We start from the raw sequence: 72,089 nt of genomic DNA on the forward strand, positions 1-72,089 counted from the left end.
ATTTAACTTATGACAAGGCTTTAAAGGTAAGCTGATTGTTATACTGTCTTTGAATGGATTTCAACATAAAAGTCCCAAAGTGGTCGTATTACATGATGTGTTTCATTCATGAAACATGAGCAGAAGGAATTTGTGTGTAAACTGTTCGCAGATGGAAATTTACGTGCATGTCCGCAGTCATCAATATTTTAGTAGCTCCGATCTTTTCGTAGCTACTAACAAAATCTACTCCTGCTCCTGACCACTCGTAGTGCTTGTGTAAATTTAGTAAAGCACATAAATATTGCTTATCACTATTGGAAATTACAGTTTTAATTCGTATTGCACTCTGTTATGCACACAATACACAGATGCCTTTGTAACACATAATCTAAACATGACAAAATATTAAAAATATAACACATTTAGTTAAATTAGTTGGCAATTAGCAGGTTTAAGATCCAGATTAGGTTCATAATTGTGAATTATCTATGTAAATTGACTCAATAGATTACACGTTCTTTCTACATGTTGAATGATGATAATAAAAATATCCGTAAGGACAGCCGGATCACAGCCTCTTCGGCCTCGGTGCCTGGGTTCAGCAGGAGCAGCAGGTGGTGGAGCCACGAAGGAGCACACGCCAATTATTTGAGACAACACATTTTTTTTTTTTTTGTTTTTGTGGCTTTTTGATCATTTGAATTAATAAATCTGATTTGAAAAATGTTTAATTTATGTTGTATTAAACAGAGCTTTAGGCTATTAAGATTCAAATAATTTGAAGACGATGTATACAAAACTGCTGTAGGCTATATGTTAGTCCTATCATTTGTTAAAATAAATGTTAAATAGCTCTACATTCCGACAGCCATCACTGATTTAGAGTTTATCCATTACGCACAAAACATCTCTGGTTTCCCGTTCCCACTTCATTCAAAACCCCACAAATTAATCTTCTGTTTGTTTGGTGACCGCTGTATTTTTTTGTGTGTGTGCTTATGCGTTTCTTTGCCTCCAGTTTCATATCAAACCATTTACGCTTCACCTCTGACATGGTTCTTTGTACCATGGAGACAACATTAACAGCATCTGTTATCTCCCTCCAGGCCTTCTCTTTGTCTGTCCTTGTCACACCACTACTAACTGAAGAAAATAAAATGTTTTTTCTAAGTCCACTTCACCCAAAATTATTTCAATCTCTGCTTCGGAAAAATTCTTTCTTCTTTCTCTCTCTTTCTTTGTTTGCGCTATGACTGACAGGTCGACTGGATGCACCTACACCTCCTTATATGGTGGTCATTGGATATTCATGGGCGGGGATATATGCTAATTGCTGATTACCGGGTTCGCTCTGTCACTTTATGATGGATTGGCATTCATGATCATACACACGTGTTTACGATCAAATCTGAGTTTCCCGCAGTGTTTCTGAATCCAGAGTAGGCTTTTGGTAGCGTAGGCTTTTATGTGCAAATCTACACACAGATTTACTCACTTTTCATGAATGAGACCCAATATTTCATAAAATGGAAATCACCAAACAAGATTTGTTTTTATATTATGATGGAAATATGGATACAAATACTTTGCAATTTGGAAGAGGACAACAAAACACTTTGGAAATCATGCCAAATAACAGAAAAGTTACAAAGAACCCGGCCTCGTCCTCCTATTGGTGGTTGAGGCTGTCCCTTACACCACCCAGATGACTACCCCCTCACTGCTAAAGCGCATACACGCACACAGGAAGCTCATTACATCTGCTTTCTTCCTTTGAAAACAGCATGAATCTCTTGGCCCCTGTGGGTCTCAATGCAATGTGCCACAGCTTCCAGCAGGGGGCAAGAGCGTATCAGCACAGCGTTTCCCTCAGCACTTGTGCCTCGTGGAAGGGGAGGCAGTGCCCACTCATTGGTGATTAAGGCTCTGGTGATGAGTCAGAGGAGGGGGTGGGAGGGGGATGGGACAGGGAGATGAAGCGAAAGAAGGAGAAAGAGAGCGAGAGGAGGTGCAGGTTGGGGAGGGCTGCTTGCATTACCTCCAGGTGTCCTCTCACGTTGCCAGGAGGCTGACAGATTTCTACTGTCTGGCCATGAATCTGCCTGCTTTGTGTTCTCCTGCCAGGGTCCCTGCCTGTCCATTTATCTACAGCACACATCCATTCAGATCATGCACAAGTGCTCTCCATTCAGGGCAGAGGTCAATTCAGTTGTGATAAAGAGTGAAACTTTAGGGGGAAACATCAGTAGATAAAGCAATGCTATTATTTTATTTTTGATTATGTGACTTCGGTCTCAGTTGAGAAGGTAAAACCCCTATACACTACATATAGCAAACACTTTACATTCAAAGCTGAACTGTAGAGACCTGGTTTCACTTTTTCAATCTATCCAACATAGTTCACAGCCTGCTTCCCCTTTCTGATTTGAGTTTCATGTCACATATCCGGTTCTTTTCTCTTCAGCCCCTGCGACAAACATCTGTGGAGGTTTTTTTTTTTCACTTCTTATCTCATGTTTTATTTGTGCGGTTGACTTAGCTCAAGCATAACCGCGTGTGCAGTAGCAGCAGCAGCTGTGAGTTAGTGTCGATCAGCCAGCTAAGCTGCACGGGGGTGGCTGACTAAGTCTCCTTACCATGCAGAAACTTTGCTTCCCTCCTCCCAGCCTGCCCACACACAGAGCGTCACGTTGTGTTTTGTTATTCTCGTGGCTGGGTGTCGTCACAGAGGAGGAATCGTAAATGCACGTATACAAGCTGTAGATTCACAGGTACTATCTGAATGGAGCTTTTACATAAATAGAGAAGACAAAAAGGGAAATGATTAGTTTGTGTGTTTTCTTACAGTGACTGTGGAAAATTGCCAAAGATATGAACATAGGATCCTCTTTAAGGGCACTAATAGATTAACCATGCTATCTTTCTAATCAAGTCAAGATCACACCACCTCTTAAACTACAAATACAAACTCTGTTAATGTCAGCCTTGAGGAGACACATTACACACATTATGAGACATATTTGTGACAACTCTGTGTGTGTGTGCGTGTGTGTGTGTGCAATGGGGTGTGGGAATGTATACCAATTTGGCATATGATGAGGACACTGACATCAAAGAACTAATGGCGATGAAAGACAACTTTTGCGTCACCTCACATCGCTTGTTTCTCAGCTAAAAAGTTGCACTTGAACACACCACAAAGACCAGAGCCTTGGGCCTACTAGCATGTGTGTTCTGTGTTTGTTTGAGAGGAAACAAGTTTCCGTAGCAGCGTGCAGCGGTAGCCTGTATTTGTCATTCATAAAAGGAAACCAGAAGACCGACAGGACGGATTCAAGATGCTAGTTAGCCAGTTAGCACATTAACAACCCAACCTAATGTTGGAAATACAATGATATTTACCGTGTGCTAGCGAACAATAAAGCAGTTATGAACGGTCTCTGCTGAAGAGCTCAATGTCTAAAGAAACATAATCTTACGTATCATTATAACAAGTTTGTTTTGATCTCACGCCCTCTTGACTTAAGTCATTTGTTTGCCTTCCTAACTTCCTCATGCACTGAGCTGAACTACCACTTTCACTTAGCAACGGGCTCCAACATGCTGACTCTTATGGCCACACAAAACTAGGCTGAAAGTAGCTCACTGATGGCCCAACATTGACGATGGTTGACCATTGGCTTGGTGTGTCAGGGCTCTTATGCATTATAGTAGCACAACTGTTAGGACTGAGACATGAGGGGAATGTGGAAGGTGGACTATTGCAAGCAGTGTTGCTGTAGGTCCAAGTATTAATTAGTTGGAGCAGTGCTTTGTCCCCTTTTGATCAGCACACCAGAACCCGTCATAGTAATACAATGAACCAGTGAATTAAACAACCGCAGCAGTCAGCCCTGAGAACGTGAGCAGACATTGGTCAGAGACACATCTTCACTACGTCGGGCTCAGTGGTTGATGGCTGACAGCTATCGACTGGCCCAACCCTTGTGCACACATCTGAGTCATGCCACATGTGTGTAAAGCAGGGGAATATCTCCACATATGTTCAGTGTGTACACTCCCACCCTAACCCTTTATCCTGAGCGTGTCACATTTTAATAACCTGACATGTCTTCTAAAAAAGTATAATCATCATTTTTACAGATTTCTCGAAACCTACAAGGTTGTTCCTTCACACCAGTGGTGTGAGTTCATATGTGAGTCAACATGGGTATCACGCCTTTGATAAAATATCTGAGAAATTCCCCTCTTCTATAAGCTGGGGAGTCTGACTCACTGTGCAGCACATGCCATCCGCAACCGTTCGGTCATATGGGTACGACAGATGACAAAGGTGTTTTCTTCAGAGGAAGCTCCAAAAGTGCATGTCAGTGTTGTTCTAATCACTTTCAGAAGCCTCTTTTCTTCCCGGTGTGTGCAACGTTTTTCTCTACTAATATTTACACAGAAGTGTCATAGCTTTTAAATGTTAGAGAGATCCTCTTATGGCAACAGTGAGTCAGCCGAGCAAACCGGTCATATATTTACAAGATGATGTGTTCAATAAAACTCTAGGTAGACTATGACCTGCAGCTGATGATCACCAGAAGGCAAACAGCTACCAGAGTAAACAAACACAAGGATATCTACAGGGACACATTTGTTAGTTCCCTTAAAATCTTAAAGTCTTTGTGTAACACTATGTCACGAAACAGAGCGGGGATAGCGTCTGCAAGACTCTGCAAATGATGTACTGAGGCAGTTGTGCTTAAGCAGAGATGCAGTTTGTGCCTAATTGTACATACAGATGGACAGTATATTAGATTGGAGAGGGGATAAAGTCTGCAGTATTCTGCAAATAATTCACTGCACCAGTTTTCCTCCAATTTACCTGGTCAACAAATGACATGCATTATGGCTCAGGCAAGGAAGCAAAATTAATCTAAGAAAATAATAACTGCTTCAGATATGGAAGACATTTGAGCAATGGCTGGCAGAGTAATGCCATGCTTGTTAGTGAGGCTCAGGAGGAAGATGGCTGTGGCTGCTGTGTTCCAATCAAATCAAAATGACAGAGTGACCTTGGAAAGGCAAAGAGAGGATATATTTTTAGCCCGACGCTTTCACAAGGATGCTCTTTTTCCTACGTTCTGTTTTATTTATATATTTATTTATACCCAACGCTGGCCGCCTGGCTGCCTGGCTTCCATAGGGACGCCTGTTTACAGAACAGAGCTCATGAGACAATCAGGACTCTCAGCTGAGGGAGCGGAGAGGGGGGATTGTCTGCTTCACATCACTTGCTTTTTTAAAGATGTGTCAATAAAAGGCCTTTCTTTGCACACTGGGTGCAGGGGAGAGAGCCTGACTCAACTACTGAAATCAGGTCTCCGAGGTGTTCGGGAAGCTGTTTCTCACCGAGCTGTTGGATGAAACAGTGTTTTGTTCTTTTAGTTTGATTGTTGCTCGATGTTTCACAAGTGTAAAACGCTATCAGCTCCAGTATGAATATCATAGTCATATAGATTGCTGAAGAAAGAAAGCTGGTTTGCCTCAAGACAGTGGTAGGCACGAACAGCACTGCCAGCCTCCAGCCCAAACATCATTTTTGTTCATGTTTTGTTGTTGAAATCAGTCCAAAGAAAAACAATCTACAGTTAGCTAACCATCCAACCCAGCCCGTCCTCATTTCGAGGTCAGTATATAGCTACGCCTTGTCACACCCCCTTGGTATGAGATACTGAGGCTGAAGGCATCCTCTGTAAAAGGCCAACTAACTCAAACTGTGGCAATGTTTGATGCTGAGAACAATGGATGTGGTATAAAGAGCAAGAAACTCTGCATAGGGTGGGTGGGAGAAGAGGTGGATGGGTCAAACAAACATGGATTTTCACCTAAGAGACCAATTTTTGAATCCTGTGTGAATGCAAAAGTCAATATTTTAACAATGTTACGTATTTGCGTTTTACGTATTTGCATTTTCATTTTAACCCAAAACATGTTTTTGTAAACCCAGCCAAGTACTTTTGTTGTCTAAACCTAACAGCAACCACAGGTTTCACACCAGCAGCAGCTGTGTGTCAAATAGAGACACTAAAGGATGCCTTGTGTGTTGATGTGTGACGACCTAAGAATAAGAACGGGTTGTCTATCCATCCATCTTCTGCTGCTTATCTGGATCCAGGTCACATCCCTCTCCCCAGTAATGTCTTCCAGTCTCTCCTTGGGCATACTGAGATGTTCCCAAGCCTGATAAGACATATAATCTCTCTACCATGATCTGAATCTACCCTAGCATCTCCTACCAGTTGCATTTGCCTGGTGTCTAGGAGGCATCCCATAATGCCTGAGCCACTTCAACTGGCCCCTTTCAGTGCAAAGGAGGTGCAGCTCAGCTTCATCTTCACCACAGCAGTCTGGTACAACGCCTGCACTGCTGCAAGAGCTACACCAAAGTGCCTGTCAATCTTGTACTTTATTTTACCCTCACTCATGAACAAGTCGGCTGACCAACCCTCCACAAAGATCAGGTAGACTATCAAGACACAGGCTCCAAAGGTTAGTCCAACACATCAGTTCAAACAGTCTTATATATTTGCTCTTAACCACATTTTTGCATGAGGACAAACACGCAAATCCTGCTGTTTACGTTTTACCGGTAACAAAGTAGCTAATAGTTACGTTACTAATAGGATTTGGGATAAGTTGATATAGTTACAGTGGCAGTTCCAACGTGTTTTTCGTTGCGCCTTTTCTCTGTCTGGCACAGTTACATATGGCCTGATGATTCCATACGCCCCTGGCAACAACATTTGGCAAGTGGTGGGTGCTAATTTCAGATCCTAGTGGGAATGCTAGACTCTTATTGCGCCTCACCGTTCTGTAAGAAGTATAAACATGGAATGGAGGGGCATTGTTGCTCCACCTTTAAGCCGTTTATACGACAACGATTTAAACTGAAAGCGGTAAAGTTTAGTTGCATTTTGGCCGATCGTTTGCGACGGAGACTTTTTTTTCCAGTCACTAGGCATGCGCGTGAAAGTCACCCATCACTACAACAATGCCGGGCTCTGTTTGTGCTGCTCACCCTGTTGATTTGAAATGAAGTGTAGATCTGTTACTGTAGCAACTCCACCTCGTTATCCATCCAGACAAAGTTATCTGTGCATGCTTTCGCCATTGTGTCTTCTTTGTTTTGGTTTGTAATCACCGCGTTGTAGAGGAAGGCGCTTTAGTGCAGGTGCATGGCGTCATGCCGTGGTGTTGCTTTGCAAATTTACACTGCCACCCATTGGCCTGGCGTGCATACTACAGCGTTTCCAGTAGATTTTGCAGCTCCGTGTGAACGGGGATTGTTTCAATAACATCATCATATAAACACAGAAGTTTTCAGACTTTTCCGTTTTAAGAGAAACCGTTGTCATCTAAACAGGGCCTAAGATAGTGATGGGCCGAATCGACATCTATGTAAAAAGTGTGAGCTGACAGGAGTGATGTGTGACGTTTTGACGACATGTTATGTGTGCGACCCATCACCGGGATTTTTAAAAAAGCGGCTAGCAGCAGTTAGCAGCTAACAGCAGTTAGCAGCTAACTCAAAGAAGAACAGCAACCAAAAATATCAACAAATTAGGGAGAATATGAGGTCCAAGAGCTCTTTACCCTCTTAGCAGAGGATGAGAGCAACCTGCCGTATAGTAGGGACAGTAAATGATTATTATGGCCATGTAATGCTATTGTTAACCGCCATTAGAAAGCGCTGTCTGAAGTTATATGTTACAATAGATGCTGATGCTGTTGTGTTACACAGCATGCCCGTCGCGCCTTAAAATCACACACCAGGGTGGCATTAGGCTGGCGTTGTTTGGTTCTGGATAAGGAAAGTCTGCATAATGGAGGGTCTTTGCTGTGACAGTATTGCGGGATCTCTGTGTAAAAAGGGCTAACGGGACAGCTGAAGGGCTAACTTGTTGCTTTGAGGCAGAAAATTCAAAAACTGTAAGTAATATTGCAAAAAAGGGTGCATTATTTGAAATAAGTCGTGATTTTGAAATTTAGTTTTTAATTTTGAAAATATTAAGAGTGAAACAACGTGTGGACGCTACAGTCATGTCATGTAACTGGGAGCACCTGTGTGGATCAACATGGCCTTTCACATTTTTAATGGTCCTGTGTGAAGTATTTATGGGGATATATTGACAGAAATGGAATAAAATATAAGTAGGTTTTCTTTAGTGTTTAATTACCTGAAAATAAGAATCTTTGTGATTTTGTTACCTTAGAAAGAGCCGCTTATATCTATATAGAGAGCAGGTCCTCGTTTACGGAGATCACGATGTTGCACCGCCATGTTTCTACACTAGCCCAGAACAGACAAACCAAACACTGGCCTCAGTTAGAGCCATTTGCATTTTTATGTTTTTATGTATAGCTAGAAGCCCATCTGCAACAAGCAGCTTTAGCAAACCACTGATTTGTAACGTGAAACTGCTTTATTAAGTGTCAGCAAAAATATGTAACCTCTAAAATACATTTTCACAACTAAAAAGTTCAATTAATAAGCAACAAGACACATTCTTGCACAACTCAGTACACACAGAGGTTTTCCTTATTTGGTCTGGTATGACCAGTAGCTTCTGGTGACTAATGTTAGCAAACATAAATAGATTTTTCTGTATGAACTGACGTTTCTGAGTCATTTTGCTGACTTGAGTTTTCCTACTGTGCTACTGTTTCACTAAATTTACCACCATTACATAACTGTCACTTGTGCACACAGTGTCAGCTCTATAGCAAAATTTACACAGACTTATTTTAAATTAGCATGGTGGCTTGCAACATTACGTGGTTAATCCTCAGATTTTTTGCAGCTGCAATCTCAATATGACTGCTAAATACCAAATAAATTAAGTTACAATTACATTAGTATTTAAACTGTATGATTATTAATCGTAATCCGATTGCTATGCAGGACTACATTAGGGTTCAGTGTTAGCATAAAACAACTTCATTTCTTGAGAAACAGGTTAATGAGAGTTGACCTACATGTTCCAAGTTTAATGTCACAAAACAAGATTAGAAAACTGCAGGAGGTAGCTGTTGTTTTGTTTTGTTTTTAACATAGTAAATCCCTGTCGACTGCTGCTAACCATTTTGCCGTGTGACTATAGAAATATGAGACATTAGGTGTGTAATTGTGAGAAACATTTCATGATTGGCAAGTAACCCTTATCTGTTAACCTGCTTATTCTCATTCAGATCAATTGAACAACCTGTGGTTGAAGTGTTTAGTGGCAACGATCAGAGTGATGTATCAGTCTGATTATGAATTATTAGCACACAATGTAAACACACTGAATAAGAATGAGAAGAGAGAGCATGGGTGGGGGGAGGGGCGCCTGTAGTTAGTGAGTCCTCAAGGACACAGTGTGCTGTGATAGCCTGGCTGAGGTGTTGCAGAGAGGCAGCGTGGATAAGAGGAGGAGAAGGGGGAGGGATGGGAGGAATGACTGCTGACGCATTTAGGAGCCAGTGGAGGGGCGAGGAGGGGGGTTGCTGACGTCTGGACAGCCATGCAAATCTAGGAAACCGAGGAGATGGCCCTGGTCCAAATTCTGCCCGGTGAACCGTGGTGATTTCTGGCAAAAGATGAAATGAAGCAATAGGGAGGCTCAAGTGACAAGTTTGCATTTCTTTCTCTCGCTGTTTGGCAGCGCTCCTCTGTGCTTCTCAGAAAGTGGTCCACTTAAGTGAAGAGCAGCATCTTGACAAGGACGCTTTGAACACAGATAACAGTAAACCATGCACAAAAGTACAAAGTGGGCAGTACAATGTGCAATTGTTTCTGAGAAGGCATCGAACTAAATGGACAGAACAGACTCAGACGTACCCGATGATGAGCTTAGCGCTACCTCGCAGACATAGTAGTTACATTTGATTATGGAAGATAGATTGGTATTACTTGACTGGGCAAATGCCAATCAGCTGCATGTGAGGATAAAAATAAGACAAAATTACAGGCTGTCCATAAAGAACATGTCTGAGTATTTCAGTTGCCAGAGCCCTGTGGAGTTCTGCATGAAGCTCTGTCTTATTACAGTACAGTACATGAGCCTTTTGGGTTTACATTTGGATTTTGGACTGAGGTATGAAGATATACTGAAGGTTTGGGCTGCTTAACACAACATAGCATCATCTTGAACATCTTTTGTATTTTGCAGGATAACAGATTGTTGTTTTTATAATTATGTAAAATAAATAAATCAATAAATATTAGTTTGCATCAACGGGGCAACAGGGCTGTGTCTGCACGTTTCAAAGACCTGACATTATCTGCTTTCCCTTTTGGTTGTCCTGACCACTTTTGCTGATCTAACATTTATTTTACTTCCATTTTTGACTGAAAGTCTTACAAATACTTTCAGCCCACAATTGTAATGCAGTTTATCAGGCTGTTTATATAAACTAATATGTTTTCATGCACCCAAATTTGTACATATATCACGCAATCATGAGCCAGTAATCTGCGCATAACTCATGTATTTTGAAAGGTAGCAATCATGTGACCAATGTGCAAACAGGAGCAAACAAGTAAGCAGTTCTGAGCAGTCTGTAGAGGCAGGTTGGGGCGGTGGATGGGTTACAAAGCACAGGACTTTCCCCTAAAACGTTTCCCAGACAAGGGTCGTTCTGTATTGTGTGAATTTTGAGTGAACTTTGAGTCATTTTAAGGTATGTCCTGACCATGTATCTTTTTTAAAGATAACTACAATAACTTTATTTGCCTAAACCTAACCTCCCTAAGTTTACATTAATTACGTAACTTTATGTTAAAGACATAACGTCATTCATGGGTCGTTAATACATAGGATATCGTACAAACTGATGTGTGTGCATTTTTGTAGTAAATCATATGGACCATTTTATGAGGATTCATTGATACGTTTACAGCTGAGTAGCTCTGAATTTCTTTTAATGTTTTATATTGTGTTCTATAACTCAATTGTCATAACAAATGTTGGTATTGTAGGTTCCTGCAAACCACAGGTACATTACAGTGACACGTTTTGTAGGAGTTATGTTGAAAATTCTGCATTTCAACAATGATGTCATTACCGTGTGGTTAGATCCAGGCACAAAAATCACTTGGTTATGGTTAGGAAAATATCATGTTTTGGCTTAAAATATGGGGTTTTGGGAGCACAATCCTGGCTGGAAATGCAGTGATGTCTCAGTAAAAATCAACCACTTTTTATGCCACTATCACAGCAGGAAATGCAGCCGTGTCTCCATAAAAAATAACCACATTTTTGCTACTATTCTGGCAGGAAATACAGTGATATCTTGTTAAAAAACAAACACTTTTTGTGCAGGAAATGCAGCAATGTCTCGATAGAAATCACCCATGTTTGGGGGCTAAAAAGCCAGTGGAAATGCAGCAGTGCCTCGCTAAATCACAACTGTTTTTGGTGTTTGTTGGTCTCAAACGGTGGTCTGCAGTGGTCTTTAACTTGGCAGACATCTTGCCTGGGTGACACGACATCCATCGTCTCATAACCTGCCAATGACAGTCAGCTCATACACTGCACTGCTTAAGAAATGTCAATACATTGTGCAAATGTAGCCTATTCATGGTCTGCGAGGATCAACAATGCCAGCATTTTCATCTGGTGTCTGGGCCATGTATTTTCTATGTTCTGTTTTTGTTTGTTTGTTTTATTGTGGCTCAGCAGGTCATACTCATAATGCTATGTGGTCAGTGTTTTGACAGCTGTCAGTCCAGGAGCAAACATCTGGATTAAAGATAATGAATAGCAAAGGCCCTGCCTGTCAGTGTGCATTGAGAACACAGGGCATTGTTTGTTTACTGCTGAATCATAAATGCCTTTACAGTGAACTAGAGGAACATCAGTCTGCTGCATCCAGCATTAAACACACATCTTTCATTTTGTTGAGAAAACTGTTTCTAAAGTTGTTTTTCCCCCAGTGATATATCAAAGTGCACATATATACTGTTTGATGCTACACATTGTTTGATGCTGCATTTTCTGTAATGATCCAGAGGTCAGAGCTGCCTGTTGTTGCTTGCTGATACTGTCAAACCTGTTTTATGTCTGTATTCTTGCACCTACAGTTTACATCCATTCTAAGAGAGCGGATACCATTACACACACAAAGGGTTAACACAGTCTAATGTTACACAAGCAGTGAACATCCTGGAAAGAGGCCATTAACATTACTTAGACAGTCAAATCAGTCACGTGACCTTCACATGCAGCATGATGTGATAGTTGTCTTAAGGTTGTGAGACTGTGCATACGTGATGTCACTGAAGAGACTTTTTTTTATCAGCCTGAATATTGATAGAAGATTAGGTGCTGAGTTACCACTGTGGCTTCAGACAGTAAAGCCCAGAGGTCAGGAGCCACACCATGTCAAATATTGACTTGTTTAACTGTGCGTGTGAAAATGCTTTCTAAGTTCAAGGCTCGTAGAGCAGACGGTGCTTCTTTATCGCCACTGACTGCAACTGCAGGGAATAAATTATAAATATTACTTCAGTTTATTCTGAGGGCTGAATTTTCTATTTTCCTTACACATTACACTGTGCTAATGTTACTTAAAATTCAGAATTGGTCATCTTGTGTGTTTGTGTGTAACTGAAATAAAGACATTTTTACCAACTGCAGACTACTTTGTCACACACTCCCTTCATTATACGGGGCTGCACTGGTTCACCTCAGCAACAGAGAACTTTGTGCTTCTTCATGGATAATTCAAGCATAAAATGTTTTATACATTTAGGTCACTTGTTATGAAATCATGCCGTGAAACCAGTGACGTGGATACAATATGATATGATGAGAAATACTGTAGGTCTAACAAACCATCCCAGATACTGTGACACTTTGTTTTGTCTTGGTTCATTTAGCACAAAGTCAGGAATGTGCTCAGTGCTGCACCATTTTAACCACCATGATTAGTTTACTGCTCACTGGGACGACTTGTAAAAACACTTGTGTAATGTTTCCTGTGGCCGTACGAGTGTGAGGAAAGTTCTGATCCTTCAATGGAAACCCCCCCTCAAACTGTCTCAGTGACGTTTCTACAGTGTTGTGCAAGTTACTCAAAATGAGTAGTTACTCAGGGTGCTTTCAGACCTAGAGTTGTCTTGCTTTGGTCTGAATCAGGGACTAATTTTGTCACAAAGTTGTATAATTGCCTAGAGTTGGTTCGTGTTCTCACGGCAGCATTTACAAGCGGACCAGATCAAATGCCTTGTGTGAGAAAGCTGCTCTTGATTGGTCAGAATTTCCATGTGGGAAAAATCCAGGAAGTAAAGCAAACGTTGAAGAAGAGTACACTTGCAAGATAAATGTGACACTTTCTAATGTCACAATGGAGGGACAACTACGCAGGTTGATTTTAGCGCTGCTCATCGTGGACTATATTGATGTCATTGTTCATTTTAGTCAAACCATACAGTTTGAAAACGAGGCGCGGCTCCAACTAGAAAACAATGTTTTGATGCATTGGATGTGCTGAATGTGCATATTAAGGCAGTACAGGAGGAGGTGCACATTAATAATCCTCCAGGACTGTAACATGCTCATGTTTAACCCAAACAATGTGTCATGTGACTGCAGTTGCTTCACATCCAGGTCGGAACACCTTCTCACCACAAACCAACCGCACCAGAGTTCATTTGTAACCGGATCGAGACCACCTCTTCAAGAAGGTCTCGGTCCAGTTGGTTTGGTGCACCTGGGTGTGATTGCTGTGTTCACATCTGCCCAAATGTCATTTTTGATTGACAGATGAAGTTCACTGCATTCTAGCCAATAACCATCTATAAACAGATGCGCACATACTATAAACACCCACTAATTATTGTATCAACTTAACAGCCTCAGGTTTCAATTAGGTTTGAAGGGATAACTCAGGTCACAGCGGGTGTGTCAGCATTCTCTCTGCCTTCAACTTTACATTCTCTCCATCCTCTTCTCTTTGTTTCCTCTGTCTTCTCTGTCACTCCTCTGTCTCTTCTGCCAAAGTGTATTCTTCTTCATTTCATTTACGTGTTTGAGTTTATATCATTTTGGATTTACAGAAATATGTCTCAAACAGTTCAAGTAAAACGTGTGGTGTACAGTAACATATATTTATGCTATATTACTACACTATAATTACGTTGGGAGTTTGTGTTGTTGTTGTTAAATTGAGCCTATAAGTGCCACTGTAATTACTGAAGAACATATTCAGTGTACCTCTGTGGGCCGACATTGGATCAGGTCAGTTTTTGTTTGTATTGAACAACACAGGGTCATAATGCTCATCCTACCCTGGTAACAGGGTGCAGTACCTGCTCGTCCTCTCTCATCCCCATCACTTTCTTTCTTTCTTTTGTTCCACAGTGTTCTCATCTTGTCCTGTGTCTCTTCCCTTCCCAGTCTTTTAATTTTCATCTGTCTCAATTCAGAAAGTAAACACAGGGTTAATTGATATATGTAAATAGTACCAGGCTCATTTCAACATGAATTTCAACCCTTTACACAAACTGAATTGAAAGACAAGCACTTCAACTTTCATTGAAAGTTAACCAGTTTAGCTAGCTAGTTAACTAACTCAAGTGAATCTGACTAGCTGGCATCATGTTGGATGGCTACTGTTTAACGTAGCATGACTGCACAGGAGCTATTGGTCAGATGATGTCTGTGGATGAATAGCATTAAAGCAGTCCACTAGTAAACATGCATCACATGGATCCAGTTGCCTGTCAGGTTTCCTTAAGTTGCTGACATCATCAAAGAGCCCTGTTTTGAGCAAAGATTTTGTAGTTAACAACATGATCATTTATATCAAACGTAAAAAGCTTTCATAAAGTAATTAATGGTCAAATACCGTATCAGCTGATATTAGAAGATCACACATTTATTTCAGTAACAATGACATCACTTTGATCCGTATTGGCATACACACACACACACAAGCTCAAAATCACATTTCTCCATGCACGCAGACGGTCGTGTCTTGTTTGAGCCAGATTAGCCCGTTCACATCTGATGACCTGTTATTGAGGACAATTGCAGCTTGTTGCTGCAGTCATTGTCTAAATGACACCATTCTACATGTTGATCATTTCAAGCTGATAGACTGAAGAGACATCGATGGAGAGAGGAAAACGCTGTTCTTGTCCTTGCACTTATTTAGAAAGTTCAAGTCACAGTTTCAATCCAAAATTAGATTTTTTTGTAAGGTTTTTTTGCCTTTAACTTTGTCTTTCTCTTGGTAAGAATAATTTATTATGTGACATATACACAGCAGTCTCCAATCTCCCAACACTCCTCCAAAGGAGATGTTCTGAATCTTTGGGTTTTAAGGATATTTTAGGCAATATAGAAAAAGACTAATTTAGGTTGAACTGCTAAGAAACCTGTCAAGTTGGCATTTCTGACGTAATCAAAAAGCTGCTTTAAAATCACCTCAATGACAAATTACAAGGAGTGAAATTAAATCAAATGATAATTCTATCCTTTTACAACTTGACTTATTTTTGTCATATTGGCCCTCACCCCTGTGATAGTCTATCCAGGGTGTACCTTGTCCCTTACCTAACACTGTACTAATCAAGTTAATAACAGATCTGGAAATGTGGACACATAAAAGGTCAGGCTAAGCAACAGAACAAGCAGCCATCGATCAGACAGATTAGCCAAACTTATTTGGATGAAAAAATAAAGGCATACAGTCATTTTACTACCTAAACTTTTGTAACAGTAGTGAACATCGATTACAGCTCACAGGCCAGCTGTCTGGTTCAACTTTGACCTATGCTACTTACTGCAGTGGTGCACAAACATTGTTCCTTTGCAGTTATGGACTACTCATACACTATATAAAATGGACATAGCAAACGTGACATCACCCATTGGTTTGCGAAGCCTCATCTTTGGCATTTTGGATGTCATCATCTTGGATTTTTGAAGCCAGAAGTGACCATATTTCGACAGCGGGGTGGAGCTAACCCCAGTGCTGGCTGCTAGCTTAGTTAGCAGCTTGTCAACTGACAACACCCACCTGTCACTCAAAGCAGCCACACCCTTAATTACAACATCTTAACAAGTGAGATGAATAAAAATTCAGCCCTGCACAGTTGTTGTGAGTGGTAAAATTAGCTGTTGAGACCAAATTTTTTTTGTACCAGGCTGTAAGCATGTTTATTTCTGCTGTAAAGTTGGGCATTTAAACATGAGGGTCTATGGAGATTGACTCAATCTTGAAGCCAGCCTCAAGTGGCCATTAGAGCAACTGCAGTGCTTGGCACTTCTGCGTTGGCTTCATTTTTCAGCCCTGAAGGAGCGCTGATGTAGCAATGTTGCTATAGCCCCTTTTAGACAGGAACTGTGTAAATTTGCAGGAAAACCCAATCAGTCTTTTTTCAGCATTGGCAGTATAAAAGCAAAATCAGGGAGTGCAGCAAAATACTGCCTACCTACTTCTGTTTATACAGAATGTGCCTTTTTCGGGGCAATGGGGGGCGTGAGCAAGTAATAAAACGTGTAGCTCAGCGTGTGACATAAACAGTGACATGGGAGGGAAGCAGCAGCTGGTCAGTCCTTCGGCGATTCTCTCGTAAGTTGGCCCATTCTTCGCCGTCCCCGTCATCTAACGGTTAATGGCCTCTTCGTTTGCGAGGACAAGGAGGGCGCGCAATTCCTTGTCTCCCCAGTTGCTCATCTTTACAGTGTCTGTCAGCTGCTCGCTTATTCCTGCTATCAGCAGTTTCTGGTTTATCCACCATCAGTGGGTCGCACGTGCAGCGTCATCAACAGCCCCTCCCACAAGTCATCAACAGCCCCTCCCACTGCGGAAGGCCGCCTTGGTCTGTTTAAACTAAACTAAAATATGACTACCCAATGAGGCGGAAAATTGGGCACCTTGGATCAACTCGCCAATCTGGCTCTGTGTGTCTAAACGCTCGCAGCTTGCTTGCAGAACGGCCCAACATTCACAGAAAATCTGGCAGTTGGTGAGTATATATATGTTGTTGTTACCAACAGAGATGATGGCCAAAACCTAAAAAAAAAAAAAGTAATAAACCAGTATTATCCTGCTTATGATGCTTCCACATCTGCTTCAGCATTCAGCCATGCCAGGATTTCAGTTTCACCACATCATGAAGGACTAATGTGTCTAAGGGAAACTCTTCACATTAAAAGGGCCTTATCTTTTAGTTGTGTCTTTCTGTTGGACGAGATACATTAGTCAGTCACGGGCCTTATTCTGTGGTGTATTCTGAGAGTAAGAGATTTCCCACACATCGGCAGGTCTTTGGAAATCACCAGGAAATCCAGTGTTTCCTCATGTGGGGCACAAAAGCAAGTAAGGGAAGTAAACTGAAGTGTACTGCATGTTTCATCAGACAGCCATCCTTGATGAAATAAAGTAATAAAGTGTTGAATCACTTTTTAATGGGGGAGAAGCGCAATGTAGGCAAAGAAGATGATGAGCGTTCCCCAGTGGCAGACACTTATTAATCAGAGAATTGTGGTCATGCAAATAACTCACTATGGCTTTAATGATGTTCCTCGCTGATTTAACATCAACAACGGTGTTTTTTTCAGGTCTGTAATATTTATTACAGCACACAATGAACGGGGAAAGCAACATGCTGAATATGTGGCTTTTCTGGAACTGGTAGAATGCTACTTTAAAATCAGAGTTCACAAACACAGACAATATGTTGGGTTTTGCAACAGATAGCAGTGCCACATCCGGCTTCAGTGAATTTGACATAATTACCACAAAGTGTTGCTCTTCAACAACCAGTGCATCACCACCTACAACCAGTTTACAACATCATATGATTAGCTAAGCGTTGTATACGTGGCCTTGGGCACATACAAGGCATTTCCAGTTTACCTCTTGTTTATTCACACCATTCCCACCCTATTGCCACATTGGGTAAATGGGCTGATTGTGACACCAAGAAAAACATTTTGTGGACACCTGAGGAAAAAAATCCACACCAACACATTAGATCAGAGTGTGCAAAGGTCTACTGTTTTGTCCTTTTCCACAAAGCATTTTCATTGAAATTTAGAAAGCATTATAGTAGATTTAATGATGTGAAGGTATTCTTTTTAGATCTGGTTTCGATGTTATGATCAGACTGCACCTTCAGGTGATACAGATGTGTGCTAGAGGGTGATGCAGGAGTCAATTTTCACGCCTGTCCTACAATTACGTTTGTGTCTGAGTCATAGCTGCACCTGAACAGGCACTGAGTTATCAAAGGAAAAGAAAAGGACTGTCTGTTTTTGTGCTGTGAACAGACACATCTTCAGTCATAGCAAGTGACTGTATAAAATTCTTTGGTAACTGCCTAATGTCATTTCATGGTGTTAGAGAAGACGTGGGTCTTTAATCTGAAAAGGTTTTACCCCTTGAGAGCATCAGTGTGCTCAGGAAATCTCCTGGCAGTTTGCCCTGTAAAGTTAGAGTTTGAGTTATCTTATGAGCAAAGTTGACATTTTGACCTTTTGATATTATGTCATGGGATTTTTCTAATGGCTATGTAGGTTGGTCAGTATGTTCTGGACTGAAATGTCTAAACAAGTAGTAATTGGTTTGCCATGAAATATGGTACACTTATTCAAGGTCTCCAGCGGAGGAATCATAATGGATTGGTCATCCCGTGACTTTGCATTCAACCAGCAGGTCAAAGTTTTTATCCATTCTGTGAAACACAAACTCTGGTATGGCAAAACGTGGTTTCTAGGTGCTGTATCCTTAATTTTCTTCGCCACAATCAGGTTGACATTTTTGATTCAGTGTGTGAAATGTCTCAACATCTATTGGGTAGATTTCTATCCAATTTGTCCAATGTATTTAGAACAGCCTCACAGGGCCTGTAGAGTGGTAGTAGACTCACTGGGCTTCAGAAACATCAGGAAATCATCTAGAACCTGAAGATTCTTCTGTTCTGAACAATGAATATCCACATCAAAAATCTGGCCTGTAGTTGTTAAAAGGGGAACTTTATCTTCTTTTCAACCAGATCTGTGTCACTGCAGTATTTGGATTGTATGCAGAGGAATGGTGTTTGGCTTTACCCCATGTCAGCAGACAGAAGCTCATCATTTCACATCATCTATGATGCATTATATGTCATCTCGTGGATTCTGGCTGGCACCCGGGCAGGTAGTTCTGGGAACTGGTGGCACTGGGAGTGCCTTAACACCATTCATCTGCACACACTCCCTACACTGAGGTGACACAGACCTGGTTGTTCAATGGCAAAGTTTCCCGTTAATACAACTTGGTACGAAAAGGTCAGGTGTCACCAGAACCATCAAGAGTCAGTAATACTTGGCCTGCGATTCTCAAAATAATTTGCTTGGAACCAAAGTTCTGGATAAACCAATAGATCAACTAACTGAGCAGGTGACTTACCAATGGATCACTATTTGTAACGGTGCAAAAACTGTAAATTAAACTGTAATGTTTGAAGTGTAGATGTGACTGACATAATGAAAAAACAGTTATCAAAACTGAAACACTTTCTCACATGGTTTGACACTACCTTCATTGACCTTGTTGTGCATACCATGGATACTTACGCATCAGCACTTTCCTTTGTCTTCAACCCTGAAGCACCCTCTTAACTAGAATGTTGAGGTGAGTCATCTGGTGTGTAAGAGTGCAATGTAATGACAATGATGCCAAATTTCTCAGACGGCGAGACTCAGCCATTGGAGTGAAAAACAGACATGAGCTAACAGGAGGAAAACAATGAAGTGAACGCTTGTATGTGTCACCGTTGCTTTAGGGCGAAGAGAGCGAATGACATCTACCTAGCTGTCAAAACTGTTTACAAGAAAACATGCAGCTGATGACATCAGAGCTTGGGAAAGGGTGAGGTTCCTACTCTGGCATTCTTGAATCATACTGTCCTTACTTACTACCATACTTGTACTTCGGAGTTCAGTATCACTGGGAAACACGTTTAAAGATGTTACACTGAACTATCATTAATCTGCAGAAAGCTGTGTTTAAGAGCTAAAGTCCTCTTCTGAACCAGGTGTTTAACTGGTGGTTATGAAAGGAGGCACTGTACTGAGGCAAACAGTGTTATGTGATTGGGATTAAAATATTGTCTGACCTTTTTACATGAATGTTGCTTTTAGGGAGGGTTCACCAGATGGACCTATTTCTTGGAAAACCTCAGTTTATCCATCTGCCAGGCACTTCAGTACAGCATCAGAGGTAAAGATAAGATGGTACCAAACCTGGAAACTTCACAGCGATGACAAGACTTCACTCAGTTTTGTTGTTTTTAAATTTCTGTTTGAATATGGATACAGACGAAATACTACATATTTACCCGTGAGCTTTAGAAATGTTGGTATAGGTGTATTAAACTTTGGATAGAGCCAGGCTATTTTTCTGTTATCTTGTGGAACTAGTTCAGTATGATTAGAATAGACTTAGGCTATACTACTGAGAAATACTTCACAGAACAATGGACCTTGAGTCGCATGTTCAGAACCATGTAAACGTTGAGTTAATTTATGGTACTGCCTCGCCATGTTTCTTTTCCTAAACCTAACCACAGTAATTTTCATTGCCTAAACCTAACCTCTGTAACTTTACATTAATTTCATAACTGTACGTTAAGGACGTAACATCATTCGTGGGGCGCTAATTCATAGGAAATCATACAAACTGTTTTGTATATATTTTTCGGAGAATATTATACAAACGGTTTATGTCCACCTTCCTGATCAAGAAATTTGTCTTTCCTCGGTTGGTGAAGGCACGAGCCTCCCTACTCTGCCTTACTCTGCCTTACTTTGCCTAACTCTGCCTCCAATTGGCTTTTTCTGACATTCGTACCCTAACCAATCTCACTCTTCTTGCCTAATCCTAACCAACCCGACCAACGAAGGCAACAAGTACTAACTAATCAGAGGGAGAATAGTGGGTCATGCGTTTTCTGTTTTATGCTGTGTCTCAAATCGCGTATTTCTGTACCTACACTTTGAGTGCATTAGTGCGTTCACACTGAGAAGTATGGAAAAATGCAGTACACTATAAGTACCTGGACTCAAAACAGTCATGAAGTTGAGTGTGGAACTATGGACGCTTCTCGCCCTCAATGGTCGCCATCTTGGCTACGTAGTGGAAGAGGACGGGTCACTTTTCAAACTGGAAATGGTGGCCGAGGACTGTGGGACCCTGAATGTCGCTGCATTGTACAAATACATGTGTTTTTTGTCGGGTATAAGCCAGCAGTATGTTTATTGAGTTAATTTAGCAGTCTGTAATAATTTGGTACCGCGAATGATAACGCAAATGCTAATTTGCTAACTAGCTAATTTGCGGTCGTCATTTCCAGTGAGTGCACAATGGCCGTGTTTGGTTTGAGACAACACTACCCTGTCGAAATTCGCGCACTACACCAATGAGTACATAGTGCACATAGTATACTACATAGAAGTGTACTAAGGGAAGTATGTGATTTGAGACACACCATTAGAAGATGCAAATTCGCCACCATTAAAAGTGAAGTCTATGATTCTTGAGAGAGACTCTTGATAATACAACTCAAAACCAAAAACCAAAACAAAGTGCTTCTTTTGAAGCTCCACCCCCCAATCTACTGGACGTACATTGCCATGGCAATGATAGTAACAGCTGGACAGCCATCTAATCAATAGAAGATATGGTGGAACACAGGTGAAAATGTGTAATTTCATGGAAAATAATGTGAGTTTTTTGCAAAGTAATATATCCGACATTATTCAGTGTTTGTCACAGAATTAGTTTCTGTTTGTGGTGGCGCAGAGACATGGACTGTCAATTAGCCTTCAGTAAGCCACTGCAGCAACAAGAATTCAGCCAAAACAAACCCCAGCGTCGGGGGTCCAATCCCGGACTGTAGTGACTCCCCTGTGTCAGTACTGCTGCTGTTAGCTTGTTAGCTGCTAGCTGCTGGTTCAGCCACCTCCATATTAAGACAACTTATCCACTCTGAATTTTGCATAGAGCCTTCAACTGCACCACCAGCAAGTGGACCTTGAGCATTTTAAACTACAGTTTCTATGGTCCACCCATTGTCACAGTAATAGTGCTCAAGTGCATTTAAGTAGCTTATATTTCAATTGTATTTTGGTGTATTCTTCCTCAGCACACAACCAAACAAGACAAAGTAACCCTGGGCACACTTGAGCTTGTACCTGCTTGCCATAGCTGCCAAAGCCAGACTGACTGTTGTGTAACTCATGGTTGTAAATCATCTCTGTGACGTTACCCTCAGAACAGTCTGACTTCTATGATTCACAAAACCTCTTCTCACATTAAAAAAAAAAGCATTTATAAAAACAGACTGCTGTACCCGACAATTACAGGAGCCTCGTGTTGTGGGTCTGAGAGCCCTGCTGTCAGCAGTGCTTTAAAGTATTACCATGTCAGAGCAGATGTGGCACGCAGAGCCACCCTGCTGTCCCACCAGGTGGACTTGGCAGTGCTCGCCCAGCTCTGTGTCCTGGATTAGAGTTGGCTGGCAGACATAACAAAGAGATTGGGGCTAAGAGATGGTTGTACATGCAAAGCCGTTGACACTAACGCTGCACTGTTTGAAGTGAACCAGTCTGGGCAGAAGACAAAGGAACAGAATAATATTTTACTAAACACTGTCAGGGAACATATCGCACATTCGTGTGTATACTGTACACAGCGAGGTGTGACGCTTCAGTTTGGGAATTCCTGTTTCACTTCATGGTGCACACTGTGGCCAGTTTGACATTGAAGAACTGGTATCACTACATCATTTCTCTCTAATTCACACATCAAAAACTACGAGCTGAATTGAAGTTTGAATTTGGGATTGTTTTCTCATTGCGGAGGGGCTCCCCACCATGATTTCGTGATGCAGTGCCTTCCTTTCACACGAAAAGGCCCTGTGAAGCCACAGTCCCTATTACAGAGTAGTTTCACTGGAGCAGTGGCTGGGCAAGGAGAAACACACTAACTTGTACCCAATTATTCAAATTGCATTGATGATTCATGCAATCACCACCATTGTAAACTCAAGATTCACTCATAGCTTTTATAATATATGCACACGCAATTTCAGATTATGAATAGAGCTACATGAGACATCATTTTCTATATAAATGTACACCTTATTCATCAAATTACTATGTGGGACTGCAACCCAGCAGAATGATTCATTTTCAGAGAGACAGTGTATAATGTTCATCCTATTCATCTATATGATATTCTGTGGTGGTACAGACACCATTTATGTGCCACAGAAAACTTGGTATTATCATTAATGGGTCTGTTGCATTAACTGGATGGTGAAGTGGTTGTGACAATGATATGTTCAAAATTGCTTTCACATTAACATTGCCTCTCTCTTAAATCTGTTTCAAGTCAAAGTGAATATGTTGGCCAATGTTATACCCCATCACTGTTCACGTCACTCCTTTTATGACATTTGCAGCTCATTTGTCATCAGTGTGGTAATAGATGCTTTTATTTGTGTTTCCTGTACACTGAATATTAGCCTTGTACTTCTCTACAGACTTTGGCAGTTGGTATCTTTAAATATTAAAGATTCTGTTTGCGAAATTCAGGGTATTAATATAGCAGCATACCACTATTTGTTATGTTAAGATATGATAATGTATATGGTTGAATTTGGGTTGTGACGTCCAGTGACCAAAATTCCATGTCAGGACAACATCTAAAGTCAACGTCAATTTGACAGATGGCTTTGATATTTTGTTGGTTTTAATTTGTGCTGTTGAGTAACCAAAATCCAGCGTCTTCCAACATCTCATGCCAATGTTATCTTGACACTGAATAGCGACATTTAGTCGTAAGGTGTGGAGAACAAGTGGACATTGGTAAACATTGAAATATCGTCAACCTGGTTTTTATACCAACCCAAATTTAACATCTGCCCAATGTAAGAGTCAAATGTCTTTCTGACATATAGTCATATTGACATCTGGTACCAGCTGGGTGTGTATCCCACTGGCTAGCTCGTTGGTGCCACGTTGCACTGCGTTAAAATGGCGGTTACCATTGTCTCAAAAGTGTAGCACCCACATTCCAGCTCCCCCGTGGTTAACACCATTAGGTCTGTTAGCACTGTTGCAATTGTTTATCGCATTGTTCGTACCATTAGCTGCTTGCTGCTGGCTCAGCCTCCTTAAAATTGAGAAACGTGTCCAGCAACCCTTTTAATTTAATGTCAGTGTTGAAAAATATAGCCATTTATTTATATTCATAAGTGAATTTCTCTAGTTCAGAATCTTCGAAAATGTTTACTTGCCAAACGTTACAAAGAGAAGGTTGATACCAATCTGTTGTTTGTATGATAAATATGAAGCCGCAGCCAGGAGACCATTAGCTTAGCTTGGCGTTACGACTGGAAAGAGCGAAACAGCTACCCTGCCTCTGTCCAAATGTAAAACAGCATTTTTGGATAGGTTACTTGCACCCTTCCAATGTGTCACTGGACGACTTTGGATCGCCTAACAGCAGGTTCGACTTTTATGCTGCAGCCCTCTGTGGCGACACAGTGGTCTTATTGGCTAAGAACTTTGGCAGGCTTCAAATCAGCGTAACACATTAGAGTACATCGTAAGACTTCCCCTAAACCTCCAAACATTTAGGGTCACACTTCGTTAATCTTTGTACACAGACCACTTCCGCAAGCCATGTTCAGGAGGCATAGAGGAGACTGGGAGGAAGACATCAGATGAGCATTGGGAAGAAGGGTTATGATTAAGTGCTGTTCAGTTAATGTTAGACATGAGCTCCAGCAGATCAAAGAAATACATCGCATTGCTTTAAAGAGCCAAGCTGGGAGGATTAGCATTTCATCCACATATAACATGAGCAAATTGAAGGCACAGACTTTGACTCATCAATTTTGGTTGTACCTTAAGTTCTTGAGGAAAACATTCAAATTGTTGAATCCAATAATTGGAGAAAGAAGTAACCCTTGAATGTGCTCTTGCTTTAATGGGCTGTTCTGAGTGGGCCTTTGAGCTACCATATGAGACCCAGCAGGCTCTCATGTTTGGTGTGCTCACTGCCAGAAGGGCTATTCTGAGAGTGGATATCAACCTCCCTGCCTTGCTTTAGGAAGTGGCTCAGTGATAGTTTCCTGTTTATATTTAGGGGAGATAAGCTTCTGTGCGGCAAGTGTTCAAACTTAACTTTGTACAGATTTGTGGAGCTTGTAGAGACCATAGCAGGAACATGATGACACTGGTGTAATGTATCTGTGTGTGTGTGTGTGCTTTGTGCCACATATTTAAAGCTAGAGTCCACACTGAACATTTTACAGAACAAGTAACTCATTCTGTCCTGCACCAATAAAAAGTTGAATTGTTAAGCGATAAAAGAGACCATTTCTTCAGTGGTTCCCAACTGGTCCAACCACAGGTTCCAGATTCCTCCTTAGTCACTGGTTCAAGGTCCACACAGTTTAATACATTCAGTGTCATACTTGTGTTTGGCCATGTTGTCATGTTGTCAAAGTGCTTTTTTTTTTTTTTTTTTTTTTACAAATTTGACACATTTGCAAGACACTTGCGGCCCATTCAGAATGGACACCACAACCCACTTTTGGACCGTGACCCAACAAATGGCACTTGTCTTTTTAAGCCACCCTTTCAAAAATTTGGATTGGTCGGTGTTTCTGGGTCTTCAACATTGTGACATCACAACTTTACAGGAGTCCTAACAGCTTGTTCAAAGGCTTACTTCCTGAACACGGACTGTGTGCATTTCCGTCTGGATTAACCTGGGCCCTATTTTCCGATCTACTTTTGTCCAAATTAGTGATAGGATGTTCAGTGTTTGACATTTCTCCAGTAAGAAGCTAGGGCTGACCTGCCTGCAGCCCGTGAGCACGTGCTATATTAAATATTAGGGCACTCAGACAGCGTCAAACAACGTCAAAATTCGTCCACTAAAAGTGCATTTTTTTCACACAGATAGGCTCGGACTGTTAGTATAATTATCCAACAACATAACGGAAAGGAGAAATGAACGTCTGTGTTTGCCTTTAGCTGGATTCGGACATGTTCCTCTGCCTGTTCCTCTCTCCTCACTCTTCAGTTTCAATGAGTTCTGCGTCCGTGTACGTCCGTGTACTCCATGTTCAAATAAATACGGCTCATCCAGATCCAGTTGGTCAAAATCAGGTAAAAATTCAGACATGTTTGTTCTTCTTCTTCTTCTTTGGTGTTTTACTATACAGTCTATGGTGTTTTATGGCAGTTGGTCTTGTGAGACTTGAGTTGTTGCAGGCAGAGGAAGTGTTTTGACTTGCCACAACAAATATGTCTGAATCCAGCTAAAGGTAAAGACAGACGTTCATTTCTCCTTTCCGTTATGTCGTCGGATAATTATACTAACAATCCTAGCCTATCTGTGTGAAAAAAAATGCACTTTTAGTGGACGAATTTTGACGTTGTTTGACGCTGTCTGAGTGCCCTATTATTTAATATAGCGCGTGCTCACGGGCTGCAGGCAGGTCAGCCCTAGCTTCTTACTGGAGAAATGTCAAATATTGAACATCCTATTACTCATTAGTAGATCGGAAAATATGGTCCAGGTTGAAAAAACAAAATGCCTTCCCCTTTAAGTGTTTCGATACTTATACAGTATTTGTACAGCACCTATACCTGCTTTATAATAAATTAAAAAAAACATGGAAATAATATTTACAATATTTACAATATGGGAAGTTTAAGATATTCCATGATTGGCCCACTTGGCCACAATATCCATTCAGTGTACAAAAGAGTACACATTCTCATTTTAAGGCAAACACAGGACTGACTCACTTTTACCTTATAAAGTTGTGATGGCTAAGGTATAAAACAGTTGCCTTTCACATGTCCAGCAGACATGGAGCAGCATTAGCATTCATTTGGAGTCTTTTTTGTGTTCACCTGATGAATATAAGTCTAATATTCACTCTACTTTCAGCTCTGGTTTGGTCTGCCTTAACTACCAAATTTTCTCCAGCTGGTTAACTTATGACTGCACCCTCGCCTGCAACCAGATGTAGCTGCTGGTTGTAACAGTGGTTACCTCTCTATTCATCTTGTCTTTAACACTCACAATTCTCTCAGACATGAGTGACACACCATCATAGATTTTTTTACCTATCTTGAATGGTTTATATCCATTTCTTTGTAGGAGACAACTGGGCTGCCCAGTGTTTGTGCATCAATATTCTGTGCTTATGCTCATTAACCAAAAATGTTTCTGGATCCAGTGGGGTCCTGTGTGCCAAGTATTTTAATAGTGCACCGGGACCTCAGTAATTTCATGTATGCCTCCCTGAGTTAATATATCACTGACTTTTCTACTCAGCTCATTTCTGTGAGTGTGACTCATATGCTGCATCTTGCATTTTCAGGTGTCGCCATTAGTATTTTTTCTATAATGGAGTCTGTTATGTAATGCAGTCTGGATAATATTCTGGGTCTTTATTAAGAGTAGGTTCAAGTAAAGTCCTGGACTTTTTATGTTTCTTTGGTGATCTAGAAGCTTTGCTCCTTTGAACAGGTGACTGATTTGATGGAAGGAATTTTATTACATCACTTACAACACAAAGGAAAAAAATAAATCCTGGCTCTCTGCTCTGTGTTCCTAATCAGGCCTCTGTCTCTGTCAAAAGCACGTCTCCAGTGAGGGAACCCAACTGTGGTGAGGTTTCAGCTTGTGATATGAAATATTACATCCTATTTGACACTGTAATTAATCATTTGTCACTGTTATACAGGCTGACAAAGTAGCATTTCTGTTCCCTGAATAAACAGGTTCAACATCTCTTCTGAGCAGTCTTGAGAAACCCCAGATCGAATCATCAAGATGGTGGGACGCTGTTTAGCAAGGAATGGCTGTTGTGTGTTGTTTGCACAACCTCTGCCACTCTTACCTCTCCTTCTCCCTGTTAACTTGTGGGAAGTGTTTGTTGTGCCTTTTCTACTCTCTAGCAAAACCCTTTTCTTTATCTACCCTATGCTGCGTTTGCACCGCTAGTATAGCACCACTCTCCTTGACTCAACTTGCTCTTTTTTTGGTACCGCCTCAGTCGTGGGTCCAAGAAAGCCGATACTAATAGGTGAAGATAAACACTGTAGACCACTGACTGGTCAGAGAGGATTGTCACTAACATGACACAGCACATTCTGCACAAACACCATTTTTGAATAGCTGAGCTGTCCCAGATTTTTAAAAAATGGCAGTCCACAAAACTACAGCGTCCACTACGCGTTCAATAAACAAAGTGCAGATGTTCTTCTGTTAGGTTGCCAATGAAAAGATCCAGAGTGTTGTGTTGAAGATGATTTGCACAGCAGTTTCATGCGGCATCATTATGGCAATTAGCTGAGAATGCCGCCCACACAGAGAGGGGCGTACTAGCCTCAGTAGAAAAATAGGTAAAATAGAGAGAAGGACTGGTATCAATAGTTGAGTTGAGTAGAGTCAAGTCATAACATGCTGTGAAAATGAGGCACTAGTATGCTGCAGAACTGCAAGGTGCATTGAACTTGCAGGTTTTAGTACAGTAAGTGGCGCATTTCTCTCACAGCAGGAAACAGGTGTGAAACGCCAAAGCACGCACTCTAGAAAATGGTATATAGGAATCACATTTTGATGAATAGAAACAGAGAGAAATCTGTTTTTTATTTTATTAGACATGAATTCCTTTTCCTTCATTTCATTTCAAATTTTTCTCCATGCTGGGCCTTTTACTTGCCATTTATTGCTTCAAAACAAATCAATTTGGTTGCATTAACTAATATCTTTCACAAGTGGTTACTATGAGGAAGTACAAATTTTTATGTGTCTGATTGAAGTTTATTTATAGTATTCACTCGTGTGAGACTTAGTGACCCTAAGGAACACTTGTGTAGAGTCAGTCTCTGCCTATTTTTAACGTTTTAGCCACAATAATTATGATTTATGTTAAACTTTTGCATTTAAAAGAGGAAATATGCAGTTTTGTCACTTTAATTTATCATTATGAAGAAAATGTTTCTGTCACAATAACATGGCTGCAGAATAATGACACCATCTGTGTTTACATTGGTACCCCAAAAGCCTCGCTTTCACTCTGCACACAAGGCTCGATTTACAGCACAAAGGGGGTGTGTCAACCATTGTGCAACCAAAACAGGAAGAGGATAGCACTTTTGTTTCCTGTGGTAGCTATCGGGTAGCTATCCCCAGTTACCAATGAGTATCAATGTCAGTTCTTTGCAGTTACCATCCCTTGTAGTGAAAATGGACAAATTGTGGTAGTTGCTGGGCTCTAAGGAAACAGGACACCGATCTGGTTGTCTTTGCAACAGCTGCACCAACAGTAATAATAATACTACACACTGAAGGGGGCTTTTTTTCACTTTAAAAAGCAGTGTACCTTGATTTTTTAATGGGGGAACCATTTGATATCCAGCAATTTTGTTAGGTGCACAGCATTTTGGCTAGGCTTACGTAGCCCTCTAAATGACCCCCAGCAATGCTTGCCAAAGTTGGACACTACTACTGTGCTACTGTGCTCTGCTGCATGTTTGCTCTACAGCATATCCACAAGTTATGAACTCTGATAGTTTTTTAAAAATCCATTAAAAACAGCTCAAGGACAAAACGTTGTCTTCATTCACGTCATGTAGAGCAGCGCGAGTATTTCAGGTCTTCTTATTATGACTTTACTGCACAGCTAATTAGAATTTTAATGAGACCATTTTCATTTTTTCCCCATAAATCCCCACAGAAATGTTCTTCTAACAGGGAAACAAAACTTCTAGCTGGAGATATGCAGTGAGCTCTTCACGTTCAGTTGTAGCTGGAGGGAAGTAAAATGATAGCATTATGAAGTCTAAGAAGAAAAGATTGATTACAGCAGCCACTGTGTCTGTGAGCTGCTCTGAATAGATTTTGAAATCAGGCTTTCTAAACAAGACAGTAGGCAGATGCAAGTGTTACATCATATCAGATAGGTCAAATTATAATACAGCCGCCACTGTTATCTGTTCAGGCTGTTCTCATGCACTGTTTGTACAGTACCATGTACTGTTTGTAACAGTAAGGCACCACAATTTGTAAATAACACACGTAATCATATACCAGTAAATAACTCACATAAACGGAAAGGCTGTGATCACATCACCAATACACTGACAGGAGTAAAGAAGAAAGTAGTATGAAGACAAAAGTCAGGCAGGTTGGGGTGGTGGATGGGTCAAACAAACACAGGACTTTTCCAGGAGACCTGAGACGTGAAACACAGTGAACTTCAAGTTACTTTAAGGTGCTTCGTCACCATGTTTCTTTTCTTAAACCTCATCTATGTAACATTAGCTAAACCTATGTAACTTTTCTTGCATAAACCTAATTTATGTAACGATAGTCGCCTCAACCTAATCTTCGGAACTTTAGTCGCCTCAGTCTAACCTACATAACTTTAGTGCCTAAACCTAATCTTCATAACTCTAGTCACCCAAACCTAATCTGCGTAACTTTAGTCGCCTCAACCTAACCAACATTACTTTAGTTGCCTAAACCTAATCTTCGTAATTTTAGTTGCCTAAACCTAACCGACATAACTTTAGTCGCCTCAACCTAACCTACATAACTTTAGTGTCCTAAACCTAACATACATAACTTTAATTGCCTAAACCTAATCTTAAAAACTTTAGTTGCCTCAACCTAAACTACATAACTCTAGTCGCCTAAACCTAATCTGCGTAATTTTAGTTGCCTAAACCTAACCAACATAACTTTAGTCGCCTAAACCTAATCTGTGTAACTTTAATTGCCTCAACCTAACCGACGTAACTTTAGTCCCCTAAACCCTATCTGCGTAACTTTAGTCGGCTAATCCTAACTGACAGAACTTTAGTTGCCTCAATCTGATCAGCGTTACTTTAGTCGCCTCAACCTAACACACCTAACTTCAGTCGCCTAAACCTATGTAACTTAAGTCGGCTAAACCTAACCTACATACCTTTAGTGGCCTAGACCTAATCTGCGTAACTTTAGTCGCCTCAGCCTCACCTACGTAACATTAGCTGCCTGAACCTAGGTAACTTTTCTTGCCTAAACCTTACCCATGTTACTTTAGTCGCCTAAGCATAATCTATGTAACTTAAGTTGCATAAACCTACATAACTTTAGTCGCCTAAACCTCACCTATGTAATTTTAGTTGCCTAAACCTATGTAACTTTATATTAAGTACATAACTTTAAATTAAGAACATGCCATCATTTCTGGGTCACTACTTTGTTAGATATCATATGAACTGTTATATAAGGGAACATTAATCCATTACATGTCACTGTTGTACTGTTGTCACTTTAAAACATTTTTGACTTTTAAAGTTTAAATGTTCATATTACATAACACATAATGAACTTAAAACACGTGTTGGTGGGTTCAGTTTTGTATTGACAGAGTGCTGACTCACTACAGTTTAGGATATGCCGTTTGTACTTTGTTCCTGTGTTTGCTCATCACTTCTTGTGGGTGGAGAAGTATCTAAAACCAACAGGAGTGTAAAACTCAAATAGGACAAATGGACAGCAACTCAGAGCCTCTTTAACTTTAACTGCTTAAACTTAACTTATATAACTTTAGTTGCCTAAACCTAACCTATGTAAGTTACACTTCTTATGGGTGGAGAAGTGTCTAAAACCAACAGAGAGTAAAACTCAGATAAGACAAATCGACAGCATTTCGAAGCCTCTGTGGTTCAGACTGCTAACACAAGAAACAGCTTGGTTTATAGCAACATTATCTATTCATCAAGATCACGTATCATATTGTGCTCTTTATAACGGCTAACAGAGGGTAAAAGAAACACTGAAATGCATGCATTTCTTTAAATAAATATTTTATTTGAAAATAAATACATTTTCTTAAAATAGAATCAATAACATTACAAAAGCTTTGGGGAAGTGGGAAAGGAGTGGGGGGCGGGGGGGGTGGGGGGGTGGGGGGGGGGTTTTACCCAAATGAATGATGTGTAATTTGGAACAAGGAGTACAATCTCACACGTTTATCTACCATCTTAAGACATATTCCCACAGTGTGTTGTACTGTACATTCTCAGCTGCTTTGTGGGAAAGTGGTGACGTCCCTCACGCTTGCTTTAACATGCAGTCTACTTGGTCTTAAAGCTTCAGGCCCTGCACTCGAAAACCATTGGTATACTCATACTGTATCTACACACTGGTTTGTAAAAAATGTAGGATATAATCTCTTGTCAACACATCAAAATCAGCCACTGATTTACATTTACATCTGACAATGTTTTTTTTCAAAAGTACCTTAAATGTGTCTAGATCAACTTCACCTCTAGTCTACAGTACAAAGATACAATACACAAAAAAAGGCTGCGCTTATTGATATAGCAGTAATCAGAGGCCACTTTCTCACTAAGGCCAGAAGTATTTCCATTTCAACCACAAACTTGTGAGTTTGTCTGGCTGCAGTTTTGCCAGGCATAAAGTGAACCGGAGCGTTAACTCACAGCACTTTTCTGCCTTCATAACAGCATTTCAATGCCCATTGTTTGACTCCAGAGCTCAGAGATGGCAGATCTCCAGAGAGACAGGGACAGCGGCACAGTTGTATTGGAACAGATTAACACAGTGCACTAGCGCAGCCCTGACCCCTCTGACAGCTCCACAAATAGCATTAGGAGTGCAGGAAGTTCTCTCTCGACCAGCCTGCAGCAGCAAAGCAGCAACCTTGACAAAAACCTAATTACCAACTGCGCAAAGAAAAAAAAAAGCGCCACAGAACATGTCCGTTTTATAATTATTGAGTCATTGGAGAATGTGCAAGCCGACCTCAATTAAGACAAGCGTGTGAGAACATGTAATTTAAATCTAATCAGTAGAAAAGCAGCAGAGTAAGCTAATCTATGGCAAAAACAACAACTTTGCACGCTTTGTGCTTCTCCGCTCGCTCTTCCTGCCGAATGAAATCAATGCCACAGGTAGCAGATTTAAATAATGATTAAACTAAGTGCTGCCGGGGAGTGCTGTGTCCACACATTGTGTCCACACATAAAAAACTCTCCCCCCTCTCTCCCCGCACAGCCTCCAATCGCCTCCAGCACACAAGGCCATGGCTTAGGGAAGTGGACGCCATTCGATGGGTTTTGAATGCCTCGCTGCACTGACCACACACAGACATATACAAACAATGCACAAATGCAAATCCTGCAGTCACACACGTCTTTTTTTTTCTCTTTTTAAACCAATGCTGTTATAGAAAAAGAATCCCACCTCAGATCTGTTAACAACACCTTTGCCCTCTGACGGCTGCTTTTCTTGGATCTTGCAACAGGCCACAGTAATGGCATTTCTCACATGCTAACAGGTTTCTTCCTCCTTGACAGTTCTTGCAGTTCTACGAACCCAAAATTAGCTCGCAATGAGCATCTAAATGTCTCTGAAAGGAGAAACTTTCGAGCCATTTTCTACAGATAATGCTTTGTTTAAGCCAATACTCTAAGCAATGCACTACTTTGCCAATGATTCAATCACAGTTGATTAGCAGGGAACAGATGTGATACATTTAATGACTGCAGATTTAATCGGGAGTCAGGTAAATGACATTGAAAGCTAAAGAATCGATGTAGCACATTTCACCCAACCGATCCAAGATAAACCCGGTCGCATCGCCCAGGAATGCTGCACAACCTCCCTCTCCTGCTCTTCAAGGAAATTTCTTGTGGGAACTTGGTTTTGAAGAGCCAGCCTTCAATATGCACACAAATTGTCAGAAATGAAAATCTGTTCTTAATCCCTTCATCCTTGTACAAAGAAATTCAGAGGACTACCTTTTATAAATTTGTAAAACGTCTGCTACTATTTGAAGGTGTCATCAGAGATAAAATACATTTAGAGATGCCACAGAATCAAGCAGACCCAGATGGAAAGTCTTTTCAGGCCTCCCCCCGTTGTGTTTGTTAAGTTTACAATTATCCCAAAGCCTTGGCAATGCAGGCACATGTGCTGAGGGGCCAGATGGGTACAGACAGAGCCCGCTGCATCAGGATGCCTCAATTTGGCCAAAGACGACAGATCTTACTGGCACCAGCTCAAAGAAGAAAAACCTGGTGCTTTTGCTGCGTTTTTCTCTCATTACAATTCTTCATCAACTCGCAGGCAGGTCAGTGTGAAGGCATACTAAACACTGTCAAAAACACAGACACAGAAACACCCAAACAGAACAGAGAGATTGTCTCCTCTCGCTGTGCTACTGTGACCGCTCAGTCATTCTTTGGGGTGTCCAGTCTAAACAAACCCAACCAGCTTCCAGCCTCTTTCACTCAACAGCTAACTGTGCTCGGCTGCTGTTTGCACACAAAGTCCGATATGAAGTCAAACTCGTTCTGTCCCAGGAAGAGCTCAGGTAGCTCCTGAACACGATCCAACCCAAACTCCAGCACCAGTGAAGTTAGAACCTCCTCGTCAATCAGATCCATGTCCATGCCATTTAGTCCCAAAGGGCCCCCGATGTGCTGCATGCCTGATAGCTGGGCCGGACCTACCCGGTACTGAGCACCGTTGGGCATGTGGTGGCCGTTGGCTGAGCTCAGAGGATGTCCATGATACTGAGTGTTGAGTTTCTGCAGGTGCATGCTGGCCATGAGCTGCTGAGAGGTGAGGTTACCAGGCAGGTACTGCTGCGGGTGTCCACCCTGCTGCTGCTGCTGCTGCTGGGGGTGCATGTGATGGTGCTGCTGCTGCGGACCCTGGCCGTTGTACATCATGTTCCCAGACATCATCTGGTGGTGGTGGTTGGCCATGGGAGCTCCATTGACAGGGCCGGCCATCCCGCCCGGTCCCACCATGCCCTGCCGCTGCCTCATGGCAGCCTCCATGTTGTTTTGAGGATTCCTGCCATAGTGCATCACCTGGCCGTTGGGCAGAGCCCGCAGGCCAGGCTGGCCGTTGTGCTGCGGAGGTCCGTTCATGCCCATCCTGAAGCCGTGGGTCATGGGCATCATCATGTGTTCAGCCATGGCCTCTATCGCCCTGAAAAACAAACAACACATTAAATTAGATTTTTAATGCAACTTATTGTCATAAAATAAATACACTTATAATACCCAGAATTTAAAGGAGTTATCCACCACTTTATGTGCAAAGTTCAGTTGACTCATAACGAGAAGTACTCCTCAGCCTGTATAATGTCTTATGTGGCTCCAGAGGGAGCTTTCTTAAGTGTGTAAAATAATCTTGAAGCAAGCTGGGCAATATGGCAAAAACGAATCAAAAAAATGAGGATCGCACACCTCCAGAATGCAGAAAAGTTAATTTATTTCATCATCAATACAGAAGAAAGCTCAACACAGAGCGCTTTCGGCCATCCTGTGTTGAGCTTTTTTCTGTATTGATGACAAAATAAATGAACTTTTCTGCATTCTGGAGGTGTGCGATCGCCATTTTTTTGATTCGTTTAAGGACTCTTTTTGGACAACGCACCCAGAGGTTTGAGCGTAGTGGTCTTTCCCAAAATTGTTGCAATATGGCAAAAACAAAATTAATCAAATATATATATTTTTTTTTTCTTTGGGAAAATTCACTATCATAATTTTTCCCCCTCATTTTTGGGGTGCATGTCTATGTTTCCAGGTTCCTAGTTCCCCAGATCAATATTCTGTTGACACACATAAACCCCTATTGTGTTTGGCTCAAATTTGACCCTTTTGAAGAGCAAATATTTCAGAAATATTCTATCACATATTAAGCAAATACAGAGCTGGGAAACATCTTTTTCAGGTTCCCATTATGTGCTATGTAGAGCTGGGACAAATAGTACCTGAGAGCATAGGACCCTTTGTCATGTTCCCATTATGTGCCATATACATTTGGGGACAGGATCCTGGAAACACAGGAATGACCACTATTTGTGCCTAAAACATGACTAAAACATACTTTTAAGAACCTTGTTTGTAAGACAGTTGAGCAATAGTGCAAGAACAAGATGCTTGAACTAAGAAGAGAATCTACTTCAGTAAAACTAATTCATCTGTTCCTGAGTTTGTGTTCCTTGACAGAGCATTAGCCTGATGTACACAGGCAGCTAACTGGCTAGCGTTAGCTACGCAGCAGGTAGAGACAAACTGAGCAAAGTACAATCTGCACACTGTTCAGTCGACTCCCATGGAGTTATTCTTCACTGTCCCCAAGCGTTAGCTCCAGGTACACAGAGCCAGAGAGAACACCTGGACTGTTGTTACTCCAGCAATCATCTACTGAATGTAATGTCTTTGTGCATTTTCAAATGATTCGATTTTCACAAGCAAAATAGAATTAATTCAAATTATCGCCCAGCCATTGACTTTTTTAAGTGTGTGTTCTTTAATACAAGGTCTTTATTACAAAGTGGAGGTGTTGGGTTTAAAGATGAGAGCATTTAGGAGAAAGAGAGGCTGTAACAAAAAATAAATAAACACTATCCAGATGCATTATGGGAAATGTAGGATCCAGAGTTTTTGGACTTTGACCCATACTAGAGACAAAGTCAGGATATCTCAGTCCCTGCTTCAGTTTAGACTTGTGTGAGTAGGACTGGGCAATATATTAACATTATATTGATATCATTATATACGACTAGATATCTCATCTTAGATTTTTGATATATCATAATAAGTGCTGTCTTTTCCTGGTTTTAAAGTCTGCTTCACTGTTAAATAATGTCATTTTCTGAACTTACCAAACTGTTCTTGTTTGCCTTTACCTTCTCAGTCATTATATCCACATCACTGATGATTCATTAGCAAAATCCCATTGTGTAAATATTTTGTGAAAGCATCGCAATATCATTATTAAGGCATCTGGTCAAAAATATCATATTTGATTTTCTCCATGTCACCCAGCCCTACTTGCGAGTCTACCAATTGTATATTAGTGCAAAAATAAATAGCTGGAGTAACCCTTTAAAACCATAAAATAAACCTTCACTCTCTGTTGAAACTGACCTCCCTCCTCCCCCAGTTTCCCTTTCTTTATTTGAACACTTCCGAAGTGTCCCTGTAAAAAAAGAAAGCCCATCTCAAAGCTCCAGAATTACACCATCAGTGAGTTACCGCTGGATATCACACCAACGAGGGAGGGCAGCAATACCCTTGCAGCCAAAAGGACGCAGAGGAATGCTCCTCCAGACCACACACACCTCTCCCCCTCCTCAGCACACACAGCACACAGCCTGTGTCTTCACACACTCATCACAAAAGATCTCCAATTAAGATTGCCTACACATGACAAACAGATCCTGCTCACTGCTGAAACTGCAATTTTCTATCAACGTGATTGGCTTGTTAAAATTGATGACATTATTTTACCCTCTAAATGGGATGATCATAAAAAGACATGCACAGCGAGCAGTGGAGCGAGTGTGTGTTTCTGTCTGTGAAAAACAAAGACATTTCAGGCTTTTAAATCCCCCCAGAAAATGAACTCTGCTGGTGCCCCTGGCTGCTGGGAGCAATTGAAGCCTTAATAGTGCTGATAAAACAAGACACTTTGCCCAAGAGCCTAAATCCTCCTTTAAATTCTGCCTCTGTGTTCCCTCTGCAGATCTGGATTATCATTCAGCCAAATGCCACTTTGTAAATAGATAGTCTGAGGGAGGATCATAATTGCTGACATTATCACACAAGCATGAAACCTATTTTATTTTTTTATCCTCGGGGACTGTGCATGTGGGCTGTGTGGCTTCGATGCCATAAAACCGCCACTAATATAATATAACAGGCAATATCGCTGCAAGTGCGCAAAGTGACAAGGTGAAATAGAATCAGCAGATCTAATCTGCGCGTTTTATTATTACGGAGAGAAATATAAAATAGTCCGGGCACAAAGGCAAAGTGCTGCCACTACCTGTTTAAGGAGTAACAGAAGACGACACCTACCCGATGTATTAATGTCGAATCCGTACGAAGTTGGATCAGTGCCGGGGTTGTTCCAGCTGATGCTCCGGCTACATGCAGCCCTGCGGCGGATACAAACTCTGCAGCGTCTCGGCAGTCAGAGGAGTTTGTTTTCTGGGTCAACTCAGGGATTATATACATCTATAAAGCACAGAGAGAGGGAGAGAGAGATAGGGAGAGGAGGAGCTACCGTCCTCTCCGTCTCCTTTGTTGCCATTGGTCCTCCCCCTTAATCACTGTGCAAAGAAACATTCACTAACTAACGTTACCTCCACTGATCCACCGGAGCAGCAGAGCGCCGCGCAGCAGAGGCGCTGCGCTGGAGACCAGCCTCACACCATAATCCGTCATGATCCATACTCTGTTCACTGGAAGCTTTCTGTTTAAAGTGCATTAGGGAAGGATTCTTCAGGCACATCACGACCACTTCTGTAAGGACAAATATTAATTTAACAAGCTGCATTAATACACACATGCCCCCCTTCTCTTTGCCAATGAATATTATAATCAGTTCATAAATACAGTGTAGAAATTGCCCAAAATACACCAGCTTTCATGGACACTAGTTCACAGTTAATCATCTTACACCCTTTGTAATATTAGCCCATTATAATGTTCCTGCAGGGGCGTAATTGTGATTTCAAAGTTGAGGGGGCCACAGCAGCATAAGTACAGGCACACATCCTCAAAAAGGCTTTAGTTATTTGAGATAACCCAGCAAAACATGACAGTGCTTGAAACATATCATCGCAAAAATATTTTATACAGCAAAATAAAGCAAAAAGTGATCAAATTAAACAATATATTGACGCACCCAGGTGAAAAATGGCAAAATAAAAGCTTTTTTTTCTGTTTCCACTGTGAAAAGTTGTGGATGGTACCAATGGAGCTGTCCCGTACCGTCCCCATGTTTGGTCCCCCCTCTGTTGGGGTACCTAGCACACAGATCTGGTACTAAAAGGTGGAGCTGTGAACACTGCAGTCTGATTGGTCAGTAGAGGACGGTCACTCTGCTCAGGGCTGAGTTGTGTCTGGTTTTGAGGCTCATGTAACCACTGTTCATACTGTGGAGAGTTTTATTAGTAAACTGTAACTATAAAATGAAAGGATGTTTTGCTGCCTCTCACAGCAGCTGGAGTCTGAGAAAAAATAACTTCATTCACTGGGCCGACTGCCGGTGACTTTTAAGGTGGAACGTTAACTTGTAATGTTACTCAGTGCATGAGGTGATGACGTGAATCAGTCAGCACACCTTAAATTTCACTGTGACAACTTTGACCATCACTTTAGTTTTTATATAACAGACACTTTTAATAATGAGTGGATCCTCAAGAGTTTATATATATATTAATTTCAACCGGTATGGAATGCATCCCAATCCTCAGTAGGATAAAAAATAAGTAGTGCGGAGCATCGTTCCTGTGGGCTACGACAACACTAAACCCCTGAGCTTGCCTGAGAAGGACTAAATGCACAAACCCTCTATTTTTAAATATCCCATGGAGAGAGACTCTCACTGCAGCCTGTTCTATTTTGTTTTGAAAATGTGGGCGTGCAGCTTCGTTCTGTGGACGATAAACGAGGTGCAGACTTCCATCTGTGTCACCGCTGACGAGGAAATACAGCGAGTGCTGGACGGAGCAGTGAGTGACAACAACCCCGCCCACATTTAAGAGTACTGTTTGCGTTGGAAACATGAGGGTCTAGGTACCATGTCTGAAGGGTTACTTTTGGTTCCAAAGGTACCCTTCCGAAAGAGTTTGGTGTAAACAGGGCTCAATAGTGCCCTGATACTGGATACACAGGGCAGCTGTGGCTCAGGAGGTAGAGTTGGTCGTCCACAGTTTGGAAGGTCAGCGGTCGATCCCCGGCTCCTCCAGTCCGCATGTTGAAGTATTCTTGAGCAAAATACGGACACCCAGATTGCTCCCAATGGCTTCTCCATCAGTGTGTGAGTGTGTTAAACTATTGAGTAGCAGGTGGCACTTTGTATGGTAGCCTCGGCCATCAGTGTATGAATGTGTGAATGGGTGAATATGACTCGTAGTGTAAAAAGCGCTTTGAGTGGTCGAAAGAATAGAAAGGCAGATCCATTTATCATATCTGCCCCACACCTCAAAGCAATTTGAATATCAAAATATGCATTTATTATGACACTAGTGCCTAAAGGCCTGTCAATACAAAGGTGTCATAGGTAGAAATTTTACCTTATATGATGATATGACATCACATTGATTAAGAAACAATAAAGCTGATGCAATAAAGCAATCCATTCTCATTCAGAAGTCGACAAATATTGCCACTTGATCAGTGATTTCAGCGTCAAGCGCCAACGAAAACCAGGCATCCTTTTGTGGCAGGTGATACGTCACTGGAGGGTGTTAGTTTATGTAATTCAAGAAGCTGGAAAGTCCCTGTAGGGTGAGCTGGAGGGGGGTAGATGGCTCCAACAACAATGGACTTTCACCCAGGAGCCTGATGTTTGCTTCCAATATTAATGTTGAAACCACGATGTTTTTTTCAAAACCTAACCATAGACTTTTGTTGTACAAGGAAAGAAATGTAAATATGAGGTGTTTTATTGACGTTGTTGGTGTATTGAGCAAAACTGTACATTTCCTGTGAAAACAGGAGCGTGTTTTGAAAAGACACAATGCATGTAACACGTGCAAATTAGAACAGCATCCCAGCACGTCAACAACAGATGCACCCGGGACACCTAATGTGTCATGTGTAGATGTGAAAGTGTTTGACGAGCTGAGACAACGTGTTGAGTAAAGTGAAATGTGTAAAGTGAGAAGTAAAATGTATTTTATTTTCCATGTTAATGTGTAACAAGGTATGGCAAAACAGTTATTTTTTTAAATGTCTTTTAGACTTTTGGAGATGTATAAAAAATGAAATAAAAATCAAATGCAACAAACTCTGTGGAGCTCAGGGTTTCAAAATGTGTCTCCTCTGACATTGTTAAAACGAGACACTCTGAGCTCCACTATAATAGATGCTGCTACCACTGTTAGAGATTGAAAAGAAGTCCTTTTGTTTGGAGTTTCACCTTTTTTTTTTTCATTTTTACATAACATCACTTTTTGACTGTTTAAATACTGCTGTCTGAAGAGAGCAGAGGACCTGTCAAAGAACAGTGCAGACTTTAAATCTGACTTTTTAAGATATATTTTTTGTGGAATACAGTAACAAGTGTTTTAAATAAATAAAAAAACAACAGTAAGTCAAATTTATGAAATAAACCCTTGGTGAATCTGGGCCCTGGGTCAATTTATTATGCATTTATTCTGTGACTGCCAACAGTAGCTGTTGTTTGCAAGAGTCACATAGTCTCACCTTATGCCATATACTTGCTTTTTAACCATGCATTTGTGTAGATGACTGGCCGCATCATGAATGGAATTCTTCACATACTTGCACGTGTACTACATACTATGTAGTATGTTTCCCCCTAGGCTTCCACTAGACATCAGAGAGCTTAGACCATATAAAACTTCCAGATTTGCATGATGTAAACAGTAAGCAGGCTACTACCTTGTACATTTTGAAATCAGCATGGATCACAGCAGTAAGAGTGACAGCAGTGTCATCATATATGGTATGTGTAAAGCTTGACAATGGTAAGTTTCTTTCTCTCGTTCATGCCAACCTTGCTCCAATCCTTTATTTAACATCTGTGGACGTGCACAACCAAAGCTCCAAATGGACGCCATTGTGTGCATGTAAACGCATAGTTAAAAGCAAGTATATCTCCGGCTTTAAAGTTGCAGGTAGTTTCTGTCATACAGGAGACATTAAGTTCGACTTGTGGTTTCACTGTGTGCTCTGTAAAAACATATCATGACTTTATAATGTCCATGTTTTCTGATTTAAAGAACATAGGCCTATTTATTTTAAGTCTGAACTTCCCACGAGTGTGAACAAGTACACTGTATAGGGTTGCTGGTCTTGCCTGACATCGGAGGGGTCAGTGTTTTATTAAATAATGGATTGACTAGTTTATTATCTTTTGCCTCATTTGCACTGGTCAAAATGACAACATACAGTTCGGCCCATCTGTCAGTGGAAACCCTGAAATACAACTCACTGAAGTCTGTGTTAAAAACATGATGCCATGCTCTTTGTAGCATGATGGAAAGCAAACCACCTCCATCCCACTCCGGAGCAAGCTCTCACCAGCCAGTCCTTTTGTTATGGTCTCCCTCCCTGTGTGGAGCAAGTCAAACCCCCTCAGCAGGAGCTTGGTATGTATTCCTGTTGACACACACACACACACATACACACACACACACACACACACACACACACACACCCTCTGCTGCAGAGGAATGTGTCCTATTTTTGGGCCCCTAAAGTCAGCCAGACTTCCAACCTCTTTCTAATGCACGATTCACTTGACCATTGTGTTGTTTTTTTCTCTCTTTTGGGAGGACTATGAGTTTTGATCTGCAGCTACAGCCTCCTCCATTTATTTACAAGGAGTGGTTGTTCTCAGCAGAGACAGTGCATTGTTAGAGTCAGACTTATGTTGCTTTTTCTACAAAATACGGCTGCAACTCTGAATTCATGATTTTTCCGCATGAGGATTTTCAGTGGTGGAAGGCAAGTTCCAGTTAGAGAAGTTATTTACTTTTACATGTACTCAAGTTCTGTAATTGGATGCAATTTAAGGCTACTTGTACATAAATATTCAGCACCTCATTTCCTGTCTTTATGCTAGACAAAGCTAACTGGCTGCCTGCTATACCTATATTTATTTTACAAAGAGAGCGATATCAATTTTCTCATCCATCTCTCGACAAGAAAATACAAATTAAGAGATGCATATTTCTCAAAATGTCAATATTTTCCTTTAAATGAGCTGTATGTGAAATTAATTGCATATCTATGATTTAGAGTCTAGTGTGGGATTGTTTGCATATGGTTCTCAATATGGAGGGGGCTGAGCTAGTGGCTAACAGTGGTGCTAACTCCATAAAAAGCACTAATATGGCAACTGCGCTGATAGAGCTAATGTTGTTAACTTGAGGGAGGGGGACAGGAGGGTGGGCGCTATCGTTCCGTGAGCATGCCATCCCAATATAAGTGATAACTGCCGTATGAATGCAGGGCAAAGCTAGCCTTTGGGACACACTCACAGGGCCTCACATGCATGCGCAGATAGACTGGCTACACAACAAAGAACAGAGAGGCACGGATTACAATCATAGATGTACAAAGAGGACTGGATTGAGCGTTGGAGGCAGGGCATGTTCATTTCTGTACAAGTTGCTCAGTGGTGCATGAAGCCAAAAAAGTTGACTTTCGGTGTAAAATTACCCAGATCTTCCACATCTTTGAGCCTATAGAGACTTTCAGCCAGCTAAGCAGCTAATTGCCACCAACCTAGCAGCTAACTTCTAAATCGGGCTGAAATTATTTAATCATTTAGCTATTCTCGACGTTTGAAATGTTATCGGGCCAAATAGATCTAATCCCAATGGTGGAACGAGTCATTTTGATTTTGCGGGGGTTGTAATGCTAAAAAAAAATGTACCCATTGATTTACAGACATAAAACCCTGAAATGAGTTTGCATTTTAGCCCACCGATTCCCTCGTCTTGAAGTCAACAGGTTTTTAAGAGACTTTCACATTTTGTTGTATAACAGAAAATTCGTCAGTAAATATCCAACTGTGAATTTTTAATCTTCCAATGTCTTTAAAAAAGATGGTTGCTAACAGGTGGCCTAATAAGACTACAGAGCGTTAACACACCAAACACAGCTTTACAGCCTTGTTGTGGTGGTGACGGTGAAGTCATGCGACCGTAGTGTAGTTTGTTTAGCCTAATGTTAGCTATTGTTGCAGTTATGCTTCAGAAATTATAAAAAGGTTTTGTTAGTGAAGATTATCTTGATGAACAAAACATGCAAGTATCATAAACCTCTGTTTGTCACAGAACTTATTTTCTGCAATAATCCAAAATCCAATGGAAAAATCCCATCAGCTTTTTGTTGAGGGAACCAGGCAAGTGTTAACTGACTCAAGATCCGGCGAGTGTTCCATTCTAGTTCTCTTGGACCTTAGCGCCGCATTTGACACGGTAGACCATGACATTTTAATTGACAGGTTAGAGAAGTGGGCAGGAATCACTGACATGGCCCTGAATTGGTTCAGGTCTTACCTATTTAACAGATACTCTTCGGTATCTATAGCTGGCTCTGTTTCTTCCCCCACTAACATCTTCTATGGTGTCCCCCAGGGGTCGATCCTGGGTTCTATTATCTTTTCTATTTACATGCTCCCTCTAGGTGACATCATCCGTAAATACAATGTCCATTGTCATTGTTATGCAGACGACACACAGTTGTACATCCCAATCAATCCCGGTGATCAGTTTAATAATGTTCCACAACTGTATCACAGAAATAAAATACTGGATGTCAGACAATTTTCTCCAACTCAATCAGTCAAAATCCGATGACATTGTTATAGGTCCATCCACAACAAGTAAACTAATTTTGGAAAGCCTTGGCGATTTAACACCTCTTGTAAAACCCTCAGCCAGAAACCTCGGCGTCATTTTTGACCAGGACTTGAACTTTGAACTTCATGTAAAAAAAGTGGTCCAGACATGTTTTTATCATTTAAGAAACATAGCCAAAGTCAGGTCTTTTATCTCAGCCACAGATTTGGAGAAACTCATCCATGCTTTTATTTCTTCATGCCTCGACTATTGTAATAGCTTATATACTTGTCTCAGCCAGAAATCACTTCACTATCTACAGTTAGTACAAAATGCTGCTTCTCGGCTTTTAACTAGGTCTAAAAAATGTGACCACATCACCCCTGTTTTAGCATCCCTGCACTGGCTGCCTGTTGATTTTAGGATTGATTTTAAAATTCTTTTATTTATTTTTAAGGCCAGACTTGGGCTAGCCCCTGCCTATATTTCAGACCTTTTGTCCTCACACACACACCAGCTCGCAGTCTAATAAGACCCTGCTAGCTGTTCCAATGTCTAGGCTGAAAACAAAAGGTGACAGGGCCTTTGCAATCAGGGCCCCCAGACTTTGGAACGATTTGCCTGAGGAAATCAGGTTTTCAGAGTCTGTTCCTCTTTTTACATCGCTCCTCAAGACACACTTTTACAGGAAGGCTTTTATGAAGTAATGTTTAAGTTGATGTAATGTTTAATTTGTATGTACTTTGTGTTGATATTGAGTGTGTGCTGATATTTTATGCTGTAAAGCACTTTGTTATTTATATTGAAAAGTGCTATACAAATAAAGTTATTATTATTATTATTATTATTATTATTATTATTATTACCATTATTATTATTATTATTATTATTATTATTATTATTATTATTATTAACTTTCAAGCTGGCCTACAGATAGAGGTCATCCTTTGCAGCACTCTATTGCTTTCACCATGTAAGTCAACAGGAGGAAGTCTTTTTGGACCAAATGACATCACGTGCCGGACCTGGAAGTTGTACTTATATGGTATGGCCACAATGTCAAATTGGCTTCAAAGCCTGGGACTTTACCCGAAGGCTTGATTACAACATACATAGCCCTTTTCCACCAAATTAGCTCTGGTTTTTTAACCGGTTGTGCTCAGGATTCTTGGAACTTTGGTGCTATCTCGTGAACCAGCCCACATTTCTTCTAGTTTTATGCAGAACCATTGTAATTGTGCAATGGACAGCAGAAGTAATCAGCAGTAGCAAAAACCCAACTATTAATGAAACCATTGCACACTCTTTTTGGTTTGACAATTTGTCACTTGACTTCTCCGTTGTTGAATCCCTATCCTCTTTTTCCAATCTGTAAAGTACAATACACCCACTGATGCTGTCAGGTCAAGGAAAACCTGTTTTTCTTTCTTTTCATTCCAGCTGAGAACCTACTTTTTGGGTTTTGAACCAGTTTATTTTTGGTATAGATGTCCTGAACACTTAAAAATTAGGTGCAGTAGCTCCATCTTGGTGGAAAGGGGTAACAGAGGTAAGGTGACTTCATACTCCGCTCAGGAAGCCGTTACTCTACTATGTGTTTGCATAGCAAATATGGATTTGCTGCCGTAACATTGCTTTGAATGTTGCATACAGAGCCTTTAAGTCTACCTTTAAAATGCACCTGTAATGTAAATTGTCCTTTCCTAGATGCCATATGACAACACATCAGTCATTCCCGCACTGCTTTGTTGAACGCTGTTAAGTGCTGTTAGACATGGCTGCATGTAATAATGTGACAACCCTTCAGACTACTCTGCTTATTTGACCTTATCTGCTTGTCTGGGAATTACTTGCTGCTCCAAGTGAGATAGAAAATGTGTTCTGACAGTTAACCAATGAAACTGTTACCCTTGGTTATTGATCATTACTCATAAGCTGCGCTCCATATCATGACTCAGTGGTCCTACATACTAATCTTCTGCAGCCTTAAGAGACTATTATTGTGTGTTTGGACCATTTGCCACATTATGTAATGACCACAGTTTCTATGCAAAGGTAGGAGGACAGATTGAATGTAATTTGTTTATGTGCAACTGCTAGAACAAAGACAGCAGCACTGATTCACCTTCTCCCTGCGTGTTTGTCCCTCTCTTTCTATTAAGCCTACTCATTTTCTAGTTTTACCCCCCTCACACCGTATACATCCAGGGTCCAGGTTTCATGTTACTCACTGCCTCTTGCTCCCTGTTCTCCCCGCCCCCGCAGCCCACTTTGTCCATTCACACTGTCTCTACTTTGAATGCTTATTCCAATAAGGGCTTTATGTATTGTCACAACATGATTAATGCAGTTTTGGCAAAAGGCAATTATTGCCAGCAGAAGGGCAGAGTCACACACGAGGTAATCACAACAGACCACCGCTGGAGCTGCAGCCCCCGCTCTGCCACTTGCCCTCATCCAGACAGAGAGCACAGCAAAATAGATTTGTAAAAAGGTCATTGGAATAGATTGCCTCTTAGGTACAGTAAAATGTGTTTCTATGTGTCCTCCGGCGGCTTAAACTGCCTCTCAAGTCAGTGAGCCGTATGAGCGGCATATTTATTAGACAGTCTGTTTATGACATTTATGATAAATAAGAAGATTATGGGTGTTTTCACATTTGTTTATGCATTGGGAACTCCTTAAGTGCATCAGTGAGGATATATTTTATTACTCTATTGTGTAGGTAACATATCAGTGACAGTGAGGCACTAATAAGCTGGTGTGTTGACTTGGGTTCAATGTCTTGAATGATATTCACATAAGATATTTGTGAAAAACAGATAGGAGGCTGAAATCCTTAAATTAATGTTATGAATTATTGGCTGGAGTGCTCTTTAAAGAGGAATCTTTATTTTATATGTCCAACAAACACTAACCCTAATCCCCAAATCCCACATTCACTTCATATGAGATAGACAATGCACTGTCATGGCTAAACAACAGAACAGGTTATTTTCCACTGACCTCCAAACATGATGGTCATCGTTGCAAAAATAAACTAGGTGGTTGGGTTTAGTAAAACATCATACTTTGGGTTTAGATACATATTTTTGTTACTAATGTAAAACAACGTAGGCCTATTTCATGTAACAGATGCAACATACATCATGTTTAATATGTCACATCACATATGTCATTAGCGTGGTATACTACTCATACTAGCACACTGTGCTACACTGTTATTAGTAGAAGTCAACATTGAATTTGGGCCACAAATTCCTGGGTGAAAAGTCCTGTGCCCGTTTGACCAATCCACCATCCACTTCTCCCACCCCATACAACATTACACAGGCTTTTTTGCTTTTTATACTTTGTCACTTCACCTCATGTTCCGCTCCTTTGATAATTACTTTGGCCACTAGAGGGTGCTGCCTTATGATGAGCATAAGTATTGGTTTGTAATAAGCTCTTCACGTAGTCAACCTAAATGCCCATCTTTCGGTGAGAGTGGCCTGGTTGCGTCATTGCATTTGGTCGTGTGTTGGTTAAAAATACTGAAGTGACAAAATAACACACTATGTTTAAGAAACTCAGTGTAACAAATTTGGGTTCAATTTAAGGCAAGTTAAGAGACGGCGTTCATGTTTTCCTAACTTCCATTTCATCAACACCAAGTCGTATATTCCAGAGCTTTCAGGGGAAAATAAAACCAGTTACCCAGTCATGATTACAACTTGGATGAAGACCATTTACACCATTACAAGTCACAAACTGCTCACAGCGATATCAACAGAACCTTTTAAAGACATTACTGAGGTCACCTGAACAAGAGGAACACTAGTAGCTCTGTAAGATATACAGACATATACATATACAAATATTGAGACCATCGTGGGACACTAAAGTGCAACAGAAACCATGATTCAACCCTGATTGATGTAGCATATATTTGACTCAGACGTAGGATAGTCATTGTTTTGCAAATCAAATGTAAGTCTTTAGACTTTGCACTCAAGTCCAAAGTCAAGGCCTAAGTCCTAAACTTTGAGTTTCGAGTCCTAAACAAGTCACAATGCGCTCTTCACCCAATGTATTCCATTTTAACAATGGCTTAATGTATAATGCATAATTTATAAAAAATGTATATTTGTTAAAACAAGTTTGTTGGAAGTTGTTGCTTCTCTGTAAATCTTTTCCAACTGGCACTTAGTAACTTAACATTAGGTCTTCATGGTTCTCTGTTGCAGCTTCATTGGATGCTGTCGGATTCAGACAAATTGAATCTATGGAATTAAGTGTCGACTTGCTGGGAATGAATGGCGTTAATGTAACTTGTTTTAGTTAATAAGGGAAATGGATTGATTTGAGACACTTTTTTAATAACATACTTTTTAATCTTTGGGTTTGGGGAAAGGTATCAATTGTTTTCAAGTCAAAAGGCTCAAGTCCAAGTGAAGTCATGAATCATTGGTGTTTAAGTCCAAGTCGGGTTGCAGGTCTTTCTTTTTATTTTGTCAAGTCGAGTATAAAGTCATTAAATTTGTAAGTCATGTGGCATTGGAATCACAGGCATAAAAATGTTATGAATCAAACTGCATCCTCCCCATCATATAAAAACATCAATAAAAATGACAATATGAGCGTTATATAAGAGATGTTATGTATTATCTAACCACATTGTTCACCTCCCTGTCCAACAATAGAGGGGGCCTCCTTTCTCCTTTGCTTTCCCTCCTCTTGCTCTCCACAGTGGGGAGGGGCGTCCCACCTGCTGCTCCAGGTAGTAGAAACAGGAGCATATGTTGTTTTATTAGTCTGTGTTTGTGTGTGTGCAACCACGTGCATTCATGCATGTGTGCTTGAGGTGCTGTTGCTCTCTTAATGTCTGTGTTTGCATGGGAGGGGGAGGGCCGCCTCTCAGATTCCTGGGTCTCTTGGTGTGAGCTGTGTTGTGCTCCAGCGGTTCCTTTTGGCCAACAAAACACACATACACCCCGTCCCTCCCTGCCACAAGCGCTCTAACCCCCATTAGAAAACCTTTACAAGTACCGCCTGCTAAGATCAGGTCTGATCATGTTAACTCTTTGCTTATTAGATAATATAAATGGGACTGGCAGTAACACAATGCAACTGAACAAAGCTGCAACAGGAAACTGGTGTAATAGTGGTTACGTCTCAAACGGCTTCCCTTTTCAGAGTAAGAGACACAACGTCAGATCTCCACCTCAGTGAGTTGGGCCTATTTCATCAGACATGAGGATAAAATTGTTACATGCACGTCGTAGTTATGATGAATTCACTTTGATTTTCTTGTGTATTTGTTGTACACAAATGACTGTATGATGTTTAAATTCGCTGATGACACAACAGTAGTGGGATATTATTTTCGGATGATAATGAACCAGCTTACAGGAGTTTTTTCTGCAGCCAAACACGGTTATTTTAAGCCCAAACATGATCTTCTCCTAATTATAACCAAGTGGTTTTTGTTCCTAAACATAACCACGCCATCAACACAGCCTTCAAGGTATGTTCAGGTTTCTGGCGATTTGGTTGACTAACCTTGAGAAAGCACACCTAAGCCTTTTCTTTTTAGGACAAATGAAAAAATGTGGCATATCAATGGATGGTTTGTTGCAGTTTTATAGAGCAGCAGTGGAGAGCATCCTTACCTATGCATTAACTGTGTGCTTTGGCAACATGTCAGCTGAGAATAGGAGACAGCTGGACAATGTGGTGTGCACTGCATCCACAATTACCTAATGGAAAGCTATAAGACTCGGCTGCAAAAAAAGAGCCTTTAAGTACTGCTCTCACCCACCTAACAACCATTTTAATTTCCGTTCTTCACACGAAAGGTTAAGAAGCCTTAAGATCAGAGCGTCCAGGTTCCATAAGAGGACATGTCCTGAAGCTGTCCACCTCCTTAACTTAAGATTACATACATAGCATGGCAGGCCACTCTGCAGGTTAAATGATTGCGCAATAGGGCAGATGTTTTAAATGCACTTGATGCAATTTATCTAGAGGATCATTTGATGTGCTGCTAAGTTCTCTATTGGTGCTAGTGTTTGTATATATGGTGCTCTTATGTGTTGGATCTAATTTTACCCATTTGTTTAAAGCTTTAATGATTATTTTATGGGTACAGATAGTACTAGGGATGCATGATATTGGATTTTTTGCTGATATCTGATATGCCAATGATCAATTTGACTGATAAGCGATACCACTATCGATATGTCCACTTTTTTCCCCCGCATAATTTCAGTCATCATCAAGTCTCGTCTGTGGAATTAACATCATATTATACATGCATAATGTTTTTGTGATGGCCCACCAGCAGACGGAGACATGAAATAGACTGCTTTTGAATGTATGTACTATGTCGGCTGATTCTATAGCCAATATCGGCCGATACTGATGTTGAGCCCGGTTTCACTCCGAAGTCGTTGACATCTGGCGCTTGGGCAGTAGCCATGTTTCCATCAGCCTGTTTAGATACGCATCTAGAAGTATCACATCGGAAAATTATGATGGAAACGCCAAAATTTGATTGCCCCTGATTCGCACAAAGTAAAATACGCTCGCTTTAGCTGGGTTTTGGTTGATTCGAAAAAATGGTGATTCGCAAAATGGGGGATGGAAACAGTTATGTTCAAATTAAGTCTGACGCAGCGCACCTCTCTCCATGGTGATATCCACACTGTGGGTCGGGAAGGCAGTAATGCACTTACAAGCTGGTTGCCAACCGCCAGTAAACGTAGAAGAAGAAGAATGCGAGACTTGTTTTGTTTCTGGTTCTGCGGAAAACTCGTGCGAGTTCGTAGTTTTCACCAAAGTCCGTACATTTAATGGAAACACACAGAATTCGTATGTCTTTTAATGCGCATTTCCCAATGATTCGAATCATTTTTGGATGGAAACATAGCTAGTGACTTGCGGCGTCAGAAACCAACGAAAAAAGGCGTCCTTTAATGTTGGCATGATGCGCGGCCGGATACCATTAGTTTAACAGCGCCCAGTGGTGTCAGAGGGAAACACAGTGGGACAAGGATGAAAGTTAAGGTGGCGAAAGTCCACCTGGGGCAAGCAGGAGGGGTGGTGGATGGGTCCAACAAACACAGACTTTCACCGAGAGAGCGGTGTTTGCGTCCCGTAAGATTCTAAAGCCAAACCCTGTTCTTTTTTCCTATACCTAACCATGTGTGTTTGTTGCTGAAGGAAACAAAACGTCAAAGTACCAACATAGTGCTTTTATTTTGAAAAAGACTGTATGTAAACGTCAAATTTCGGTGAAAATTGATGTATATCTTGAAAGAAGACAATGCGTGTAACAGGCAGAACTTGACATGGCGTCCCAGAACGTCAACAACAAACGCACCCAGGGTACCTTGCATGTCATATGTGGGCATGGAAACCAAACGTCAATATGTGACGAGGTCGGAGTGAGAATGTGTTGCGATGACGGGCCGATATTATCGTGCATCCCTAGATAGTACCTGCTGTGTTGTAAAGGGTCATTTGACTCAAAATTACAACTAAAATCTAGATAGTTCTACTTTATGTTGTCCAGGTTTTGAAATATTAATCCTATAAATGTCTGGGGTTTCCTTTCAGCACAGTGGATGTGAATGGAATCTTGTTTGTGGTGCTTTCTCTTCTCAGACACCGTGTCCCAGTTAGATCCTCAGAATAATCAGTCAACAGTTTCATAGTAACTGTTTCTCTCGTAAAAAGCAATTCTACTGAAAACTGTTGACAGTGAGGTGGATTATCAGGAGAAACTGGAACACTGGAAGCGAGTTACAGTTGACTTTCTGCAGTGGCCTCGGGCTGGATTCATAAAAATTGATTTGCACCATAAGGGATTAGTAACGCCGTCAGTTACAGATAAATTTGCAAGTCCTACAGGGCTCTCACATGCTGATGTATGGGTTGCAAGTGTGACATTTGTTTTGATCAGTGAAATTTGTCAAAATGAGCAACAGGGAGTGATCTCTCTGCAAATCGCAGCTTGGTGAAACGTCACGTAAACCAGAAAAACGCTTCAGTGGATAAGACACAATTCCTCAGCACAGCCATGTGTGTGTGTGTAACCTGGTTCGTAATCTGCTTTTTAAATGTGTATGATAAAGACTGCAGACAGTATGGCTATGACAGCTGAGCGGTGGGATAAAAGGAAAAATCATTCTTCACAGCTATGCATTCTCAGTCAAAATACTGACACGGATATAAAGTCACTTCCTAAAGTCAGTTCCCCCAACATGTGACTGTCTAACATTCAGGCACATTTGTGCTGTACGGAAAAACATACTGTCACTGAAGCAGATTTTGGGTTTCTAATACTACCTGCACAGCTAAATGCCACTTGAGGTGAAATAAGTAGCCAGAAAAACAACTGACATTGTGAGCCTGTGCTGTGCTCAAAAGCCTAAAAGTACCTGCATTTATATTTTACTGACTTTTTGCAGTCACACAGGTCATGACTGACCTTTAATAGAAGCAAAGATAGAAGTAGTGTGATGCTGTTATATCACCGCCAACAGTCATAGGAATGAGGTTAGGTTGGGTGTACAAATCATGTGATGGCAACAGCAGAGATCAGGTTCTTTGTCTGTCTCCTACCAACAGTCAACAAAAACACCAATTGATATTTTGGTAACACGCTAATTTGCTTTCTTTCCAAGATTTACGTCAGCAAACCAATTCCATCATCATGTTTGTACTTCAAGTGTTGAGCTAGAGAGGAGGCGATTAGCAACTGCCTGTTGGTAAAAAGTTATTCTAGGCTACAACAAGTAATTCTCCCTAAAAGCACAAACTAACCCTTTCCAATTTCTTTTGTTTGTTGATTAAAGTTCCAGTGTGAAGAATTTAGGGGGACATATTGGCAGAAATGGAATATAATATAATAAGTGTGTTTTCATTAGTTTATAATCACCTGAAGCCAGGAATTGTTGTGTTTTTGTTACCTTAAAGTGAGTCATTTATATCTACATATGGAGCTGGTTTTACACTAAGTCCGCTGTGCTGTTTTACAGTAGCCCAGGATGGACAATCCAAACACTGGCTTTAGATAGGGCCATTCACGCTTCTGCGTCAGCCACCATAGTTCTTCTACATGCTTGGCACATGGGAGAAGTTTCTGTTGGTTGCAATCTGCAAACCTTACACTAAATCCTTGACACTAGACCTTTAAACAAACACAATGTATTGTTTTCATTTTTGAACTTTTACGTTTGGACAGAGCCAGACTGTTACACCACTCCCTGTCCTAATAGCCATTTTCTTATATGAACTCCGGACATTGTCAGAAGAATCAGGAGGTGTTCTTACTCACTGGAAATGCTCGGTTTGGTTAGGCGGGCAGTGGTGCCTGGTTACACAACCTTAGCCTGGTGAAACCATCCTCATCTCCGAGCTCATATTCTGTTTCGCTCTGCAGATCAGTCTGGCCATGCAATCATAAAGGCACATTCTGGCATCGGTTGAAGCTTACCGGGCTAATCACAACCATTTATTACTCTGGGGCGGGTGCGTCATCAGAATAGGAGGGACAGGGAGCGGAGTGAATGCATTTCGTAAACAACCAACATGGCTACTGATTTTGAAACTGCGATGGTAAATGTGTTGAACCAACTGGAATGTACATTTTCTTTAAAAACAGAGCAAACAGCTGCACTGAAAGCTTTTATTGAAAAAAAGTATGTGTTTGCCGTCCTTCCTACGGGGTTTGGTAAAAGTTTCATTTACCAACTGGCTCCGTTGATTGGGAAAAAGATGGGACTCAGTGAAAACCCAGTGGCTGTTGTTGTTTCTCCTCTAGTTGCTCTCATGGAGGAGCAGGTCAGGGAAGTGACCAAGCTGGGAATCACAGCCATGCAACTCAGAGTCCACAGTGAGGAGGAAATCCACAAAGACAGCAACACTCTTTCCCAGACATCATCACATCATCACAGCTCATCTCCGCTGCAGCTTGCTGGTCTGTTTACAGTGGCGTTGTGCTAGCCTACGTCACACGTTTCATTTATTCTGATTGGTTTTCCGTCTTTCCAATTGCATGAAGGGGCACTACAGCCATTGATACCGCCCCTCGGGAATAGAGGAAATGTACACTCCATGTCCAGACCTATTCATGTTTTGCAAATTGGGTCTGGCAACGCCAGGCTAACACAACCTGGTCTCACTCTAATGATGTCGAAATCCGGCTCTTGGACAGTGACTTCCAGCATCAGTCACTGACGAAAAAAGCCATCCTTTAACGTCAGCACAATATGTGGCTGGTCACCATTATAGTTTAATGGAGACCAGTGGCCTTAGGGGAATGCAGCGGGACAAGAACTAAAATTAAGGCAGCGAAAGTCCGAGTAGGGTGGGCGGGAGGGTTGGTGGATGGGTCCAACAACCCCCGACTTTCACCTGGGAGGGTGGTGTTTGCATCCCAAAAGATTGTAAAGCCAAATCCTGTTGTGTTTCCCTAAACCCAACCGTGTTAGTTTGTTGTTGAAGGAAAAAAAATTACATTTCACCGAGCTGTACCGATGTACTGTGTTTATTTTGAGACTGTATGTAAACAGTGAATTTCCTGTGAAAACAGAAGTGTATTTTGAGAGAAGACAATGCATGTAACAGGCAGAACTTGACATGGCGTCCCAGAACATCAACAACCAACACACCCAGGGTACCTTGCATGCCGTATCTGAACGTAGAAAGTCCATAACCAAACGCTGATATGTGACCCTTTCGGAGTGAGAATGTGTTTGGGTACAGCGTGCAGGAAGTATGAGATGCCAATGTTCTTGCTGAACTCTCTGCATATTTTCCCCTTGTTGTAGGATTTTCCCAACCTTAAACGTAGAACTTTTAGCCGTAACATAACCACACCATCAGCACCTAGCTGGTTGAAGCCGTTTCTGGAACAGTCATATGGATCATCCTGGAAAATAATCTGTTTTGTCCCTTTGGTATGAGGACTTATTGGGAATGATCACACCCCTACTAGCATTTGCATTTTCACTTGAATTGAGAAAAAAACACTGGTAACTGCCTGTGGCTTCGTCGACACTGCTGGCCTTCACTGCTTCTGTCTGATTCTTTTGGATGACTATTCAAATCTATTCTCGGACACAACCCATATCTGATACCAATATGAGCTGACAGCAAGGTCAAACAGACCTTGCTGTCAGCTCAGAGTAAGGATAAAATATGTCACATTTGTTTTTGTACCTTCACTAAGCTTCTCCTGCAATGTATAAATAAAAGTATCTGGTTAAAAGTAAGTATTGACTTCAAGTGTTAGCCCACATTCCAATCATATCACTGTCTTGCTTTCTTTCCACTATTAAATTTGGTGCTCTTCCATGCTGACACTGGCTCAGCCAGACTGCCAAGGTGTAAAATGAATAATGACTTCCTTATTGTCATGGCAATGCTGACGAATTCCAAATGGAGCTTTTAAAGACAAGTAGCATGGCCCCGGATCCTTTTGCACCACACATTGAATTGACAAATGTAACTGTGCAGCTTTATATAAAAAGATCTGTATAAAGTGTTCCAGCATAATTTATCAGTGCACTTTTGGGTGAAATATGTCTTCAAGCTTGGTGACTTAGTGACTCTCCTCTGCATCAATGGACTGCAGTGTTTCTAGCTCCATTCTTTAGTACCAGATCAGTGTGCTAGGTACCCCAACAGAGCGGTGGCAAAAAAATGGGGGCTGTAGGGAACAGTTCAGTTGGTGCCATCAACAGCTTTGCCAATGTAAATCAGTATGTGATTCCTTAACTCTTCGTGTTGGCATCGTTTTCAACTCACCTATTGCTTCAACAGCACACAAGGATTCCTGAAATTCAGTGCTGGCTTTTGGTTTTGCTGTGTCACCCCAAGATTTTGAGTGGCCCCAACTGTCTGATGCTGCAAGTCACTGCCCAAGTGTCGGATTTCGATGACTTCGGAGTTAGACAGGGTTGACAATTACAATAGCATAACGTGGAAATAGCAATCATTTACCATCTGTGTTGACTGTCTGGTCGATCTTGTCCTCTGCCTGGAGGGTAAGGCGCTTCATGACAGAGTCTCTCTGCTGGACAGACAGAAAGTCTGATGGAAAAAAATCCTAGATGATTTAAGAGTTTGTGAAAACAGGACATGAGGATCTGAACAATTCCCCAAACTGTTTGGACTATCAAATGTGGATGTAGACAGTGAATTACCAAGTTAACAAGTATCCTGTAAGTGTTTCCAAGAACGTGTCTATTCTCACTCACCTCAAGTCACCAGATTTTCAGTGGGCCCAACTGTCCATCCTTGGCGATACAGCTAATAAGCTTCGACAGCATCCATTCTTAACTCTGCAACTCTCCTCTACTTAATTGTCAGCACTGTCACTTGGTCAACGGCATTTGTGGGTCACAGTTTGAAAAATATGTCAGATTTACTTGTGCAGTGAATCAACTATTAACTGCCATTGCATTGGAGTTACTTAATTACCCTCACAATTTCATGGTTTAAAAGCTGCAGTGAGCACGCCTTAAAACAACAGGGAAACAGGAATTTGGATTTTGCACTGCCAAATTCCAGCCTGAATGACTTGCTTCAATGTACATTTTTTACAGTGTGATGAGTAATAGTGGCACAATGTGCCTGTTTGTACACAGCCATCAAGACTGTCTGTTCATACTGAGTTATTGTAATGCCCTATGAGTCACTGCTGCATGGTCTCCAATACATGTTTCCTGCAGAGACTCACGGATAATGTGAAATGAGCTCAGACTCACAGACTGGAGCAGATGACGCTGTCATATAGGAGACAGATATAATGTGTGACGCAGGTCTAATGAGCGTCAGTTAAGCTGACTCAATCATATGACACTACTGTCACAGGTTAACCTCCTGTCGTCACTGTTACCAGACTCCAGTCTGCAATTGTGGTTTCATAATGTTTCTGCAAAACCAGAATTGCACAGACTAACACTACAAAGATATCAATTACAGTTTCCGCCTTCTCCACTCTTTTGCTGTCTATCACAGCCTCTCGCTTGATCTTCTTGTCTTGTTGGTTACGTGTTTAAATGTCAGTAACATTAAATTCAGATTCTCATCCCTAATAAAAATAATTAGATAATGGACAGATAATGGCTGAGACACAATTTGAGCTGCGCTCGCCACTGGGTTCAGTTCACACAAAAGGGCAAAGACTGATTTAAGCACTCAGCAGGTTTAACCCTCGCCCCTGTGTCAGTCTGAACGGGACTTTAATATATGGAGATTAGTTCCTTCACCACAAATGAGATGACATGATAATTGTATGAATATGACCTGACATTTTCACCAATTCAAGTGAAAAGATTAGAGTGGTGGTTAGCTTGGGATTGGGAAAAGAAAATGGTAAAATGTGTTGTAGATGATGTTTGGATTGTTTATTGTTTAGTTTGTTTTGTGTGCTTTTGGTTGGTTGGTTTGTTTTTTGTATTTTACTTCTTAAGGAGGATCTGCAAAACACATCAGTGTCATATGACAGAATGAATGCACTCATCTAACTTTATTATCTTATACCACATACATGTCTGTGTGTGTGTATCCTCAATTATGTCCTACTTATTTATGTAGATGCAGTATTGCTATTTATTATTCATGAACAGAAATGTATACATTAGTGGTTCTTAAATGGTTTCTTTCATATATATATATATATATATATATATATATATATATATATGTGTATATATATATACAAACAGATTTTAGCTTTCTATCAAATACACTAAATACAAGAGAAGTCAGTTATGATGACACCTTCTTTTATATTTGAGTTTTTCCTTGTTTCCAGTGTAGCACATCTTAAGCACATACACAACCCCCACATAAGACATAAAATGTATTTCTGCACTGACTTGACACTGATTAAAATACTCTGTTTTTTTTTACTTGTGTACTAATATATGCAAATATCTGCAAATCATAAATGTGTGACTTTGATTGCTGAGAATTTCCAAGCTTTTCTTGCAAATGTACGACTTTATGAACCAGAAAATATTGAAGTTTTTATCATAACTGTGTGCTTTTTTTCTTGTAAAACTGACACTTTATTCTCACAAAACACCTGAGTATTGTCTCGTAAATTCACAACGTTAATCACAGAAATTCCATTTTTTTTAAATTGGAATATTATCCCCCTTCTGGCTCAGAAGGCAACAGCCTACATTCATCTACATCTATCTGTCATGTAATGATGTTGACCAATGCTGTTCAAATATGAACACATATGAACAATTCAATAGTTTACCCAATAATGTCATGTTGACTCCTGTGGATTCAATGGACAGAGGGAGAGAGGGAAGCTGGAGAAAGAGCAGACACAGGCGACTTGAAGGAGGTGAGTGAGAGCAGTGTGATTTTGGAAACTATGATAGAATACACTAGAGTCTGTCATTACTCGTTTTGTCCACCTCACACTGTCACAGACAATCTCATATTTGCTCCAGACGATTCAGAGAGAGAAGGAAGGTGAGGACGGGGCAGGCACAGGTGACTTGAGGTGAGTGACAATAGACACGTTCCTGGAAACACTTACAGGATACTTGTTAACCTGGTGATACACTGCCTACATCCACATTCAACAGACACATTTTTGCGACACCACAGAGAGACATAACAAGCAGCTAACTCAAAGAAGAACAACAACTGAAAATGTCATGAAATTGGGAAAACAATTCGTCAGCGCCTTACCCTCCAGGCAGAGGACAAGATCGACCAGACAGTCAACACAGATGGCAAATGATTGCTATTGCCACCTTATGCTATTGTTATTGTCAACCCTGTCTAACTCCGAAGTCATCGAAATCCGACACTTGGGCAGTGACTTGCGGCATCACTGACGAAAAAAGCCGTCCTTTAACGTCAGCATGATACATGGCCGGTCGTTGTTATAGCTTAACGGCACTCGGCTGCGTCAGAGGGAAATGCAGCGGGACAAGACCAAAAGTTAAGATGGCGAAAGTCTGTGTAGGGCCGGCAGATGAGATGGTGGATGAGTCCCACAAACAGCGATATTGCGGGAGAGCAGTGTTAATGTCCTGTAAGAATATAAAGCGAAACCCTCAACCACATGCTTTGTTGTTGAAGGCAAAGAAAAAACATCTATTCGTGTTGTACTGATGTAGTGCTTTTATTTTGAAAGAGACTGTATGTAAACTGTAAATTTCCTGTGAAAACAGGAAGTGTATTTTGAAAGAGGACAATGCATGGAACAGGCAGAACTTGACACAGAACGTGTCCCAGAACGTCAATAACCAACGCACCCAGGGTACCTTACAAGTCGTATATGGAGATGGAAAGACCATGACCAAATGTCGATATGTGATGAGGTCAGAGTAAGTATATGTCACGCTAGACACCAGTGCTGTTGTGTTACACGTCACACCTCTGTTGCCTCTGTAACGTCTATATGCCGTCTTAAAATCACACACTGGGGTGACATTATGAAACTGTTGTTTGGTTTTGGCAGCACAATAAAGAACAACTACTAGAGATAATCACTGAATGGTTAAATAAAATAATTTTAATAGCTGTTTGAGTTCAACAAAAATTTATAATTTCTTAAAGTTACAATGTGTAATTTACGTGGTTGTTTATTAGCAAATATCAACTATTGCTTTCATAAATATATATTTACTAAAGTGTAATGCAATTCACATACAAATGGAAGCTTTCTCATAGGCTCAGAATGATTTCTCTATATATACACAGGCAGGGCGAGGTCTGCTGGAGGCTGCCTTCTTGCGTCACCATATTTGAATACAGTGGCCAAAAGGGATACACGCGCTTCGAGTTTACCTAGAACTTACCGTCACTGGAGACGGTTAAGCTGAAGATCAATCCGGGGCGCTTCTGCGTGAACCTGCTTTGTACTTTTATGATTCTGTCGCACTTTAAATGGAGGACCACACACAAAAGAAAAAGATCAGGTAAGCGAGGACGGGACAAAACGCGAGTGAATATCGGCGTTGCTTATTCCAGGTGGAAAAAACTCCTGTGGAAGAACACTCTGGAAACGCATATATTATAATCGTACCAACCTATATTTGCCACACTGTGCCGTGACTATCACATAAAACATGTTCTTTTAGCATTACTGTGCTAATGCTGGTGTTACCAAAACAATTAGAAATAAAACACTCCTAACATATATCTCACAGATAACCTATATCTCACTGGTAAGCTATAACATATCGTAACATGGTTTAGATTCCTAAATAAATATTCACCTCGTCACTAGATACTCCTGAAAAACTCGAAAAACTCTGCTGTCTGCACAAGGCTTTTTGTCCTACGAGGCCACCATCACTTACCCGACGGGAGGGGTGAGTGAGTGAGTGCGAATGAGTGCTGCAATCTAGAATTTGACCGCTGATGTCACTGTTACTCACCATTTTTACACACTGAGGCTTTAAATTTATAGAATAACTTTTATTGTTTAATGAAGTTTTCTTACGTTGATCATACCTTAACCATCTTATCTGTTATGTTTTAGTTGTGTTGTTGCTTGGCTGTAACTTTTCTGTATGTTGCTGTCTTGGCCAGAGATAGTTGATCTAAACGGGACTTACCTGCTTAAAAGTGAGTTAAATAAAATGAAATATAAAACCACACTGTGGCTGCTAAGACATCAGCACTGTCAGGGATCCCAACTCTTAGTTTGTTTTCATGTCTCATCTAGGAGGCCGTTTACACGTTGCCGGCTATTTTCATAAACGGACATTTCACCGTCTCCGTTTTCAAAAAGATCTTCGTTTACACTTACCCGTGTATATATACACAAGAGCATGCCAAACCTGTAGGTGGCAGTGTAACGAGAAGCTCAAGCCTTCCATGTATCCATTGTCACCATAGCAACATAGGTCGCACTTTTTACACAGGCGCAAGTTCCGGCGCATACTGTGACGTGGGCTGCCTATAACTCCGTTTATCTGCGTTTATCTCAGTTTACATGCAAACGCGCAACCGGAGTTTTCCAAAATCTCCACTCTGGCCGGAGTTTTTAGAAAGACTCGTTTTCAGAGGAGAAATCTCTGTTTGCGTGTAAACGAAGGGCACAAACGAAGGAAGATGTCTCCGTTTATCAAAATCACCGTGTATGTGTAAACGGCCTCTAACTCTCCTGTCATTTCAGATCACGCCTCCCTCTCAGCCCATTCAGTCTGCTCATTACCTGCACCTGGTTTTCCCCGCCCATCTCCACACCTGAGGCTCATTCTCCCATCAGTCCTTCATATATCAGTCCATTTTCCCCTGCTCCTGCCAGATTGTCTTGTGTTTCTGCCAAGCTACTTTCCTTTTTTGCCTGATCACCTGTTTTTGACCCTGCCTGCCTGTTCTTTGGACTCTGGATTCCCTTCCTGTCCCTTGTCTGATTTGTTTGCTGGCTGGACTGATTTCCTGGTTTTGACTCTGCCTGAACTGATCCAGTAAAGTTGACTTTCCCTGCAACTCTATTGCCTCTCTGTCGGGCGTTTGGGTTCAGGCCTGTACTGGTGAATCTTACAGGCACTGACTTAAACTGCTGCAGTGCATGTGTCGAAAATAGTCATTTAAAGTACATGAAATTGTTTAAATGTGTCTGTTTTCTCCACTGCTGATGAGAGCTGCTGATACTTGGGCAAATCCTTAATGTTGATGAAGATCATTTGGTGTGATTGAAAGCGCCAAAGCAGGTATTAAATGGACATTGTGCTAAGATTGTTTTCTCTGTATTGGTGTAGTTTTTCTCCTTGGATAAGCTTTACCACTTTAGCTCCTGTGGTTTGAAATCACTTACCACAAGCCTCCCTAAAATATGAGTCAAAATCCTCATGTACATGTTCTTATCTATTTATTTACTAAATAAATGGTAAACTTGCATTTATATAGAGCCTTTCTAGTCTTCTGATCTCTTAAAGTGCTTTATACCACACTTCACAACTACCCACTCACACACACACACTCATACACTGGTGACCAAGGCTACCGTACAAGGTGCCACCTGCTACTCAGTTAAACATTCACATGCACTCAAAGTTAAGTATCTTGCCCAAGGATACATCAACATGTGGACTGGAGGAGCCAGAGATTCCTATTAGTGGACTACCTCCTGAGCCACAGCTGTTATGTTGGGATAATTCACACAAAACAAGAAACATAACAGCACATACCCGAGGACTTGGTAGGGCTAAAGAGCGGTGACTTTTCTTATCACAAGCAAGCTGGTAAATGCATCCTAGTTCTAAAGCTGTGCGTGGCAGTGTACACTTGAAATGCCAAACCTTGGAAATGTGGGCTAAAAATTGTTTGGATCATGTAATGCTGCATGAAAAAGGAAATCAATGACCAAACTATTTTACATTTTATCTTTCATAGCTTTTGTCTTTTTGTCACTTGCAGTTCATTCAAAATGGACCCGCAACCCTCTTTTGGACTGTGATCCACCAGTTGGGAACCACTGATGTATGTGTGGTTAGGTTTAGACACAAAAACCACTTGGTTATGGTTAGGAAAAACTACTTTTTGGCTTAAAAAAACTCAATCAAAATGATGAAGCCATCAATATTTTTTTTAAAAAAAAAACAATTTTCCTCAATCGCAAACTATTTCATCCCAATTTAAGATCTCTCACAGAGGTTCCATGTTACGGAATTCTCTTCCTCCCCACTTTGTTAAACTTTCTTATGAATCATTTAAAAAACCTGTGAAACATTTCTTGCTATATCAATAACAACAACCTGATCTCTGTATCTGTGTGTGTGTGTGTGTGTGTGTGTGTGTGTGAGGGTGTGAGTGTGATAGCATGCCTTTGTGCACATGACAATGTCTTATTTAATGTTTATCTAGGGAAGTCCTCTTGCCAAGCCCCTTGAGGGTTTTTTGGACCTGCTTGCATGTTCCCCATTCTTCTTTTTATTCCTAAAAAGAAGTTCTTATATCACGGACTGTAAATTGTTTTAATGGTAATTGAAATACTGATTGTCAATTTTTTTATGGTAATTGTAATGTCGACTTTTTTTTTTAATACGTGCTAAATAAACAAACAAATTTTTGTGGCGCTATCCCTGGTGGAAAAGTCAAGGGTCGCTACAAAACACCCACGTTGGAGGCTAAAAGTTGCTAAAAAGGAGCAATGTCTCGCTAAAACACAACAACTTTTGTTGTTGTTGGTCCAAAACAGTGGCCTGTAGCTTGGCAGGTGTCACGCCATTCACCATCCCTTCCACTTCCTGATGACAAAGTCAACTCATATACTACATCACTTTACAGTCGTTCATACGATCCGTATGAAATGTACAAATGTAAATTAATTGTGGGTTGCAGAAATGTACAATGGCAACATTTTCGTGTGGCAACTGGGCTGAGTTTTCCAGATAGCAAGTCTAACACAAGAGGCACCTTTACTCAATACAGTCACTTCCTGTGTGGAAGATTAATCAATTATGATGTACAGAAGATCTTTGTTTATCTTTCACCTCTAATAGCCGTGAATTACAACATGTTGTAAACAATTCTTATGTTTAATAAAATGGTTAATAATTACTCATTTGTGGTGGATAATGAGCCGTTACTGTGGAGTTACGGCCTCTAGTTCAGACTCTGACTCTGCTGTTTGTGCCTTTTGAATGAACCTGGTCTGGAGCCTCAGTTACAAAAGTCCTCAACTCAGCACACACATCGACCTGGCAACGTGCTCAGACTCACTCTACTTGTTGCCCAAGACTAGTTGTGAACTTAGTGCCGGGAGCACAGGGTCCAGTTTGCTATTCTTAGCACTCTTGGAATGCTGTTTCTCCGCCCTGTTATTTTGTTTGCTCTCTCTTCACTTCGGTCATGTTAGGAAACTTGTGTTTGGCCTGGCAGGATAACAACCGGCCCCCGAGGCCTGTGACGTGCTGTTGAACTGTTGTGGAGAAGAAGAGTCATGATAAGGTGAATAACAAGCTGCCTGGTGGTTACTTTTAAAGGAAGTCTCTGGACAATGTGAAGCTACATATGATACACTGTGTCCTCTTCAAACATTTGCTCACTAATAAGTTTTTTAGGGTAGAGTTGATTTAGTTTTCAAACTCTGCTAAATAAATGTAAGGTAGGCTTTTATTTAAGACAGCAAAAACAAGCGTACATCTTTCAAATACAGACGTTATCAATGGAGAAATGCATGGTGCAAAATTAATGCTGTGTTGCCTGGGAAGTAGTGGAGCAGTCTGTGTGAGCAGGTGATTCAAGGTTGGATACACACTTTGGGAAAAGGTGTGTGGGCAAAAGAGTGAGTAACACTCTTGACATGGCCTTAAGCAAGGCACTTAGCCTCATGCCGCTCCAGCAGAAATCTGTGGTTATACAGCTCTGAAGTGTGAATGTGTGGAACTGCATGAATGAAGATGAATGTTACTGGAGAGAGGTTCATGCTCACTTGTTGACTATAGTAAAAAAAAATCAGTCTAGATGAGGAGCAGAAATGTTGGCATTGGATGTTTCTCTCCTTTACCTATCATACCAGCATTTAAAAAGTATAAGCTGATCAGGAGGTGGAGGGGATGGTTGATGGCAAGACCCTCAGGTGAGACACCTGCCAAGCTGCAGACAACTGTTCCAGACAAAAATACTGCAAAACCGGTTGTTTTTCATCAAGTCTTTCCTGTGTTTCCAGCAGCTTTTTAACCACCAAACATGGGTGTTTTTTAGCAACACGATGCTATGTTTCCATCTGAGATAGTGCAAAGAAAACAGGTTATTTTTTATCGAGACATCGCTGCGTTACCAGCTGGGATAGTGCCGTGAAAAGCAGTTGTTATGTACCAAGACATCACTGTGTTTCCAGTGGGGATTCTGCCACCAAAACCCGGTATTAGAAGCCGAAATATGATCTTCTCCTAACCATAACCAAGTAGTTTTTGTGCCTAACCCCTACCACAAGTTTGTAAAGTTTCAGGGTTTGCAGAAATGTACAATGCCAACATTTATTTTGCCAGTTTGATTGTATACTTTCTGCAACATCTGTCAGTCTTAGCGAATATCTGCAACTGTAAATATCAGAGTACAGGCTGATGTTAGGTGAATATCAGCTGACACTATGGAAAAGAAAAAAAACAACTCAAATAATACTCATGAGTTGAAAACACTCGCTGACAACCTTTTGAATGAAGGGACTGAGGATGAGGAGGCCATTTCATTTGCATTTCCATAGTTTATTTAAAACAGCTGGGACTGGTACATTTACATGTTAACATCAACATGTTATCTTTTGTTGTGTGGCTTGAAAATCTGTCTGCAGTCATTGAAGTGGTTCTTGACTTTAGGAGCTTTTATAGAATCATTTTTAAAGCAAGTCAAACCATGTATTTGTCCTTAGGGGGAATACAAGATGACAGTACCCACGGTTGGCTGCCCTTGAATGAGTGTCATTTACGTCTGTGTCCCAGATCCATACTACATACTAATTCAAAGATGTCAGTATGCATTCTCAATCTGTCTGATTTTTCAATGTGCTGTTGATGTACACTGTTCTACCTCAATTCAGTTCACTAAGGAACTCAGTAGCATGACAATGATAAGTTCACTATGTTTTTTTAGCATGTTAGCATGATAGCATCTTCTAAGTAGCACTAAACACAAAGTGAGCTACAGCTGAGGCCTGTGAGAATGACATTAGTTTTGAAGGTATTTGGACACAAACCAAAGTAATAGACAAATTAAAATTGGCACAAGATGAAAATTCAGAGGCTCACAAAAATTATTAAAAATTCATGCTGAGGGGACAAAATAAGTTCAAAATTTCATGGCTACCCGTCCACTAGTTGAAAAATGTTACATTAACCCCCAAAGCAGAATTTACACTTCTGCTTTGAATCGACGCCGTAGCCTGACACACACCTCCCCAGAAATGTTGCTACACATCGTAGCTACACAGACCTCCTGTCTATTTCTGTAAGCTGAAACCATTTCCCTCAGTGGAGCCGAATCTTTTGTTTACTTTAATTTCCCAGATAAGAAACAATAAATCGTGAAGACAATAGAGTATGCCAGGGCTGATGGAAGTTTAGCATAGCGCTGGTTCCTGGAAGAGAAAGTGAATGTGATTTTTGCATTGCGTTTTGGATTATGTCAGAAAATAAGCTCTGTGGCTAACACAAGTTTATGGTACTTACAGGTTTTGTTCAGCGAGATAATCTTCACATATGAACACCTTTCATACTGCATTTGAAGCTTAAATGCGATCGCCAGAAGTAAACAGCTAACGTAAGGCTTTAACGGACCACATGACTACTCTACGGTCGCATGACTCTTGACGTCACCGCCACTAAGCTTTCAACTGATTTCGGCCGCTTTATTTTAAAAACATTGTATAATGGGGAAATCGGACTGTTTAAGCTAAATAAGAAGCTGTAATGGCGGACTGCCAGCACTCTCGTCTGTTCGGGGGTGATGATGTTTAATGTCCCCGACAGGGTTTGTAGTTGTATTGAGCAACTTGGTAGCAACCGCCTTTTTTACGACACGTAAAAGCTTCAAAATTCACAAGGAGGGTATTTACTGACGTGTTTTATGTCGTAGAACAAAACCTGAAACTCGCTTAAGTTTTTGTTAACCACAGACCTTATTTGAGGCATTTTACCAAAATCCCATTCAAAAAACGTATTGACTTTTAGACGAGAGAACCGGAAGTGCTAAAAGCGCTAACGGGGTTCCGGGTTTACTGGCACACTCTATAAAGGCTCCACTAAAATAGCATTTTAAGTCTTGTGTGTGATTTATCCTGGCTTCATATGAGCAGAGGAAATCTCGTCACTAGGCTAATTTATACAATGTAAAATGCCATAGGCTTGTGCTAATAACGTTAGCATGTTGTATTTCTTTGGAAAACGTGTTTAGTATAAGACAGTTGTTTTGTCAGTGAACCTTGTGAGTTGTAACGGCTCCAAATTATGTACCGTTACCTTTGTTACATGTTGTTTTTATCGCTGGTTTTACATGAGAAGAGGAAAAGATCGCTAGCTGCTAGGCTAATTTTTACAATATAAAATGCCATAGGCTTGTGCTAATGACGTTAACATGTTGTATTTGTGGGGAAAATGTGTCCAGATAAAGACAAGTGTTTGTCTGTGAATGCTGCGAGTTATAGTGAAGCTGATTTGTGTACTTGTGTTTGAAATGGTCTCTATTAAACCATGTTTAATGTGTGTTTTGAATCAACTAAACTTTACAGCACTTCACAGAAACCTCCACTGCCGACTAATGTTTTGGAGGTGTAACTGCAGAGTGACACAGACACACCACCGCACAAGTATAAATGCTCACAATGGCGTAGACAATGTGCGAAGTCTACGGTGTAGGGTCTGCCACACAACTATAAATCCCGCTTAAAGAGTTAAACTTTTGGTACTACTAGAAAAAAGTCACCAAATTTAATAGAGTTGCCAGGTGGGCAGAGCTTCTTGTTCTGCAAGTACTTTCCCCTCTCTTTCCCATTTCAAATATTTATTTTAATCATATATTTAACATAGAAACACTGGCGTCTACTGGATAATGTAACGGGTTATGCTGTGCCAACCAGTTTGGCTCTAAATACCACTACCCATGATCTTTGGCCGTTAATGCCATGGAGAAAAAGCCAGTCAGAAGTTCATATCAGAGCCATAGTTTGTGGATTAATTACAGATTAATTTATCTTTACTTCCTGTTAGTGGCACATACAGCAGAATTTCAGGCTTGGCAAGTGGACATTTCCTCCCATAATGTATAATAGTTGTAGTTTACTTTTCAGCTTGTGTTTTATCAACATCAACATGGTGTACACAACGTGCACTGCGTAATGTACTTGAATATTTAATTTGAGGCTCATTCCTGCTAAGTGTAATCACTGTTTTCTGGCAGAGTCTACATGTTTTCAGGTCACACAGAATGTTCTGATAGTTGTGTCAGATTGTTTTCCTTCTCTTCCTCCTCCTCCAAAAACACTGGCTGCCTGGAGTTCTTGGTATCCAGCAGAGTGATCACATGTCTCCCAGGCTTGAGTAAATCACACAGCACAGAGCAAGATGGGCTGGACAAAGGAAAATAGGCTGATAGCGAGGGAGAGGTGGTGGAGGTGGAGGGAAGGGAAGGGAAGGGGGGGGGGGCAGGGTGGCATAGAGCACGTGTTTTGAAGTAGCCCCGCTCATACCCATCCAGATGAGCGAGAGCACGTGGATGGGGGAGGAGGGAGGAGGGAGTGATGACTGGAGGGAGGGGAGGGAGGCTGTCCGAGGGGAAAACAGGCACCTCTGCAACAGCAGCACCAGACACATGTGACAGCTCTATTGTTGTTGCAAATAACTTCACTTTCATAAGATATGTCATGTGAGCAGAGCCCAGCATTTTCTGTCTTTATAAGAACTGCATAATTCTGGTTGATTACAACTTTTGTCGATCATTCCTGAATGTAATAACAACATTGTATTTATCAAGTTATTTGCTGAGATAACACACCAGGTTAGCCCAACTCATCCAGAAGAGAAACAAGTTAAACTGTGAAGTTATTAGACCTGTATACATCCATAACATTTTATGGATTTACGTTCCAGGTTCAGCTTTGACCTGCTGCAGGGCTGTAGCCATGATTTTAAAAGGACTACGGTCAAATCGATATTGATCCTCTCGATGCAGCCCCCTATGTACCAGATAGGAAGTCACAAGTGATGCTGTATAAAAGGCTGTTGCACACTGACAGGAGTAAACTACATTTTTGTTGGTGTAAAAGTAGTCAAATTTGGATAAATGTAATCTAAAATGACTGCTTAAACCACCTAGCTTACAAAAAAATGACAGCGGACATGACCCAATAGGCAGCTACGGGCCTGACCTGTCACCTTACCATAAATGGGTGTGCTCACTTCCAGTTTTACTTTCAGATAAAGTGATCGCAATCTGGCTTAACTGATTTTTATCTTTGTTTATAAAGTAAAAGGTTTACTTCAGTGCAGCTGAATCAAATCCATGGGTGTTACCTGGGTTTGGTCGCATTCCACAACTCAGTGAAGCCACGAATGCTAGTTTGTTAGCAAGTTTCACACTGTTCTTAGCTCAGGGTGAATCACCTGTGCACTGGAATCACAAGTGATAAGGCCAAAATGTTACTGAGAAACATTTTATTCCTTAAATGATTAAAATTGTGTCACATTTTTCCATCATTACCATGTAGCTTTTCAGCTAGGTGAGGCCCGTGTTCTTTCTGAAAAAAGCATCAGCGGCCAGACGCAACACCTTCATCAGTTAACAGTTAGCCAATGGGAGCATTTATCTTAGTTGTTTCACTCTTACAACTTGGAGTTTGGAATATCCTGCTTTAAAGAGTTTTTTGTGGCTATATCTCAAAACACAGGGCTAAGATTACAAATGTGAATTCTAGCAGCACCCTAGGAAGTGTGCTGTGCCTTAAAGCCAATTTCCTAATGGCCAAACGGTGAAATTACACCGTAGTTTCACTATCCAGATTGGATCCATTTGGTCCAATAACATTTGGAAAGTCTAAAAGAGCTGCGTGATTAAATTATTTTATCTCCATTCAAGTTTGTGGAGTACTAAACTTGAAGTAGCCGGCTCAGCCAGCTCGGCCAGCTCAGCTGGCAGAAGTCCACACAGTGAGTGCGTTTACATGGACAGTTTAATTCCCTTTTCATTCGGAATGAAAGTTCATTCCTATTAAAAGTGATCTTGTAAACATCTAATTCAGAATGAAAATGGCCAATGCGATTGAAAATTCAATCCGATGTAAGGGGCTGGAATATTCTGTTTCTAATTCCGAATGAAAGAATTTCTCGCACTTGTATACACTCATTCCTCTTTAAATTCATTCCGGTCTTTCTGCGCACGCTCATTTCCTTGCCCTTCTGGCGCAATGACGTATAGCGCGCATAGCAACAGGCTGAGATAGAGCAGTCGGACTTGTTGCACTCACCGGTTTCCATTCGCCACAGCACGGTCTTCTATCTCCCTTCTTCGACCTTCTACCTCCCTTCTCCTCCTCAACAGACGAAGCATTAGCAGAACAAGGTTGTTGTCGTACTGCTGCTTCAAGAATATAAGCAAAACAAGCCCAAAAAAGGCACTAAGAACGGCGTCGTCAAGCATCTTGTTATCCGGAACAAGGACTACAGTGTTTTCTTCGGTACACGTAAACACGTAACATCCGCCCCGCCCCCTATCCAATCAGAAACCTTCCCTGCCCCTCTCACATGGACCCGAATACAGGCGATTAAAAGGCGATTAAACTGATCTCTCGTGTAAACCCTCATTCGGAATGAATATTTCCCGTGTAAACTACCTGGAAAGACTTTAATTTTGAATAATTTCATTCAGATTTATTTCATTCTGAATCTAATATTTGCTGTCCTGGATAATATCAACAAGTTGCATCTTATGAGCATCCTGAAAATGTCTTGTGCTGATCGTTAAGAAACATTGAGGCTAACTGTCAGCTAAAGGTTACTAAATGCTAGTGCGGTAAAGCTAAGCTAGACTTAGGCTTTTTGTATCTCCAGAGATCAGGTTAGCCAAACAAGGAAAAAGCATTTAGCAAAATTTCCTGTTGTAGCTGATCCAAAGATGAGCTAGTTTCACAACCTCAAGTCCTCAGATACATCCGGTCCTCTGGGTAGAGCTGACACTCTGACTATTAAATGTTATGGCAACTACAAGAGCAAAGATGGAGTGAAACTCGAATTGAAAATCATATTACAGAAGCATTCTGGACCAATTTCCCCTCCGAGCTGAGAGTTGTTTGACCTCTGTTTTATCATTTGTCACACTGACAATTTTAGATCATTTATATGAGTGAGTGTTGAAAGTTTGGAAGCAAATGATATTAGATGCAGGGACCGTGCCAAAGCTTAGGGTTGAGTGAATGAACAGCTCTGCTCAGCAAGGTGAAAGATAAATCAACATCACTGTAACCTTGTTGAAAATTCACTGTATGTTTCCGTGCTGCAGAGGCTCCAGTGTGTTCGGCACTGAGCCACGCTGACACATTACATGCTGCCGGAGCACACCTGCTGGGTTTTGGTCTCCTTCTCCCTCTCCTCCTCCTGCCTCCACTGCTCCTCGCCCCCCTCCACCCCACCTCTCGTCTAAACCCAACCCGGTTTCCTGGCAATGTGGTGAGAGAGCCGTTGGGCTGCGTCTTTGTTTGCGTTCCCTCGGCTTCCTCTTTTAGTGAGTGCTTCAGCAGAGCAGAGATAGTTGGAGCACGGCTCCCCTCCCCCCACCACCCGCCTCAGCATGGTGCTACATGCCAAGCGGCCTGAGACGCTCTCTGACTCACAGTTCAATCCACTGACTTTTATTGGCGTGACTGTTTATCACAAACACCGTGGCTGAAGTCTGTAGCATGGCAGTTTATGCATTCAAACCATAATGAGGTGATGAGTTGTTTTATTTGATAGATATATAATTTGTTATCCCCCCAGATTTGAAACAGACTACCATTTATATCATTACTAACAATTAAAGGTTTGAGAGCATGGATTATATCACACTACGTGATATCACATCGTGTTTGTGTCTGCATGTTTGCCTAAGATTAGAGCAGCAACTGCCAGCGCTGACATTCTTCAGATGCTGTGTCCTCCTGTTTGGATTTTCGAGGCTTTTAAATGCCTGATACTTTTTGTATGCTGGGAGTCATTTTTTG

At 41.1% G+C, this 72,089-nt stretch overlaps 1 protein-coding gene across 2 annotated transcripts; it reads right to left on the reverse strand.

Annotated features, from left to right (window-relative positions):
- Window positions 1-32,596: 32,596 nt before the first annotated feature.
- Window positions 32,597-38,120, reverse strand: cited4a (Cbp/p300-interacting transactivator, with Glu/Asp-rich carboxy-terminal domain, 4a). Of its 2 annotated transcripts, XM_078175573.1 has the most exons (3): window positions 37,941-38,120; window positions 36,749-36,757; window positions 32,597-35,054 (listed from the first exon to the last, which is right to left on the reverse strand). In XM_078175573.1, exons 1-3 carry the CDS (start codon window positions 38,103-38,105, stop codon window positions 34,356-34,358), a joined length of 873 nt encoding a protein of 290 aa, XP_078031699.1. In that variant the 5' UTR covers window positions 38,106-38,120; the 3' UTR covers window positions 32,597-34,355. The 2 variants fall into 2 exon arrangements, with proteins under 2 accessions (XP_078031699.1, XP_033493607.1); XM_033637716.2 differs by lacking the exon at window positions 36,749-36,757 and having other exon boundaries at window positions 32,597-35,064; window positions 37,947-38,090.
- Window positions 38,121-72,089: the final 33,969 nt, after the last annotated feature.

Source organism: Epinephelus lanceolatus, chromosome 16 (genome assembly GCF_041903045.1).
Source record: "Epinephelus lanceolatus isolate andai-2023 chromosome 16, ASM4190304v1, whole genome shotgun sequence".
Classification (NCBI taxonomy): Eukaryota; Metazoa; Chordata; class Actinopteri; order Perciformes; family Serranidae; genus Epinephelus; species Epinephelus lanceolatus.

What these genes read in the sequence shown, in the direction of transcription:
- cited4a (XM_078175573.1), bottom strand. Translation starts at nt 38,105, where the DNA reads ATGTATATAATCCCTGAGTTGACCCAGAAAACAAACTCCTCTGACTGC.